Below are 72,089 nucleotides of genomic sequence, written 5' to 3'. Positions count from 1 at the left end.
AGAAAAAAACGGCATCCGTGTATGTGATTTTGAACCCACGGTGCACTTTGTCCGGCTACAACAGAGCCTACAGTATGTGCCAGGCTTAGTATTTTTTTTTTTTTTTTTGTAAACAAAATCTTTTACTTATTTAATATCTCCATCTCCACCAGGCTGGAACTGCAGGGGTGTGTGTCTGACTGTGTCCATGGCAAATCTCACAAATCACCACACCGATCAGCACCATATCGATTGTGCAATGCTGTCAGGAGGCCAAGGAAATCCCTCAATATAATTCACGGTACAGGGTATAAGACTTGCATCAGCTTGCTTACTGGAAAGGTAGACTATAGCCAAACATGGCCATAATGTGAGGAGGAGTAGGAAGAAGAGAGAGAAAGAATTGGCACTAATGGGTCTAGTGGTGCCCGTGCAGTGTGTCCATCCTGGTCCCTGGTGTGACCTTCTGTTCCCTCCACTACTGACCACAACTACAGACACGAGAGCAACAAATGAGAGCATTTATCCATCCACATATTCATCCATCACTCATCACATCATCTTTGAGATTAGTTACAGTACTTCAGGAATGACTGTCACTGCCGGTAGAGTACATGTACTGGTACTGGTATTGGTACCGGTACTGGTACTGTTACTGGTACTGGTACTGGTACTGGTATGTGATGCCCAGAGTGTTTCCCAAACGTCACCAACATCTTGAGGTTGCCCCTCCCGGGCAGAAAGCCAGATCGAACCGGGAACCTTCTGCAAGCAAGGCCACTGGCAGGAGACTGACTGCTAAATGGCTAAATACCAATCCAATCCACTTTATTTATAGAGCACATTTAAAACAAGTGTTTAAAACAATGTTGAACCAAAGTGTAGCTCAGTAACAAGTACCAAGTATTATATTTACTGAAGTACTGTACATTTGTGGTACTTTTCAATTTTCAGTAGTTTTACTTTTACTTCACAACATCTCAGAGACAAATATTGTAGGCTACTTTTACTCTACTACAATTATTTGAAAACTTTAGTTACTTTGTAGGTTTTGATTGTTATTACAAAACATATATTAACCACTTCAGCCCTATATACATTTCGGGTATTTGAAAATAGCTGATCTGCTATTTTCAAATGATTTTTATACATTTTATACATTTGAGTCCGAATTTTCGAACGCCAAGGAGTACACGCGAGTTTTCAAACGTGATTTAAACAGAGGCAGTGTTTGAGACAACTATAAGGTGGGGTGGAAGCTCGTTCCACTGTTTGGGCGCTACAGTGGAAAACAATATATACCCAAACAATCAGGCTTGTGAATGACCAGACCTGGAGAAAAACTAAGAATTGTGTGTGTGTGTGTGTGTGTGTGTGTGTGTGTGTGTGTGTGTGTGTGTGTGTGTGTGTGTGTGTGTGTGTGTGTGTGTGTGTGTGTGTGTGTGTGTGTGTGTGTGTGTGTGTTGTGTTTGTGCGTAGAGGCAGTATGTATGGATCTATTTGTGTTCCTGTGACTCAACACTGTGAGTCACCAGGGGTAGAGGAGAGGAGAGGAGGATTAACCACTTAAGATCAGTGGCTCTCAACCTTTTCAGGCCGTGACCCCCCAAAATAATCATATTTGAACTGGGGACCCCCCACCCACATAAGCACATAGAATTGTAGGAGTTGAAGCATTACACAGATATTGTGAAAACCCGCCCGAGCCACCCTGCTACACTCACACACACCCCAACGCCCCTCGCTAGGAAACCCCACCTGGATCACAACACCAATGTAACGGCCCGGGATTCGAACATGGGTCTCCCGCACTGGGAGGGAAACCAAAGCCACTCATAGGTTGGGGGAGATACTAGGCTTTTGTAGCCTGGCTCCAGCCCCTGGATCTAGCTATTTTCAGCTGAACGGAGCTCTCGCATTCAGGGTCTGGTGACACTGTAGATGGCGGGGTTTTCTCGGTTGAAAATCTAACGGTGCGTCTTAACAGTGGGCAACAGCGGGCGACAGTTGGCCGTAATTTCCGGAAGTGCGTTATGTGTCAATGGGACCCGGCAACTACTGCCAATAGCAGGCGATGACGCGATGGTGGAAAACGTCACCCAAAAACATGAAAATAATTTATCTTTTGGACGACATCGCCCTGAGTCGCCGGCTGTTGCCCACTGTTAAAACATAGGGTAACAAACTGTCCCACTTTGGCCACGCCCCCATCTCAGAAAAGGGCTGCATTGAGAGGGCTTTCAGACTGAATAATGGAGTGAAAACGGAATGACAAATTCAGGCTGAGTGGCAGGCTAAGGCTTTTGGTCTTCAGGTAAAAGATGAATCCATGTTGATTGGTTTCTCTGTCTTTCTTTTCAGTCTTTACCTGCAGTGCGTGGTGGGCATGGTTTTGATGCCTCACCGGGAGGAGCCAGGCGTCTGCGGAGAGAGCTCCGTGATTTGCTACCGTACGAGGCGGATATGATGTCATATCCCACCAGACGCGACGCCCTCTACAACCAACCGGACGAGTGGAAGGGGCGGGCTTTGGGCCAAGCGCTGCAGCGATTGGTGGAGAGCGACCAGAGGCAGGAACAGCAGGACGAAGAGGAGCAGGCAGCAGGTGATGAAGAAGACCACATTCAACACATTCATTGCGAAAAACAAAACAAATGAAAACAAGTAGAAGTGAAACGTTATGTTTATTGTCATACCTCCAGACAAGGTCCCCCTATGGGATAACCAGCGCCATCTGGCGCTGCAACAGAGTAAAACTCATAAGCTCCCGTACGAGAAATATCATTTGTCGGTAGGGCTGTCAATCACAAACGAGGGCGCCGCCCCCGAGTGTATAAAAGCCCTGCGGGCTATCATAACTTCCTCTTCCGCACCTCTGCTTACCTGCAACTAGAGTGTCGCGAACTCAGCCATATAAGTATATTTTTCTGTAAAGTTTAGCCTAAGCGTTGACTAGGAAGTCGGCCACTGGCCTTTATAGATTATTCTCCTGTACGTTTCTACTTCTATTCTTCCTAACAGTTCGGTCTTTTTCTTCACTTTCGCTTTGAGTCTTTACTTCTTCTCTGTACGTTCTGCCACGTGTCTCCCTGCCTTAGCTTAGCTTCGCTTAGCTTCGGTTAGCTCACGATGGCAGCTCGTCGACCTACAGTTAGCAGCCTGCTAGCTAGGGTACCGAAGAAGTGCGGCCTTCCCAGCTGCAAAGGCCTCATCGCCAATGAAGATACACATCCGTTCTGCATTGTCTGCATGGGGGTAGGACACGCCTTGGCCTCTCTGTCCCCTCCGGCCCCGGCCACGGGGGTGAACTGTGCTGAATGCCTCCAGTACGATGTTCCAGCCCTCGAGGCACGATGCGAGATCGCTGCCGCAGGCTACGGCCTTCACACCACGGTCTCCGCCGGAACCCTCCCAGACACCTCTCCTCGTGTGCCGGACAGCGCTGTACGCCACAGCGCTGCTTCTCGCCACGTGGTTAGGCCTCCAGCGGCCTCGCCCTCAGCTAGCTTCGGTAGCCCCGTTGCTAGCGGGTCTGCGGCCCCTGTTTCCACTGCTGTTTCTCCGACGGGCTCGACTGGTGCCGTGCCCAAGAAGAGAACATGCAAGACCGCCCACGTTGTTTCTCCGCCAGCTGCAACATGGACCGTCCCCCCCAAGGAATTCCACCCTCTAGTCGTCGGTGACATTCCTCTCTCCTTCTCCGTCCCCCAGCTACGGGCTATGCGGCCACCTAGCCCCGTCTCCTGGCATGCTAGCGACGGAGACGAACCGGAGCTAGAGGACTGCGACATGGAGGAGTTGGACACGGAGGGTGAGTACTCGGAGGAGGACGAGTCCTCTTTCCCCTCCGGACAGGGCGGAGGCGCGGCCAGGGTGGTTCCTCATGCCGAGGCTTCCATCTCCGCCGCGTCCTCCCAAGCCCCTTCTGCCTCTCTCCCCCCTTCCATGCCGGCTGGGGCGAGAGGGGCAGCGGCGCAAGACCCAGACTCCATCCCCATGGACGAGCTCTCGGTGCTGGAACGCGCCACCATCCGTTGTGGCCTGGAGCTGCCACTCGGAGACGCGCCACTCGGACCACGGGCTAGGATTCCCCTCCTTGGCCAGGATGTGGATTCCTCTCCTCCGCTTCGGATGGAAAAGCTCCTACTAGTCCCAGGCTTTGCAGAGGCCCTGCATTCAACCTGGACTACACACAAGGACCCCCCCAAGCTCCCCTTCCTGGTCGATTGCCGCGACGCAGAGAAGGCGGGAATCCCCTTGTGCCCTCCCATGGACAAGCTGATGGCCCAGTCCCTGGTAGGGAGCCTCAAGCCTAGCCATGAGCGGACCGGTCCTGGAGGCCGTCCTCCCCTCAATCTGGCCGTGGGTAAGAAGCCTCCTGGGTTTGCCATAGCCTTTGATGACAAGCAGTCTTCAAGGGTGAGGAATTCTTACAGATCGTCCGCGCTGGCAGCCAGGACGATGAACGCCACCCAGCTGCTGCTTTTCTCCACCAGGCGCCTCCTCAGCGAGATGCGGGAGGTGCCTGACGTGTTGGTGGACGAAATGGACAAGCCGCTGCGCATGCTGATGGACCTGAATGTCCACGCAATCGAGTGGCTTGGACATGGCATGGATTATTGCATCCAGGCGGAACGTGCCAGGTGGCTAGACAAGGTAAAGTGTCCTGGCAGTTCCGGAGAGGAGACCGAGAAGGTCCTGCAAGACCTCCCCGGCCATCCTTCCTCCCTCATGGGCGGTGGACTGGAGCTTCTCCGCCAGGAGGTGGCGGATAAGAAGATCACTCTGGAGCTCCTGGGAGCCACGACGGACCCCCAGGTACCCAGAAAGGAAAAGAGACAGGGACGGAGCAAGGCCCCTGGTCAGGCTGACAGGGGGCGCTCTACCTCCAAACAGGGGAAACAGAACAATCCCCCTAGGACCCCCTCTTCTTCCTCCGCGGGACCCCCTCACACTGCAGTGGGGGCTCAAGCCCGCTCTCAATCCCGCCACCCTCCCAGGCACGGGATACCGGCCAGCTCCCACAAAGCCCGTGGGAAGCCGCCGCGAAAGTGACACTGGACTCTGGCGGGGTCCCCCTGAAATTTCAGGGGACCCCCCCTTGCAAGCGCAGACGTTTGGACAATACAAACAATTTTTCTCATGCCAAGAAATCAATGTTTATTCCTCCTCTGTGCTCTCCTCCAGTGCCTGTAATAAAAAGTGTGTTGATAAAACAATGCCTGTTTATTTCAAACCCACCTGCTTTACTACAGACGACCCCATTTTGCATGAATTTAACCAGTGTAGAGAAGTCCAGGCTGGAATTTCTTTCCACTCAGAAAATATCGCTTCCTCCAGTCATGCAGACAGGTTACAAGCAGAATATTTCTCTTTGCAAAATGTTCCCAGACAAGCTAATTCCTATTCACAGTGGTATAGTCTCACTAGTGTGCAATACCCCTCTGTCTCCACCGAGCGGCACTGTCATGCCGACTCTAGTTCAGGACAGGAGTTTGGTCTTAGCGTCAGGGAAGAAGCCAACACATATCACCCAGGGTCGGCCTCGTCTTCCCGCAAGGAAGCATATAAAGGCCTTAGCACAGGTTATAAACGTAAATACAATTCCCCGAGCCGGGGATTATGTTACTTATGCGATGAACCCTGTCCCCCGGGCTCCACGTTGTGTGTCGCATGTATTATTAACAAGCGAGGCTTCTTGGAGGTCACGTGTTCGTCTCCCACCGGATACGGAAATAAGCGTACCGGAAACGGAAACGCTCTTTCCGCCGGTGACTCCGCGCCTTCCGGCCCGGCGTCTAGCGGATACGGATACGTGCCCGGATATGGAACCTTTCCCTCCCGGCCCAGTAGTTCCGCTCAGGCGGTACAACCCCAAGGCTTCTCCGTTGCTCAGCAACACGTTAGCACAGTGTGCAGAGCAATGGAAACGTTGCAATCCGAATCACTGGGTGTTTCGGACGGTGACGCGGGGTTACAGACTACAGTTCGCGAAAAAACCCTCCCTATCCAGCAAGGTTATTTATACTCGAGCCCGCGGCTTGAAGGCGGATGCCTTGAGGGAGGAGATAAGCTCACTATTGCGCAAGGGCGCTATAGTGGAGTTATCACGCGACCAGAGCCGTTTAGGCTTCTGGAGCCGTTATTTTCTGGTTCAGAAAAAAGGAGGGGGGCTGCGTCCGATTATGGACTTACGTGCTCTGAACAAGCACTTGAAAAAGTTCAAATTCAGGATGCTGACGTCAGAGTCACTGATGAAATCAGTGAGACAGGGGGATTTCCACTGTTCAGTGGATCTGAAGGACGCTTATCAGCACATCCTCATTTATCCCCCACACAGGAAGTTCCTGCGGTTCGCCTTCGAGGGGCGCCTGTACGAGTACACGGTCCTCCCTTTCGGTCTTTCTCTGAGCCCTCGGGTTTTCGTGAAAGTGACCGAGGCAGCCATTGCTCCACTGAGGCATCAGGGAGTCAGGCTGGCGAACTACTTAGACGATTGGATGATTTCCGCCGCCTCCTGCTCAGAAGCGGCGCGCCATACCAATCTGGTGTTGTCACACCTGAAGGCCTTGGGTTTCAACGTCAACTTTGGCAAAAGCATGCTGTTACCCTCCCAGCAGATTTCCTTTATAGGAATATCTCTGGACTCGGCCACCATGTCCGCTCGCCTCTCCCCGGAGAGGGTGGACAGGTTTCTGACTTGTCTCGGCTCCTTCCGACTGAACCAGGTGGTCAGGTACAAGGAGTGCATGAAGTTGACTGGGCTGATGGCTTCAGCAGTGCAACTTCTGCGTCTGGGCAGGTTTCATATGAGACCTTTCCAGCGGTGGTCACTGGCGCTCAGGATTCCTTCCCTGCAAGGGTACAGGAAGGTGACAGTCAGCCAGGTCTGCATGGACGCTCTGGTCCCATGGAGGGACCAGGCGTTGTTGACAAGTGGGGTCTCCATGGGCGAAGTGGTGTCACGCAAGGTGATCACCACAGACGCCAGCCGCTCAGGGTGGGGCGCCACCCACGAGGGGCGCTCAGCCAGGGGTCTTTGGACCCAGGCCATGTTGGAGTACCACATCAACTATCTGGAGTTAATGGCGATCTTCTTGGCGCTCAAGCATTTCGAACCATTTCTCCGGGGTTGCCATGTCCTGGTCAGGACGGACAACACGGCGGCCCTGTATTATCTCAACAAACAGGGCGGCCTCTCCTCGCGTACGCTGGATCAGCTGGCGCGCGAGATGACCCTCTGGTGCTTGCCTCGGTTGAGGTCCATCAGAGCCTCCCATGTCCCGGGCCTTCAGAACGGCGGCGCCGATCTGTTGTCCAGGGGGGAGCCTCGTTACGAGGATTGGTCTCTCCACCCTGCGGTGGTGAGGCAGATTTTCTCCAGGTTCGGTCGACCGCGAGTCGATCTCTTTGCCTCCCAGGAGAACGCGAAGTGTCCCCTTTACTTTTCAGTGAGGGGACCTTCTCCTCTGGGGATGGACGCGTTTGCTTACGAATGGCCACAAGGTCTTCTCTACGCGTTTCCACCCCTGGAACTGATTCTTCCCATTCTGGAGAGGATCAGATGTTCCAACCAGGAGGTTCTTCTGGTGACACCATCCAGGGGAGTGTGGAGGTCTCTGATCACCCCACTGCTCTCTCAACCCCCTTGGCGGCTTCCCTTGCTCAGGGATCTGCTGCGCCAGGCAGGGGACGAGATCTTCCATCCAGACCCACGGGGCCTAGACCTGTGGGTTTGGCCCGTGAGAGGGAGAACCTGCTTGCAGCAGGCTTCTCACCGATGGTTGTAGCCACTATTCAGAGTGCTAGAGCCCCCTCTACTAGGGCTGTGTATGATGGAAGGTGGAATGCCTTTTTGGACTGGTGTGAGCTACAGGAGCCACCTGTGGTGGCTCATATAGCTTCGGCCCAGAAGGTGTTAGATTTCCTGCAGGACCGCCTGGACCTTGGTCTGGCGTTCTCTACACTGAGGGGTTATTTAGCGGCTATTGATGCCTGCCACCTGGGGGTGGCAGGCAAAGGCCTTTCTAAAATCCCTGAGGTGGTCCAGTTCATGCATGGTGTGGACCATTTGAGACCTGTGACCAGAGCCTTGTTTCCTGTTTGGGATCTACAAGTGGTTCTTGAGGGCCTTTGCAAGGCACCCTTTGAACCGATTGGGAGGACCTCTTTGAAACATTTAAGTTTCAAAACAGCTCTTTTGCTTGCCTTGTCTACGGCTAAGCGTGTGAGCGACCTTCGTGCGCTCTCTGTGAGCCCTGATTGTATGAGGTTTCTCAATAATGACTCCAAGGTTCTTCTAAAACCTCATTTGAGTTTTATTCCTAAGAACCGGGTGGTCCCGAAGGAACCTGTTGTTTTGACGGCTTTCCATCCTCCTCCGTTTGCATCAGAGGAGGATAGGCGTCTTCATTGTCTTTGTCCAGTTAGGGCCCTGAAGGCCTACTGTGATAGGACGGTGGACAGCAGGTCTACTTCTCAGCTTTTCGTGGTCATGAATGCCCGTCAACGGAAAGCGGTGTCCAAACCCACTCTGTCGAGATGGCTTGTGGATGCTATTAGGTTGGCTTACACCCGGTCTGGGTCTGAAGTGCCGGAAGCACTTAAGGCCCACAGTACTAGGGGTGTGTCTACCTCTTGGGCTTTGTCCAAAGGTGTCTCCATTGAGGAGATTTGTGCAGCGGCGAATTGGTCTTCGCCGTCCACCTTTGCGACCTACTATCACCTGGACGTTGCGCCTTCTGCTATGGCGCATACGGTTCTGGGTGCTGCTGCCCTTCCTACTATGTAGTGGGGCGGCTCTCTCCCCTTCCTGAGATAGCATGCTGCTGTCTCTAGGATACGTGGGGGGACCCTGAGTTTTTCCCTTATATTATTGCAATTTTATAAGGTGGACCTGTGTCTGCCCTTAGTGCATAAGGCAGGCCTCGGTCTGTCAGGGTCTTTTTCTGTCTGAACACGCCCAGGCCCTGTGGGTCTGGGTCGGATCAGTCCTGAAAGGGGTCACGTCGGTTGACAGGACCTCCTTTCCGGGTGTGGTCGGTGTGCACGACAGTCTTGTCGGTTCATGACTTCTCGGGGAGTATATGAGTCCCATAGGGGGACCTTGTCTGGAGGTATGACAATAAACGTATAGGTTCCGAACGGAACCATGTTTATTTAATACCGGAGGACAAGGTCCCCCGAATAAAGCCCCTCGGTTCGCTAGTTGCGGGCGCAGAGGTGCGGCTTTAGAGGAAGTTATGATAGCCCGCAGGGCTTTTATACACTCGGGGGCGGCGCCCTCGTTTGTGATTGACAGCCCTACCGACAAATGATATTTCTCGTACGGGAGCTTATGAGTTTTACTCTGTTGCAGCGCCAGATGGCGCTGGTTATCCCATAGGGGGACCTTGTCCTCCGGTATTAAATAAACATGGTTCCGTTCGGAACCTATACGTTTAAAACAAACCAATCACGTTCAACCCAGAGTCAACTAAAACAAAGTGTCAAACTATGCTAAAAACAGGCGGCAGCCGCTCGTAACTGGTAAAAACAAACATAGCCCAGCCTTACCCTGCCCCTGACCCTTCTATTGTAAATATATATATAAATTTTCTTGCACAGTTTCTTGTCTTTTTCTGACGATATCTACGGCATAGTACTGTGTTCTACAGTCTGTCATTCAATGTTATATGAGATACATAAAGGTTTCTTGTGCAAATAAGCCGAAAAGCTTACTAGGATCTCCTTTTAGTTGACCTTGTACCAGTGGAACTGTACTGTCATGAAACTGTACCTTTTCCTATGCAAACTTCTTCAATCAAATGAATCAATCAATCTATCAACAGCTTACCTGGCCACTTTGCTCCGCCTACTGAACGAGGCCAAGGGCGTGGGATTGGTCGGCCCCGGCGCCGTAGGTTTTGTGGAAGAGGAAGAGGAAGAGAGACCCGGGGACTTCCAGGAACCCTCGCCGCCAGACTACGATGAAACCAACGGGATTGGAAACCCCCAGACCGCCTGGCGGATGCAGCCCAGAATGGACAGGTGAGTGACATCAATCACTTTTACATCAATCACTTTTTTTCACTTATTGAGAGTGTTGGATCACAACATCACATAAATATTTATACAATATCGAGTTCTACAAAACCAAACTAAATTACACATATCATTAAAAAATATATAATACAGGGTTCCCACGGCCATGACATTCCTGGAAATATTTTGAAATTAGAAAAATATTTTTCCAGTACTGGAAAAGTTTTGGAATTTATCAAGGGTCCTGGAAGGTCCTGGAAAAAATAGCTATGCATTGGCAGAAATTGTGAAAGAAATTGTTTCACAATTGAACCGTGTTATACAACATTCCTCAACTCTTAGTGCTCGTCAGGGTGCCGGGTCCCCAGTTAAAACATCATTATTTTGGGGGTCACGGCCTGAAAAGGTTGAGATCCACTGGCATACACTACCTGTCTTTGGGCATTGTGCATAGGAGTAAGCGACCTGTTATTGAGCTGAATTATTGTTATATAGTCCTGGAAATTGGGTTAAATATTCTGGAAAAGTTAGGGAAATTAATTGGTAAAAATGTGTGGGAACCCTGATAATATTTTCCACTAAAAAACAAACACATTTCAGGAACCATATCCCACTATCATCTCAGATCCCTTTTTAGAAGCAGCCTCTAGTGCTGCTGAACCAGCTCTTTAAGGAGGACTTAAAGGTGACATATTATGAGCCCATAGACTTTAGCAGAATATTTGAATGTTTTTTTTCCAATAAACGTTTTGAACCGGCAAGACACCAAATCAGTGGTGGTTGTTAGTCAAATGGTAGTAGTGGTAGTTAGGTAAATGGTTAAAGAGAGTTGGTCGGTCAGTTAGTTGGTATTCGCCGGTCTGACCTATGACCCCCTTCCCCCAGAATGGATCCGGAGGTGGCCCAGGCTCTACTGGATCGGATCGGACAGGACCGGCTGCAAGCAAGGCCTGGAGCACAAAGAACTGGAACGGGATTTGACCGAGTAACAGACCAGGAGACACTGAGGTCAGTGTCAATACTGTGATAAGAAATTACACTAGAACAGTAATAGACTACACTATAATTGTAGCCTACTGCACTAATATTAATCAATTAGATTATAATGTAGTAGATTATAAATCACAGTAATAGTCAGATGGTTTCATGTATTATTTAGTTAAACGTTGAGTTAGTTTGTTCATTGGTCGGTTAGTTAATCATTTAATTCGTCAATAGGCTGGTAATTTGAGGTTAGTGCCACAACACCTTACAGTTAGTATTAACTAATTTGATTCCTTTCTGTCTGTGTCTGTCTATGTGTCTGTCTGTATATCTACCAGATACCTTGTTGCTAAGATACTGTCCAGCATTGGCCCTGGCAACCGCCAGGTGAGTTGGTCCGCCGCTCAGCCAATGAGGACGGACCTGTCGGACAGAGAGCCCGCCCACAGGAGGTCTCGGCGTTCCCTTGACGACCCGGCCCCGCCGTTGCCTAGCAGCGACCCGCCTCTCCTCAGGGTGAAGAGGTTGGAGGAGGTGGAGGAGCGGGAGAGGGAGGAGAGATACGGCGACGCTGTCCCCGCAGTAGCTCTGCAGAGGATGAAGCGAATCGATACCATGGCAACAGGCCCGGATGATGAACTGCATCATGGGGGTCGTAGGCGCAGGAGGAGAGCCGTGGTGGACTACGATCCGAGACTCCTGGCTCAACAAATTCTACAGTACATACAATGGTAGTGTGGGAGCGAGAGAGAGAGAGATTGATGGAGAGAAGGAAAAAGATGAGAGAGAAGATATTCCGGGAAGAGTGCGAGATGTACATTAGATGCTTTTGTTTCAAAGAGATTCGTCGTAAGAAGCGAACAGCTCTTTCTACCTGTCGGTCAGTCTGTGTGTCTGTCTCTTCTAGATAACGTCACCGCTGTAAGTCTCTGTGCCAGTGTGATTGTTAAAGAAAACTTCTACCATATTCTGCCACTACTCTGTATTCTGATGTAACGCAAAGCTTTAAGCATGTAGCAAGCACTCTACTCTCCCCCTTCCCCTCCTCCCCCCTCTTCTCCTTGTGTCTCGTCTTGTCTAGTCTCTTCTCCTTTCACCTCATTTCACCTCCTCTCCCCTCTTCTCGACTCCTCTCCTCTCCCATTTTGTCCTCTCTACCATTAGCTTAGCTAGTAGCAAAACTGCCATAAAAATGTCAAAAGGCAACAAAGAAACAAACAAAATAAAATATGTCCAACTTATAACTTATATACAATAACATGTCTCCTTTTGTTTGTTGTTCAGAATGTCACTCCTTCTCATTTCTCTCTAGATCACTATGCAATTTTCCAGTGATTCGACAGTTTCTGCATTGTTGTCAAGGCAACAAGATTGCTTTATCTTCGATGTCTTACTCCTGGATAGTAATACAAGTAGGCTATATATGCATGCACATGCACACACACTCACATCAGAGGCACTGGCGGAGGTGTATACTCCTGCTGTTTTCTATGAAAAATGATGACCACAATAAGCCAAGCCTTTCTGCAGATTTTTTTTTTATTATTATTCTAACAGCCAAAATCCTGAGGATAACACTTAAAACACTTATTTATAGAGTGGCCCTCAGTGTAAAGTAGACAATATTAAAAACACGTGGAAATAAATAAATACAGTGAAGAACTATCACTTAAAGTAACACCAATTCACCTACAACCTGATTATACAGGACTAAAGCAATAAAACAGGCACTGATTTCAACCTATACGTTTACCCACATGTATTTCACCAATTACTTCATCATTAGATCTGCCCACAAGGCCTGTCTTTCGATTGGCTTTGTTTGGTGCTTAACGTGGTAGACTGTTCCATAATGACATCCCTGTTTAAAAAGGGAATTACAAGCCATTTTACAGGAACTAACCCTGTAATAATGTTTGCTCTTATTTTAAAATAATATTTTACGAATAGCTGTTCATAGACACGGACAGACGAACGTAGTGGAGCAAAAAACTCCGGCCAACATTTTATTTGACAAATTTTGGGCTGTAAAGATATCATTCATGTAAAATACAGATATGCACCAGCCTACAATAACAGGTTTGCAAGTTAATATGCTGGTAAAATACATGCATTAAGCTATTATTGACATTTCATACATTCACTATTGTCAATATGTCCACCAGGGGGAGATCATGTTTTCACTGTCTGTTGAGAACATGTGGTATTACTATACTTTTGATGCCCAAAAATGTAGAAAGGTCCTTCAAGTGCAGGTGCTTTGTTCTGTGTGTGTGTGCGTGCGTGCGTGCGTGCGTGCGTGCGAAGATTATTCTAGTTAATTAGAACTCAACTAAAAACTAAAACTAGATATAAAAATAAAAACGGAAATTATATTGTGTACTACGAAGTAAAATACAAATACAAAAAAATGTTTTAGTCACAATTTGGTCACACAATGTGACGTCTCCCCAGATCAGTGGTGTAAAGTAACTAAGTATATTTACTTAAGTACTGTACCTAAGATGTACCTTTACTGTACCTTTGCAGATTTAGATTATTATCACAAAACTTAATTAACCACTTCAGCCCATTTGAAAATAGACGATCTACAAGCTCACAATGCGTCGTGACAATACCAACACTCTTTTACTCAAGTCATTTACAAGTACTTTTACAAGTACAAAAACTGAGTACTTTTCCCACCACTGCCCCAGATTAGGGACACTAGGGTTAACATCACAACACTAAACTGACTAAGGATAATTCCCTCGTTTGCACCTAAAGGGCTCAAAACGTTGTCTGTGAGAGAAGAGCCCTCCTGCACTTGGTGATTTGACAGAGCGACAGAAAGCCCTGAGCCATCGCAGACGTGAGCCTGATGTTTACTTTGTTGTACGATGGCGTTCAGGGTCGGGATCCGGAATCGGAAGAACCAGATCCAACCTTGAGGAACGTGAATCAGTTCCATCACATTTCTTTTATCAAACTGTCAGAGCTGATAATGTATGTGGACTTCACGTCTGCTATACCAGTGTTTCTCAAACTTTCAAATGTCTCTCTGACTGTGTACAAATGGTACCAAATGTTGCATCAGTTACAGACTTGTATGGGTCAATTTAGACTCCCCTAAAGGAACCCACAGAGTCCCTGGAATCCACTTTGAGAATCACTGTGCTATACAATTAAAATACCGGTGGTTCTCAAATGTTTATGTTTCAAGTACCACTCTGAGTGTACAAAATGAACCAAACGGACCCGTAACATTTGGTTACAGACCTGTATTTGGAAACCCCAACAGGAATCGTTAAAGGGAACCGCTAAGGAATCGGACCGTTACGAGGTAATTGTTATGGAACCGGAATCGTTAAAATGGGATCCTAACCCCAATGACGTTGCGCACCGAAAATAGCAGACCGACAAGCTCGGATGCAGACTGTGGGTTGAGAGAGACCAAGATGTCTCCTGTATCTCTCTCTCTCTATCTTGTGCAGTTTCACACATGCACACAGCTCTGAAATCTCTTTCCTTAAACTACTGTATGTTGGTATGGTCTGCCAGACTGCCACTCAGCCCAACCTCTCACATCTACAGTACTGTGTATAATCTTATCCTACATGCCATTACCTTTCAGTTACATGTCCCTCCTGGGAAGGACTCGCAAACTGACGAAAAGCGGAAAACCTGACAATTACGTGTCAAATCGCAACCTTTCATTGACTGGTGATATAAACATAGTCCACGCAAGGATCAGTCACACTTTGCAGATTATGCCGAACATTGAATAACAGAAATCTTGATGTATAAGGCTATAACATTGTAACGTCATGTTTGTCCTAGTGATGACAACTGTCCAAAGAATTGTATTCATACTGTACAGCCAGTCTACTTGGTTGCCCCATAACGATGTAATGGCCTTCCTTTATTATATCCCTTCTCCCATTGGCCCATGCTTTTCATCACATGATGCAGATGGATAGAAGGATGGAGGGAGATAGGGCACGTCTTCTGTCAGAGATGTGTGTTCTACTGAGGATACCTTTCTAGTTCTAGTCTAAATAAGGAGAAGAGAAGAGAAGAGAAGAGAAGAGAAGAGAAGAGAAGACTTCTCTGGCTTATATGTTCATCCTTTTTGACGACAGGATGGGCAGAGGTACACAGCTGAGGGTCGTTCCCTGGAGAGGAGAAATAGAGGCGAAGAAGTGAAGATAAGAAAGAGAACAAAAAAAGAATAGAGGAATCAGTCAATACATAGTCCCCCCAGGAATCCGCGGAGAAAAAGTCTTGATTCCGCGGAGAACAATCCTGATTCTGCCGAATTTTGCGGAGAACAATTCTTGATTCCGCAGACATTAAAAAACAACCTAAAATGACCAGTTATCAAGCTAAAAATTATATAGTTCTAATAATCAAGTAAAACCCTTCATGAAATAGCTACAATTAATTGTAATTAGAATAATCGAATATTCGAATAATCATTTTTGAGAATAAGAATATTAAATCTATTATTCTTTTAATTGTTATTGTTTTTAATAATTACTTTCTGTTGCAAAGACTATATTGTCATCCAAACCATGCCCATAGTAACCACATTTTAGAGGATAGCCTACCTACTACCTAGTATGGGTGTAATATTTATTTACTGCCACTCGCGACTGTTATTCCGCGGACGTCAGAAAAGTACGCGAATTGCAGAGAAATCTGCGGGTTGTCGCAAGTTCCGCGATAAATTCCGTGATCGCGGAATCGCGGATTCCTGGGGGGTCTAAAGAAAGAAAGAGAGACTGAGACAGAGAATCGGTCCAAGGACTCACCTGGAGAAACTGAACCATAACATTGTCCTACGCTGATAATAGACCTGTAGTCACTGGAGAGAGAGAAAGAGAGAGAGGGAGGTGACAGATGGAGAGAATACATTTTGGTAACACTTTCTTTGAAGCCATATCTATCAATGCATTATAGATACAGTATATGTTTGTCATTAGAATTATTGAACAGTCTCTCTGCTTAACCATCCATCCATCCTACCTTCTTTATTATCAGGTGGCAGTAGAGCATCCTGTCTGTTTCCCAATACAAAGGCCAGTGTGGCCAGTATGGCGGCATCCAGGATTCCCAGTATGGCCAGTATATACGCCCAGTGCACTGAACAGTTGCCTGGAGAGAAACTACTCACCTGGAGAGAGAGAGAGAGAGAGAGAGAGAGAGAGAGAGAGAGAGAGAGAGAGATCATAATTTATGATAACAGGCTGATTTGATGTGGCTATTATCTGAATCTTGGTCAGCACTAAGGCTTTGTTCAAAAAATCTCATTTATTAAAAAAATTCTGTTCTTTAGGACTGACAAGATCAGATTTGTGTATTCAGACTTTGTCGACCTATCTGTATTTGTTGATGTGGTAAAGACGCAATGACATAGGCATGACTGGAGTAATGATTAACTTTTGCTTAACAATGTCTGACTGAGACACATCTTTAGAAAGCAACAACCTGGGAATGTAGTTAATCTGATTCAAAAATCTATTTCTGTGCATTTTTGTTTTGCTGTACAGACTTGATAAAAAAAACAATCCGATTCCAGATTCCCGGATAGGCCAAAATAAAAAATCTGATTTGGGCTGCCGGTGTATTTTTTTTCCTTGGCACCACAAGACAATTATCTCAGTTTTGTCTGCTCTAGTCGAAGGAAATCAATGCACTGACGCAGCAAATGTATGGACCCTAGTCACTCTGTGAAAGAGCTATAATGTCAGCTGCATATTTACAGTCAGCAATTTAGTTTATTCGATTAATGTGGCCTAACTGGAACATTCAGTCCAGTCATCCATGTCATCCATAGGGGATGCAATGGATTGATGTAGGGCATTAACGACTTGTGATTTTTGCAAGTCGACTCGACTCAGTCAAAAGTTGAGTTGAAGTCAATTTTATCGTTTGATGACGTCATCACATAAGGTTTAAGTGTATAGAGGGTATCTTCACATTTCTAAAGTACCAAGGACTTTTTAATACCTCTAAAATGAGAAATTAAACATTGTCCAAATTGTCAAATATATAGAGGCAGAAATTGTGAAAATAGCAGATCTACATGCTCACAACGCCTCGCGATGCGATAGAACTGTGTTATACCAAATGTAGTGCTCGTCAGGGTGGGGGTCCCCAGTTAAAATATGATTATTCTGGGGGTCACGGCCTGAAAAGGTTGAGAACCACTGTAATATTAAATAAAATAATAAGGATTTATTTTTTATTCAACTTCGACTTTCGACTTTCTCTGGTGGGAGTCAACTTGTATAATGAAGTCGACTGAGCCGACTTTTTCGTTAATGCCCTAGATGGATGCATAGGGGAGACAAAGTAGTCCCGGTCTTGAAGATACTGTTTGAATTGAGGACTGTGCCAGTACCAGACTCTCCTACTACTAGTGGACAACTAAAGGGAGTGACACAATGACTGCGTTGTTGCTTGGATCTCATCTCATCTTGCTTCTCATTTGAACAAGATGCCTTTCTACGCATTGCGTGGAAAAAGGTTCAACTTTGTGGGAGCACGCCCACTTGTCACTACACCGGTCTGATTGGCCACACCACTGAACTCTTGCCTCTCATAGAGCACCGAAGTCTGACGTCATTTACACATCCTACCTGGGTCCCGTTTTTTCCCCCACTCTGTATTCTCAAAGACCTTTTTCTTATTGCGTCATAAAAGAACTGTGTTCCACAAATAAACAAATGATCTCTGCGGTTTGACTGTGGATATGAAGATTCAACTGACGGCGAGAAAACGCTAATGTTACTGAAAGAGTGACGTCAGGACTTCGGCGCGTCAGTCACTTCCCCTTTTCTATTGATTACTCATGCCATGGAGTATTTGTCGCATTCCTAATACCTACAAAAATGTGATAATAGAAAAAGAACCCCCATTGATTCCGGATGGGGACCCAAATGCATTGCCCTGGATGGGGACACGAATGCATGGCGCTGGATGGGGAAACCGTCAGGGTAAGTTTACTATAATCAATTGTTTGTCTTCGGAATGCGACAACAACAAAAAATATTATAATATTATTATCATTTTGGGGGTGAACTACTCCCTTAAAAGGGTGATTGAAGGTTGCATGCGGGTGCCGATCTACAAGCTCACAATGCATAGTGCTGTGACCCGTTGTGAGCTTGTAGATTGGATATTTTTGGCTGCGCATACAAGTATAAAACCAGTATTGGCATTAGTGATGGTGATAGTGATAGTAGTGATAATAACAAGAAGTGAAGTGTAGTGAACTGACCCCTTCCCCGCACAGAGCTCTCATCTCCGCACACTCCCAGGAGTCTGGAAACAACAGACAGGCCAACGCCATACATAACCCTGATAGAGAGACAGACAGACAGACAGACGGAGACAGAGGGACAGATAGAGTGGTGGGCGGATTAAAAAGCCATAAACATTCAGTAAATGCTGTATCAGCCTGGAAATTCTTTTGAAACAAAATATAAATGTTTTATGTCTTGTCCTGTCTGATTTCTAACCACTTTCAGCAGGCACATGCACACATAGACATCAAAGGGGGCTTGAGCCCCTGCCCTTTTATCCATCAAAAAAGTGCCCTCTCCAGAGTCCAGACCTTGAATGAAGTTTTTACTACGGTGAAAGAAATGCAAATGCCCTCTTTCCATGCCATACCCGAAGGCAGCACTCAAGAGAATTGCCTTGTCCAAACTCTCCTGAACTTGAATGCAGCAACTTATGTAGAAAGAATTGCCCTCTTTGAGAATTGACTTTATCATCAAGTACCGAAAATAGCCGACCTCCAAGCTCGTTGTGAGCTTGGAGGTCTGCTGTTTTCGATATTTCCACCAAAAGGCCCTTATAGAAACTTCAGAACCCTCTAACATTCTCTGCACATCCCTGCCTTTCAGCCTGGCGTCCCTATTTTGGGCGCGTGCCATTTTGGAATCGGAATCGGACCCGGGTCGGGCTCTGTTGTGCAACGTGTACCTGCTGTCAGCTGCAGCCAGGCGCAGATCTTGTAGACGGTGGCGGCGTTACAGAACCTGAAGAGGCAGACACATCCCACGCTGGTCCACACCATGGTCAGAGACACACACACCAGGACGGCTGAGCTCTGGAAGGCCGGCAGGGGAGTCAGAGTGGACAGCCGACCACGGCAGTCTGGAACCGGCCACTCACTCTCCACACACACCTGAACACACACAACTAGTTAGCCATTTAGTTAGATAGATAATGTAGCTATTGAACTAGTCATATAGTATTTGGTTAAGCTACTAAAAGCGGGAAAGCATCTGTGGCATTTTAGATTTTAACCACTTTAACCATTATTTTATACTTGGGCTATTCAAAAATAGCAGATATACAACCTCATAGCGGGTCACTTCGTGCCATGCTACAAGCTTGTAGATCTGCCATTTGTGCAAATATTTGAATTTGCGGTTTTCAAATATCTTTGGACAAATGTTTTATGGTCATGATTCACACGGAGCCTGGATGGCTTGGTTCCAGGATTAAAATAATTTATATTGCATATTTTTGGAAATCTCGATGGGAAAAATGCATGGCTGCAAATGCTATGCCCTATTTTCACTATATTTGCAACATGGTTTAAGTAACTACTAGCTAATGTGCCATTGCCTTCCAAGAAATGGAATGGAGTCAAAAGTAGAATATTTGAAATGTAGTGGAGGGGAGTGAAAGTCCAAAAACACAAATCCAAAAACACAAATACTCAAGTAAAGTACAGATATTATACTTAATTACAGACAGTAGTCAATTCAAGTATAATTTAAAAAGTAAATCATCACTGTCGGGCAGGAACCTCGTATCTCCAAGATTCAAATGTGTATGCTTTTTCATAAAGTAAAGCCCTGTTTCATCATACAAGCCTGTCGCACAAAATTAGAAACTTATCTACTAGCTGTATGATGAAACAGGGCTTTACTTTATGAAAAAATCAAACCTCGGTTCGAAGTGAAGCGGTGAACTTTTATTCTATGTGTTCTAGAGTTATGAACTCTGTGATCTATACATTCTTTATATTCTGAATGAATGAATGATTTTTTCTGGAGGGCCGAATTGTCATGTGAAGCTTGACTAATCCTCAAAGTATCCAATCATCAGACCGGGACGGACACTACACACATATTCTGGACGTACGGGACAGATAAAACCTGTTCATTCTGGATTGAAATGACCATATATGGACATGAGGTGACAGACATTTTGTTTTTGATAAAACCTGTTCATATGGACATGGGACACACATTTTGTTTTTGATAAAACCTGTTCATTCTGGACTGACCATATATGGACATGGGACACACAAAGCCACTCCTTGGAAACGGCTTTCACCGCTTCAAAAACATACAACGCTTTTTTGACCCGACAACGACAAAACGTACTTCGTTACTGTCCGCCACTGGACAGGCTCACCTCAAACAGGCCCAGCGTGCCGCTGTGCGGCGCGGGCCCAGAGCCCCTAACATGGGTCTGGGTGTTGGTTCTGACCCAGGAGGGCTGCACCAGCACCACCAGCTGGATGATGGCCAGACACAGGGAGCACACGGCCCACAGGACCCCCACGGCACGCGCACTGCGCACAAACTCTGTCTGGTACAGCCTGGCCACCTCCGTCACGTGTGGCACGGGGTGAGGGGTCACTGCCATGGTAACCACCTGGAGGGGAGAGGGGGGGGGGGGGGGGGTGATTGAGAAAATGAAAAACAATATCAGACTAATTTTGATTGTGAAGGAATACCCTCTGGAGTTAATTAAGGGAATGTTTCATGACGGTAAGGCAAAGATTTTATCCTTCTCTGAAACTAAACTTGATGACTCGTTTACGGATGCTAGCATTGAAATTGCCAACTATACTGTAATCAGGAATGATAGAAACAGGTATGGAGGCGGAGTTTGCATGTATGTACACAATGATGTCAATTTTGTCCCCCGTCCAGACTTACACCACAGTTCACTTGAAACTGTATGGATTGAGGTAATCTTTGAACATGCCAAAAACATACTAATATGCGCTGTCTATAGACCACCTGATCAGAATGATTTCTTTGAGCTGTTTGATGAGAGCTTAGCAAAGGTGGACGGTACCGAGTGTCACATTTTGGGCGACTGGAATGTGGACATTTTGCGTAAAGACGCACCCATGTTCAAGTCCTTTGATGGGTTATGCAAGCAATACAGCCTCACTCAGCTTGTCACAGTACCCACCAGGGTGACAGAGCACTCTCAAACCCTCATAGATCTCGTCGTAACCACTGACAAGTCCAAAGTCACCGCTAGCGGGGCTATTGTATGCGGTCTTAGTGATCATTATATGATCTACTCTACCCGAAAAATACACAAACCCAAAGCTAGTGGCCACAGAACTGTCGTTGCTAGAAGCCTGAAGAACTACTCCAGTGAGGCTTTTAATCTCAAACTAGCGGGTGTAGACTTTTCCCCAGAGCTGCAGTGTACAGATGTCGAGGAAGCATGGTGCGGTTTTAAAACCAAATTGACCGATGCTCTAGACGACGTGGCCCCCTTGAATACCACCAGGGTTAAAGCCCGCCAAGAGCCATGGTATAACTCAGATATTGCAGAATCAGCTAGACTCAGAGACAAAAAATACGATGAAAAACGAAAGTGCTGCAAAAAGCTCAAGAAAAAATTCAACCATGACCTCAAAAAACACATTGAGCATCTTACTGCTCAATGCAAGAGACTTAGAAACCAGACAACCGCCCTAGTTAGATCCGCCAAAAAAAACTACATCGACGACAAAATCGATGAATACAAAAACAACCCACGAGACCTATGGAAGTTGCTTAACAACCAATTAGGCTTAAAATCAAAAACCATATGCCACAACATAAACATCAAAACGGACGCCGCTCTCATTTCTGACAAAGGTGAAGTGGCTACCCATTTTAACAAAACCTTTACCACCACAGCCCGTTCACTGGTCAAAAGACTGGTCGCCCCATCTGGGCGGTATGGTGAAGAATTTGTTAATACATTCTACAAAAAACTGGGCGTCAGTAAAGACAGCTTTAAACTTTCCACAGTGACAACTGATGAAGTGTTTAAAAAATTGAGCGCCCTACCTCAACACAAGGCCACTGGCCTTGATAAAATCCCAGCTAGATTTCTCAGAGATTCAGCCGCCACCATTGCTCCAATCATTACCCACATAATTAACCTTTCCATCGAACAGGGTCATGTCCCCCAGGACTTCAAACTAGCAAAAGTAACCCCCCTGCATAAAAAAGGTAGCAAACTAGACCCTGGAAACTACCGCCCCGTTTCCATTCTTAGCTCCATATCCAAAGTCATGGAGAAAATAGTCTACGAACAGATTGCAAGATATCTCGATGAGAATAATCTGATTTACGAGTTCCAATCTGGATTCAGAAAATCCCATTCCACTGACACATGCCTTCTCTATTTGACTGACCAAATCAAACGCGAAGCGGATCAGGGCAAGTATAGTGGCATGGTCATGATGGACCTCCAGAAGGCATTTGACACCGTGGATCATGCTATTCTGATTGAGAAACTAAAAGCCATCGGTCTTGACAGCGCAGCAGTGAGCTGGATGCAATCTTACCTGGTGGGGAGGGAACAGGTGGTGGAGATTAACGGTACCCTGTCCCCCCCCCTCCCAGTAAGCTGTGGAGTTCCCCAAGGTAGCATACTGGGACCTCTGTTGTTCCTAATATACGTGAACGACATGGCATCTGCTTGCGACTGCAACCTGTTCCTGTTCGCGGATGACTCGGCTCTCCTAGTCTCGGGCAAGGACCACTTGCAGGTTGAAAAGACACTTAACTCTGAACTGAGTAAGATCTGCACATGGCTTAACGACAACAAATTATCAATTCACCTGGGCAAAACCGAGTCCATCCTCTTTGGATCAAATCATAACCTCAAAAAGGTAGAGAACTTCACAATCAAAGTGGGTGACAAGGTCATAACACGAAAAAACGAAATCTCCTACTTAGGATGTATCCTTGAAGCTAATCTTTCCAGCGAAAAGATGACTTCAAAAGTAATACAAAAAATCAACCAACGAACTCGTTTCCTACAGAGGATCGCCCCAATGGTCAACTTCAACACACTGAAGACCATAGCTGGTGCAATAATCCAGCCCCTCTTTGACTATGGAGTCCACGTATGGTATCGTGACGCCCCACAAGCCCTAAAAACTAAACTCCAAACAGCCCAAAATAAACTAATTAGGGTCCTGCTTAACCTTCCCAATCAGACTCACCTCACCGCTACTCACCAGTTAAGAGTGGGGTGGCTCAGAGTAGATGACAGAGTACAGCAACTTGCAATGGGCCTGGTGTACAAGATACACTACACCACTATGATACCCAAGTACCTGTCAAAATACTTTATAAACGTTAAGGATGTCCATAATTACAACACCAGAGGCAGTGCCACAGATCACGTTCAACCCAGAGTCAACTCAAAGAAAGGGTCGAACTCGTTCTTCTGCTACACCACAAAAATGTGGAATGCCTTACCGAAGGCCATAAAGGAGTGTGGATCACTAGCATCCTTTAAAATTGCCCTAAAAAACCACTTACAGGCAGCAGCCGTTCACAACTGGTAAAAACCTAGCCCAACCCTACCCTCCCTGCCCCTTCCTTGTATATACTGTAGCCTACATACTGATTGTTTAGACTTACTGTTACCTGCCCCTTCCTTGTATATATTGTATATACTGTACTTACTGATTGTATAGACCTACTGTTTTCTTTTTTTCTTTACATATCTACTGCATAGTACTGTGTTCTATTTGTCTGTCATTCAATGTTATATGAGATACTTTAATGGTTTCCTGTTGAAATAAGCTTAGTCTTTTCATGGATCTCCTTTTAGTAGACCTTGTACCAGTGAACTGTACCGTCATAAATCTGTACATTTTCCTATGCAAACTTCTAATAAAGCCTTCAATCAATCAAAAATGCTGCCTCTTTCTCTTGCGCTCTTGCCTCTTCCACCAGTCATGAACACAGGATGAATGAATACGCACATATGCGCGCACACGCGCACACGCACACATGCACGCACACATGCACGGCATTGCACGCACACACACACACACACACACACACACACACACACACACAAACACATATCCACACACACAGGAATAACTATATCCACCATGTGTGTCTGTTTACACACCTTCATTCAGTGATTCAGTTATGATTGCATGATGCAAGCACACTCTCTCTCTCTTTCACACACAAACGCACGCACGCACGCACGCGCACGCACGCACGCACGCACGCGCACACACACACACACACACACACACACACACAGTAGCCTATTTATTTACTGCAGGTAAACACAGCGTGCCACTGCCACAGCATGCATGCACATATCGGCCCATTCATTTAGAGGGAAAATAAACAGCCTAATAGCCTATTATTAATTGTGTATTGCTATAACCCTCTATGGCTAAAACTGCAGAGCGTTCGCATAGCAACACGACATGACGTCTGAAATAGAGAGGATATGAATTTAATATTAATAAACGTGTTCTTACTGTAGGTAGCAGCTCTCGGTCGTTGTCTTCAACGTGTCTGTTAGCTCTCTCTCTCTCTCTCTCTCTCTCTCTCTCTCTCTCTCTCTCTGGACAGAGATTTATTTTCTGGATGATGCTCAGTGGGGCTGGGGGCGGGGCGGAGGTCGCTGTTCTGCTATCCCTCCGATAGCAGATAGCCGTTGTAAAAACGATTCATAGAATTTCTATGACAAATATAGTCTTACTGGTATTAATAATGGAGGTCTACCTTACAATTACATGCGTGTGACGTCTGGCTCTTCTTGGGAGGGGGAAGGGGTGAGGAGAGAGAGAAGCAGGATGAGGGTATGGGGATAGAAGCATAGTATCTCATAGAAGAGATGGAGAATTATGATCATGCAGAGTCCCCTGGTGGAGATTCCACATTACTACAGAGTTCAGACATGAGGCATGACTGTAGTGTACTGTAGGTTCTCAACCTGTGGGGTCCCAATGACTCCCCATGCAGATGATTTAATGTGTAACATTGTTTTCTCTCTCACAGTAAACAAACCAACATAAGGTTTAAGTGTATGTCATTACGTGCGCATCCCGCATCAAAAACTCATTCAAGTCGCCCAGGGACTCATTCATGTCATGGTCCTGGGGTCCCGGGGATGCGCCTCCATTGGAGTCCATGTTAAAATAATTTACCGTGTCGCGGTAAAAGAAAAACATTTTAAAATTCCAGACACCACCAATGTTCATGGGTGAAAGCATCCTACTTTACCCTACGTTAACACAAATAAAATCCACGTAGAAAGTCTTAAACAGGCAATAGAAACGTCAATGTTTTGATTCCACCGACGTCCGACGCCATTTTGCGCACCCGAATTCATTAGGGGCACATGTTTTAGTAGTTTTAGTAGTTCTAAGTTCAAACATTAGCCAAATTGTAAAATAAATATAAGAAATAGGCAAACATTTTGAAAATAGACGATCTACAAGCTCAGCGCTCGAAAACATTGTATTGAGGACTCATAAAACTTTTCTGGGACCCATTTGAATGACCACCTGTAGGTCCCGGGACCCATTACATTGAAAACCTAGTAACATCACTGATAGACTATATAGAGGGTACCTGCACATTTCTTAATACCTTTAAAATGACAAATTAAACATTGTCCAAATTGTCAAATATTAGAGGTAGATTGTGAAAATAGACGATCTACATGCTCACAACTCCTATTTTCACAATAGAACCATGTTATTCAAAATGTAATCACACCTAAATGTGAAGTGAGCGGTGCTATTTATGAGTTTGTTTCATCAAGCGTCCCCCTAGCCAATCACAGTGTCTTGCGAAGCTTGGCCAGTAGAACCCTGGATGTAGCCTACAAGAAACTTTGAGCCATTTGTGCCAAGCCAGATGTAGGCCATGCGTCAGTTTACTTAAGCCCCGGAGTCACATGCCCTGGACATTTTTTTACATGTTTTTCTCATCGTTTTTTTGACCGGACAAAGCCAGATGTTGGAGCTAAAGCTCCTGTTCCAGGAACACTGCTCAAATGTTCCCACAAGAAGATAAAACATTCACATTTCACACACTAAACCGCTCTAAGTAAACCGAGAAGTGTTTAAAGGGGGTTGCTGTGCTATACGACGATGTGGTTGGACCATCTCTTCAAAGAGATGTGGGTGGGAAGAGGATGTTGATCTAAAAGAAGGTACATGAGAAACCTTTGTGAGAATCAAGTTAGCATTCACGACAACCAGACTCTCATTCTTAGCTGGAGCATACTCTATTTAGCCTATGTCTAGTTTCTCCAGGTAGAAAGCCATTTTGCCTCTGCTACAGATGATGTTTCCCCATCCCCTCTCATGCAAGGTGAAGGAGAACTCATGGTAGGTCAAAGCTCAACCTTGTGTAGCACAGAATGCGTATAAAGGCTGCCCTTTTGTTTGTTGCAGCCAATACTGCTGGCCTTCGTTGTTTAGGGCTGTTGTTTGTTTGAGCACATCAATGCTTACCATGCTTATAGCACTACAATTTGTGTCAACATTGTTTTATTTTATTTAATCGTATGCAAATGTATTTATTTCAGTTTACAAATGAAGTGACGTCAAATGAACCTCCGTGCTGTGTCTGGACTGGAGATACTGGTAAAACAGTATTCATTCTATACATTGTATGTGTCTCTTTGTGTATTTTAATGCATTTTAGTAAATAATATACTGTCTTCTTCCAGCTGTGGTGCTGGAATTGTCCCCCACCCTTGTCCTTGTGATAAAACCACCTCAGTGTTACCACGAGGGGAGTGCGTGTACATTTCAGACAGGAAGTCCCCGACCACAGAAAACAGTTCGAGCCTAGCCGCTACGGTGAACACTTTTTGTCACGGGCAAGACTAAATAGGCCCCAAAAATCTCTTATGACACGACCTGTCCTAATCTGTCCACTAAACAATATGCTTACTGATGCTCACATACCATTAATGATAATAATAATATGAAGTGTGAGTTCAGTAAGGTAACAGCCGTGTGGAATACTCACAGGGGGAGATGCTTCTTCTTTTAAAGCAAGCCAAGTCTATATATCATTATAGCACAGATTCAGAAAATGAGGCTTTTTGGAAGTTCACAAAAACCTCCCTTTATTTGCTCAGTTCATCGTCGGATTGCAAATGTACATTTATCAATAAAAATGCAAATAGAAGAAGTCAGAATGAAAACGAAATCTATTAAGATTTAACAATGCCTTAATTTAGGCTTGTTCTAAAATAATTCTCAATTTAGATGTAAAAGGAGGAGGTTCCGGTCTAAATACATTTGACACCAAATAGGCTTATTCTCAAAATAGTCATTTTTTACCTTCCTCCATGTAGAACCATTACTGCCCGACATCTGAGCAAGGTGCAAGAGAAGAATCCCCAAAAAGAGACCATAGGGCCCATGGGCCCCGAGGGCCATGGAGCCCACGGAGGGCCGAAGCCCTCCGTGTCCAAAAACCCCAAATGGAAAAACCTCCCAAAAGATCCCCCCAAAGAGCCTAAAAGATGCTCTTGTTTGAGCCCTTATATACGGTGGTCCGATCTCAAAGAAGTTCCCCTTTTGCACCTTTTCAGACATCCTCAGCATGACTAGGTATTTTTCTAAACAGAAATACATAGGTTACATGTCATGTAAGCAGTATGAAGAGGAAGTGGAAATTGGGAAGCCCATATTAGGACAAAGTGGCCCCTGCCGAAATTGGGAAAATGGGAAGCCCATATTAGGACAAAGAGGCCCCTGCCGGTAGCTACCTATTGCTTAATCTGAGTTTTCAGAAGTTCTTTTCACCAGTTGCCCAACTCTCAAGCGCAACCAGTGGTCATACTGACTCAGCTGTCATTCCTACCCGTCAATATTCCCTTTTTTGGCCACCCAAGTGACGGTATCATTGCCAGACCCATGAAATGGGTAGGCCTACATAAGCAAATGTCGGTCTGTCCGGTTTTTCTCCATAGATGGTCATGATGATGACATGATGATGACATGAGGGAGGGATAGACCGACAGACAAAGCCTTCATGTCATCACAATGACATGAGGGAGGGACAGACCGACAGACAAAGCAAAAGGCTTTGTCTGTCGGTCTGTCCCTCCCTCTTTTCTCCATATTTGGTCACAATGATGTCACAAATGATGATGACATGAGGGAGGGACAGACAGCCTATAAAGGGACAGACAGCCTATAAATGTACCATTAAATTTATAGGCCCAGAGGGTTGGCAGAACCGGGGTCTGGCACAACCAGGTTGACCTGGTCTAGTTTTAAATTAGTTGTTCAACATAAATTACGATCTATTACATGTCCACATGTTCAACACTTGCATTGTGCTGCAGGAGTTGTGTATTCATTCACTGCATTTCATTAATGATGATTTGAATGCAGTGTTTGCATTATGTTGTAATACTAGAGCTGGCAACTAATGTGTTTTGTTTGTTTTCTTAAAGGGACAAATCCAGCTACTGTTTTCCACAATTATCTTACCCTTTTGATTTGTTGCTGTTACCATTTGAGGTAGGTAGGCATAGATTTGAGGTTGTATTCATAGTGACATGTTTTAATGGGTTAGTGTGTTCAAGGCCCTAGTATGCACAGCTTCCTTTCTCTCTTGCGACAGCCCTTTTGGTTTTATTGGTGTGTATGTTAATCCCTGACACTGCATGTTTTTGTACTGAATATTACATATTATATTGCATGAGTTTGGTGCCAGGCCTGTCTCCCTCTTTTTCCCCAATAGTAATTTGTTAGTACAGTGTGCACGGGCCGACTTTACGTTCCCTAGCCAGAGGAAAGTTAACTGTAACTTTCGATACACATACAAATCTTGCCTGTAAATGGTAAATTGTGTATTTATATAACGCCTTTATCCAACACGCTTTACATAGATTGTGCATTACATTCACCCACACACACACACACACACACACACACACACACACACACACACACACACACACACACACACACACACACACACACACACACACACACACTATATACTTATAGATTTGAACAATTAGCCACAATTCATATAGCTAACACTGTAAACTAATGTTGTTCTCTATTTCTTCTTTCTTTCATTTCATCATTTCTCTCAACTGGTTAAGACTCTCAAGGTTGTGAAGATGAACGCCACAACATCCAATGACTCAAAGTGTGTTCTAGATACCAGTGTGACAGAGGTCGTCTTCCCCTGTCTATATACTGTCCTCTTTCTAGTGGCACTGGTACTGAACAGTCTGGCTGCATGGATCTTTTACAAGATCCCCACAAAGTCCACATTTGTTGTCTATCTGAAGAATGTGGTGAGTGAAGGAATTTGTTTTGGAAATGTATTTGTCAGTGCAATACAGAAAAAAACAGAGACTTAGTGATAATTAATTATGATCCTTCAACAATAGGTGGTGGCTGACATGCTCATGACTCTGACCATCCCTGTGAAGGTGCTGAATGATGCAGGTGTAGGCTCCTTGAACCTGCGAGTCTTCTACTGTCGATACTCTGGCATTCTGTTCCACCTCACAATGTACATCAGCATGCTTTTTCTGGGCCTCATCAGTCTGGACCGCTACCTGAAGATAGTCCGGCCATTTGGTAGATATGCTGTGCAGAAGGTCAGGGTTGGTCGGGTGCTGAGTGCAACTGTGTGGGTGGTGATGTTATCTCTAGCGCTGCCAATCGTCATCCTGGCTGACAAACCACCGCAGCTCTCTGGAGGCAAACTGAAGTGTTCCTCCCTGTGGCGAGAGCCGCGCTTGTATGAGGCAACCTACCTCTTCTTTCAGGTAAAACCTCTAAAGTTTGCACAGTAATTATCTCTGTCAAGCCGGACGGATACTGTTTGGTTCCCACACCACCGTTTGTGCACCACTGTTCTTAACTAAGCAATGTGTGGAAGTAAAACTTGAACACTTGCCTTGTCAGTGGAGTGAATGCTTTGTCGTTCTTTCTTTTGATGTGTGCAGGTGGTGTTCTGGGGCACACTGGTTCTGATGCTGTTCTGCTACACCTTCATCAGCAGGAAGGTGTACGAGTCATACAAAGCCTCCAGGAGCAGCTCTGAAGTGACCAGTCACAGAACCAAAGCAAAGGTCTTCGTTGTGGTAGCAGTGTTTTTCATCTGCTTTGCCCCCTTCCACTTTGCCCTTGTTCCCTACATATTGAACCAAACCCGAGACAGAGCAGCAAACCACTGCAGAGCACTGAACACCGCCAACATCGCTTATGAGACCACCAACTGGCTGTCGAGCATGAATGTGTGTCTGGATCCACTCATCTACGTATTGCTGTGCAAGATGTTCCGGAGAAATCTGACAGCCACACTCAGCAGCAAGACCCGCCTCAGCCTCACACAAGGCAACATGGAAAATAAATGCAATTCACCGAGAGGGCCTGCAGATCACTAAAGTGCTTGGCTGTAGCCAAGACCAGGAGCAGTGCTGTCTTAAGAGTCCATCCAGCACCGATGGCCGACCCCATTTGTCTCTAAACTGGCTGGAGGCACCTCACTCCTTTCATTAAGCAACACACCAAAGGGTGGCGGTTCATTGGGGCACATTCCAAGCCAATATGTCACGCTGATGTGGCTGCAAAATAAATGCTCACTGTAGAGAATGTCCTCCTGCTTGTCTCCTTAAGGAAATATATACATAATTGTATAATAATAATATAATTTCAACACTTTCTGTACACCTTTTTTGAAAATAAATATTCTTCCTAGTACAGTATAATCATGATGATAATTTTTAAAGGGGGAAAACGGCACCCCGTCTTTAATATTCAAGAGCAGAAACGTTATTGGGTGTGGAGGGGGGCAAGGAACCATGGGGATACTGGTCCAAAGAGGTTGAGAATGGTCTAGGCTACATGACATGTTATTAAAACGTTACTGTTATGTAAAATAAAAGTTTCATTGCTACAGTAAGTATTTATGTTAAAATAGGCCAGCCATAAGTGTCAATGCATATTTATATACAACTGTGGGAATCCAGGTGAATGGTGCACCCACTACACTATACACCTGACCTCATGTACAGGATGATATAAAAGGCTAGTTCCTCCAGTTAGAAAGCCATTTTGCCTCTGCTACAGATGATGGTGTTTCCCCTTTCATGCAAGGCGAAGGAGAACTCATGGTAGGCCAAAGCTCAACCTTGTGTAGAACACACATGTAGATGTGTGAAAGGTTATCCTTTAGTTTGTTGCAGGCAATGCTACTGCTGGCCTTTGTTGGTTAGTTAGGCTATTGTTTGTTTGAGCACATGGATGCTTACCATGCTTATAGCACTTTAATTTGTGTCAACATAGTTGTATTTTATTTAATCTGATTCAAATGTATTTAAATATTTATTTCAGTTTGCAAATGGAGTGAAGTGCTGTGCTGTGTCTAGAGAACTGGAGATACTGGTAAAACAGTATTTCATGATGTGCATTGTATGTGCCTTTGTGTATTTTAATGCATTTTTGGCAATAATATCACTGTCTTTTTCTTGTAGCTGTGGTGCTGGAATTGTACCCCACCATTGTCCTTACTTTGTGCTGCAGGAGTTGTGTATTCACACTGCAAAGCAAAGTAGGTTTATGCAGTTTGTTCTTTCTTTTTCTTTTTCTTTTTTTATTACTATATTATTTTTAGCGGTGCTAATTTGGTACTGTGTGCACGGGCAGATCCTCCCTTCCCTAGCCAGAGGAGAGGGAAGCTATGTTGTAATATAGTATGTCCTATTTTTCCACAAAGTGCCTCAGGTAAATTCTTCCTGTTTAGGGGAAGTTAGTCACATTTCACAATGTTGATTGTTGAGCATTCTAAGGTTTAAGGGTTCCTCCTGCCCCCTCCACAAGCAGGAGGTGGCGTAGTCTGGCATATTATTAATACCAGTTACTACACAACAAATACTTATTAAGATTAGTCAGCCTCCAAATTAGTAACTATTTATCTTTGCAAGACATACTGTACATGTATCCTTCCATCATGCATTTGCAGTGTTTTGTCTCTCTTGCTGTAAATTCATTTTTTTCTCTATTCTTTCTTGCATTTCATCTATCTCTAGGCTTTCCACTCTCAAGGTTGTGAAGATGAACACCACAACATCCAATACAATGGAGTGTGTTCTAGATACCAGTGTGACATCGGTGGTCTTCCCCTGTCTATATAGTGTCCTCTTTCTAGTGGCACTCGTACTGAACAGTATGGCTGCATGGACATTTTACAAGATCCCCACGAAGTCCACATTTATGGTCTATCTAAAGAATGTGGTGAGTGAAGGGATGCGTGTTGGAAATGTATTTGTCGGTGCAAAAATATAGAAAAAAAACAAACATTACAAAGTGATTGTTAATCTGATCCTTCACTAATAGGTGGTGGCTGACATGCTCATGACTCTGACCATCCCAGTGAAGGTACTGAGTGATGCAGTTGCAGGCTCCTTGCGCCTGCGAGTCTTCTGGTGTCAATACATAGCCGCTCTGTTCCACCTCTCCATGTATGCCAGCATACTTTTTCTGGGCCTCATCAGTCTGGACCGCTACCTGAAGATAGTCCGGCCATTTGGGAGATATGCTGTGCAGAAGGTCAGGGTTGGTCAGGTGCTGAGTGCAACTGTCTGGATGGTGATGTTATCTACAGCACTGCCAATAGTCATCCTGGCTAACGAGCCACCGCAGCTCTCTGGAGGCAAACTGAAGTCAAAGTGCATCGACCTGTGGAGTGGGGTTGGTCTGCAATTCTATAAGGCAGCCCACTACGGTTTTCAGGTAATGCACAGCATGGTCAACATTGCACTGTAACTGTCTAAATGTAACTGGTGTGATAGTTGTGACCGAAGGTCACAGTTTAGTATATGGGTTTGTTGCTCTGACATCACTGTGATGTCAGGGGAACCACTCTAACAGAATGGGTTTGCTGCTCTGACATCATGCTCTGACTTCACTGTGATGTCAGGGGAACCACACTAAAACAGAATCTCTTTTAGGCCTGGAGTTCCCTGATGCCATCAATATTAAGCCCATACAGGACTTCATATTGGAATGCCCATATATGGAGGCCACATCGGCCTCATACCACACTAACATAATCCATATATGAGACAGATGGCCAAAACAGCCCATATCTGTGTGGCTTGGTTCTACATTCAGGGATCTCCATGTATGGGCATAAAAGGGATTGTACTGAGGTCAGATGTCATAGACGTCACAGGACTTTCACATAACCAATAACTGAGTAAGCATGTTTGGGCCCACACAGCATATCTCCATATAAAGTACATGGATCTCCACATACTGTATGGGTACCAGGGGTCTCCATATATGGGTAACTGGTCCGATATACATAACTGGCCAGATGGCCAAGACATGGCACTTTCGCCCTGAGGCGTCTTACTAGTATACTATATTCCATGTTAGTTATAACCAACCCAATGTAGAATGTATTATACCCACTACTAGGCCAGAAAGGCTAAAGGTGAGGGATTATGTTTTTGTTCTCATGAGTCTGTTCATGAGTCTATCCGTGAGACTGTCAGTGAGGCTGTCTGTCTTTCTGTCTGTCTGTCTGTATTGTGTGCAGGTGGTGTTCTGGGGCACTCTGGTTCTGATGGTGTTCTGCTACACCTTCATCAGCAGGAAGGTGTACGAGTCATACAAAGCCTCCAGGAGCAGCTCTGTAGTGACCAGTCGCAGAACCAAAGAAAGGGTCTTCGTTGTGGTAGCAGTGTTTTTCATCTGCTTTGCCCCCTTCCACTTTGCCCAAGTTCCCTTCATAATTATGAACCTAACCCAAAACACAGCAAACCACTGCAGGGCATGGAACACCATCTACATCGCTTATGAGACCACCATGTGGCTGTCGACCACAAACGTGTGTCTGGATCCATTCATCTACATATTCCTGTGCAAGACATTCCGGCGAAATCTGACAGCCACACTCAGCCGCAAGACCCACACACAAGGCAAAATGGACATGTGTGTCACAGTGTGTGACAGGAAAGGCTGTAATCCTGGGCTCTGCTCTCCCTCTGCCACACATGGGGAGACAACGGACTGACCTCATGCTTCCTTCTATGCATGAGGAGTCAAAGTTGCTTCTTTTCACCTGACAGTGGGGATTTCCCCGGTTTGGACGTAGCGCGTGGAAGGAACACCTTATTCCAACCAGTTCCTTTCCCCTCCATCAGGCGCTCCGGCTGGCCAGGGGAAGGCATTATAGAGACCAGGATTACTGCATGTTTTTGTGAGGGTATCTAGTCTAGGAGACACGGGGAGAACATGCAAACTCCACACAGAAAGGCACGATCGCCAACCCCACCTAGGGTGTGGGCGCTGATGACGCGGAGGAGGGAACACGCCCCCAGCGCCCACAGCATCCCTAGGCGGGAATCGAACCCAGGACCTTCTAACTGTGCTAACCACTGCACCGCCGTGCCCCTGAAAGGCTGTTAAACTTAACTTCACATTCACTAGGCTTTCATTACAGTGGAAAGCTTGGTTTTTATCTGCTTACCATATCAGGTCATTTGCTTCAACACCACCCTCTCATACAGTAGTAATAACTTATGCACTCCAGAGAGGGCCTACATATCACTGACGTGCTTGGCTGTAGCCAAAGCCAGGAGCAGTGCTGTCTATTCTCTCCAAAGCCACCAAAAAAGGATGTGAGAGTCCATCCAGCACCAATGGCAGATCCCATTTGCCTGGAAACCAGTTGGAGGCACCTCACTCCCTTCATGAATCGACACACCAAAGGGTGGCGGCTCATCGGATCGGCGGGGTGCCTTCAAAGCCAATATGTCATGCTGATTTGGCTTCCAGGGAGATGCTCACCGTGGCTGGCTGTTTCATTGTCTTCTATACATTTATTCTAAATACTATAAACATTTTTCTTGTTTTTGTGAAATTTTTGTTTTGTGTATTCTCATGTTTGTGCAGCACTTTGTGACTCGTGTCTAGAAAGGTGCTGTGTAAATAAAGTTATTATTATTATTAAAATTATTATTATTATTATATACAGTACGCATTTCAAGAATACATAGTGTTACACTGGAAGCAGTTCACCATTGCCACCAAATGCTTAGTTGTATTTTAAACACAAATATGATTTGCATATTGCATTTTCTATGATTTTCATGATCAGTCATATCACAGAACAGGATGGAAGTTTTTTGGTCCAATAATTAAGATGAGAGTAGAGGGGTAGAAGAAAGACCATGCAGAGTCCCCTGGTGGAGGTTCCATATTACTACAGACTGCAGTAATGAATGACATCAGATATAGGTTAACACAAGTATTCTGATCATAAAAACAGGATGTTTCATGTTCCCACAAAAATGGGTGAAACATGCACTAAATCACAAGTAAACAGAGACGTGTATAAAGGGGAGTGGCGTGGTAGCAGCTAGTTTTTCCAAATGCTTCGCCCACTAGAACTTTGCAGGAGGATTCTAGATCTGATCTAGAAAAGAATGCATGTCTTTGCTGTTCATCCATCAACAGCCACTGAGACTGATGCAGAATCAAAGGGTCTTTCATTGAGAGGATTAGGAAGACTGTGATGACTCATGTGTGACATCACAAATGTCATTAGCTCGAGAGACCACACATTGTAAGTCCAGTTTAATATAAAATGTGTTATTTGCATTTTGCCGCAGGAGTTGTGTATCTATTCACTGCAAAAGAAAGTAGGTTCATGCTGTTTGTTAATATTATATATTTTTTAATTATGATTTGAATACAGTGTTAATGCATTATGTTGTAATACTAGGGCTGGAAATTAATGTGTTTTGTCTGTTTCCTTAAAGTGGGCGAGTCACAAAAAAACAAGGACAATCTTTGGCAATTTCTGGTTAAATTGTTGATGACATCATGGCGCGCCCGTACTGTACCATAGAGTTATAATGTACTGTTCCTACAATGTACATTCTCTTCCCATAGCCCGCAGGGTCGCACTGGCAGCTCACAGGAAGCAACTCGCACAGGGCTACTGGGTTAGCACTAAAACTAAAGCTAAAGTTTTAAGCAGCGGGGCTCTAAAAGCGGGGGGCTTGCCACCTTTTTCCACGCCGCTCCCCGTAGCGGGGCGTGTCAACGGCACTTTATTTAAGTTATTCATATTAATTTGAGGTATAATACATTTGCATAGATTTGAGGTTGTATGTGTTACAGTGTAGGCCTAACTGTGTTCAAGGCCCTGTTACGCACAGCTTCCTTTCTCTCTTGGGACTGCACTGTGGGACCTTTTGGTTTATATCGGTGTGTATGTTAATCCCTGACATGTCTGCCTGACATTGTATTTGTGTTACTGCATGTTATATTGCATGAGTAGTTTGGTGCCAGGCTTGTCTCCCTCACTTTCCCCAATAGTAATTTGGTAGTACCGTGTGCACTGTGCACAGACCGACCCGCCATTTCCTAGCCAGAGGAGAGGGAAGCTATTTTGTAATAAAGTATGTCCTATTTTTCCCCTGTTTAGGGGAAGTTGGTCACATTTCAATGTGTTGAACATTCTAAGGTTTAAAGGTTCCTCCTGCCCCCTCCACAAGCAGGAGGTGGTGTGCCCGGCCCAGGCATATTATTAGCATAATTAAGGTCAGCCTCCATTTTTTCTTTTGTCTTTTCAAGACATGCATGTATCCTTCCATCATGCATTTGCAGTGTTTTGTCTCTCTCACTGTCTCTCTCACTGTAAATTCATGTTGTTCTCTATTCTTTCTTTCATTTCACAATTTAATCTATCAGCTTTCCACTCTCAAGGTTGTGAAAATGAACACATTATCCAATAACTCCATGGAGTGTGTTCCGGATACCAGTGTGACATCGGTGGTCTTCCCCTGTCTATATAGTGTCATCTTTCTAGTGGCACTGGTACTGAACAGTATGGCTGCATGGATCTTTTACAAGATCCCAACTACCTCCACATTTATGGTCTATCTAAAGAACGTGGTGAGTGAAGGGATTTGTGTTGAAAATGTATTTGTCACTGCAAACATATAGAAAAAAAACATTACAAAGTGATTAATAATATGATCCTTCACCAATAGGTGGTGGCCGACATGCTCATGACTCTGACCATCCCTGTGAAGGTGCTGAATGATGCAGGTGTAGGCTCCTTGCGCCTGCGGGTCTTCTACTGTCGATACACAAATCCTCTGTTTCATCTCTCCATGTATGCCAATATACTTTTTCTGGGCCTCATCAGTCTGGACCGCTACCTGAAGATAGTCCGGCCATTTGGGAGATATGCTGTGCAGAAGGTCAGGGTTGGTCAGGTGCTGAGTGCAACTGTCTGGGTGGTGATGTTATCTCTAGCGCTGCCAATCGTCATCCTGGCTGACAAGCCACCGCAGCTCTCTGGAGGCAAACTGGAGTGCATCAACCTGTGGAGTGGAGTTGGTTTGCAATTGTTTAAGGCAGCCCACTACGGTTTTCAGGTAATACATGGATAACTTTGCAATGTAACTGTCTAAATGTAACTGTTGTGATATACTATATTCCATGTTATTCATAACCAACCCAATGTAGTATTCATTATCTCCACTGCTAGGCCAGAACAGCCGAAGGTGAGGGATTCTCATTCCCATGTTCATGCATGAGTCTATCAGCTTTCTGTGAGACTGCAGTGAGGCTGTCTGTCTGTCTGTCTGTCTGTCTGTCTGTCTGTCTGTCTGTCTGTCTGTCTGTCTGTCTGTCTGTCTGTCTGTCTGTCTGTTTTGTGTGCAGGTGTTGTTCTGGGGCACACTGGTTCTGATGCTGTTCTGCTACACCTTCATCAGCAGGAAGGTGTACGAGTCATACAAAGCCACCAGGAGCAGGTCTGAAGTGACCAGTTGCAGAACCAGAGCAAAGGTCTTCATTGGTTCATAGGATTATTGTTATTGTTTGTAATGTTAGTTGAAATATGAGCATGTAAGGTTATATTTTGGGACATATCTGACTAGTTATGGTTTGACTTGATCTGGCCCCAATCGAGACGTTACTGATTGGTCCAGGTTCTGACCGTGCTTGCTGGGAAAGGCTGTTAAACTTAAAGGAGGACTTTGCCCCTTTTCAACCTATCTTCATATAATAGGTCTTCACTAATGTTCATAATAAAATAGCACAATTTTTTTCTACTCGGTCCAAGTCTCTTAGGAAAGCTGTGGGAAGTTCAGAAATCCATAGTCTTGTGACATCATCATTTGACAAAAAAAAATAATAAAAATCAATCAATATTTTTGAAAAAAAAGAAAGAAAAAAAAAGAAAAAAAAATGGCTTCCACTTTAACATTGCAACTTTCCAGGAATAGAAAGCCTGCATTTTCTATTAGCTTGGACGATGGGAAACAAAACGGGGAATATATATATATATATATATATATATATATATATATATATATATATATATATATATATATATATATATATATACAGTATATATATATATATATTATCAATGTATTAGTGAGGACCAATTATATGAAGATAGGTTGAAAAGTGGTGAAGTCCTCCTTTAACTTCATATTCACCCGGCTTGCATTACAGTGGAAAGATTATTCTATCTAGAGACTCAGACTGCTTACTGTACCAGGTAATTTGCTTCAACACCATCCTCTTATACAGTAGTCATCTATGTGTATTATGTACATGCAATAACTTATGCACTCTGGGTTCACCGAGAGGGCCTACAGATCACTAACGTGCTTGGCTGTAGCCAAGGCCAGGAGAAGTGCTGTCTTAAAGGGCCAGCCAGTTCACCTCTGGGGCAACCAGATCTTATCTTATTGTTGTTTGGGACACGATCAACACAATCCTGAGTTATTTTTTGTGTTCAATCTGTGTTTTGAAATATTTTAGTATTTCAGCATGAATGATGATGCATTTTGCATCATATGATGCAGCATGATGACTCATATGATGCAAAATGCATCATCATCCATGCTGAAATACTAAAATATCTCAAAACACAGATTGAACACAAGAAATAATTCAGGATTGTGTTGATCTTGTCCCAAACAACAATAAAATAAGATCTGGTTGTCCCAGAGGTGAACTGGCCCTTTAAGAGACAACCCCTTCATCTCTATTCTGTCCAAAGCCTCCAAAGGAGGCTACGAGAATCCATCCAGCACCAATGGCAGATCCCATTTGCCTGGAAACCAGTTGGAGGCACCTCACTCCCTTCATGAAGCGACGCAACAAAGGGTTTCGGCTCACCGGATCGGCGGGGCCAATATGGCTTCCAGGTAGATGCTCACCGTAGAGAATGTCCTCCTGCTTGTCTCCTTAAGAAAACATGGGATGCTCACCACCACAGTAGCTGTGAAGTGTAATCTCTCAAACCACGTTTGAACATGGGCCACTTAAAGTCATCGAGAGATCTAGTACAACTAGCAAGAATAAATGGAACTGTGCTCAACTCAAAGTCTTAACAGTGTGATCTGCGCTCACAAATGAGTATGTAAAACATTCAATAAAACAGAGCAGCAGAAGAGAACTATAACTAATTCCTCAGCATTTCTGAGACATGTGGCTATGAAATCTGGTTTGAGGACATGGCAGCACATACTGTACATATATCACATGTACATCACAACCAAAAGTATGAATTTCCTAGGTACCAACCATATGCTGTAGGAATCTAACAGGTTAATAAGTCAAACCTCCTAGGGCTTATCTATTAATCAATATTTAAACCAACACTATAAATACTAACACTACAGTATGTAGGCCTACATATGCCTACATTTGTTATACCAACCTCCTCTCTGGTTATACTGGGTATACAGTAGAATGTCTCTACTTTGGTTTCTAAATTTGATTGATACTGTCCTCTGTTAAGGAATATCACTATTTTCTGCTTCTTCTAAATTCAGTTTTTGTTCAATTTGCAAGTTCTATTTATTATTGCGGCCGTCAGGTCGCAGTTTAGTATCAAAACCTCCACCGGCCGTCCGTCCGTCCGTCCGTCCGTCCGTCCGTCCGTCCGTCGGTCACACGTCACACCTTTGCCCTGCTCATATCTCCGCATCAGTATGACATCACACTGCTTGGTGTGTGCCGTCAGGGTCATTTGTGTACGGTGTGATGTCATACTGATGTCAGCAGTGTGATGTCATACTGATGTCAGCAGCTATGTCTCTATATATGGAGTTATATGTTGTTCGTGTCCAAATATGGGGCTTGTGAGGTCAGACTTAGTGAGATTCGTCGGTTATCTCCATATATGGAGGGAGAACCAGCTTATGAGCCGATGAGTTGTGTCAGAGTCGAGATCCTGCTTGCATCTAATCTGTCGGTAGATAATGCCGGTCTTATATAAGGGTCATTTGTGTACGGTGTGATGTCATACTGATGTCAGCAGTGTGATGTCATACTGATGTCAGCAGCTATGTCTCTATATATGGAGTTATATGTTGTTCGTGTCCAAATATGGGGCTTGTGAGGTCAGACTTAGTGAGATTCGTCGGTTATCTCCATATATGGAGTGATGTGTTGGTTATCTCCATATCTGGAGATTCAACCTTCAATGATTTTGACATCTTGTTACTAATCTGTCGGTAGATAATGCCGGTCTTATATAAGGGTCATTTGTGTACGGTGTGATGTCATACTGATGTCAGCAGTGTGACAGGAGATAAGCGACCAACGGTCGCTTATCTCCCGATTAGGGAGTCTTACTGGTTTGTAATACTTTTCTTCTTTTGAGTGTGTATGCATGTACTGTATGCTGTGCAAACAGTACATGTAGACAATGAAGCAATGACATGCTATTAGCTGGCTGTTTCATTGTCTATATATTTATTCTAAATATTCTAAACATTTTTCTTGTTTTTGTGAAATTCTTGTTTTGTGTATTCTCATGTTTGTGCAGCACTTTGTGACTTGTGTCTAGAAAGGTGCTGTGTAAATAAAGTTATTATTATTATTATTACCCTTATTACAATTATTATTACCCTTATTATGATTATGATTATTACCCATATAAATAAAATAATAATAACTTTATTTGATACACTCGAGAGGAAAAATAGTACCATGAGACAGAGGGGTCAAAGTTGAACAAGCATTTCTCCATGAAGTAGAAATATGTCAACAATAAAAATGACGGCGGTTTTGTGGATTAGTTTATTACAAAAAAATGGTTCTAGCAACTCAATGGAACTACTTTTAATTCAGCACAAAAATGACCACAGTTCTGTCCAGGGGATTCAGCTGACCAATTCATGCCCTTGGAACAAGTCCATTACTGGTGAGTACTCCACACAGCTGCGTTTATAAAATAGGCGAACTATCACTTTAAGTGTCTTTTGAATGCTTCTAAGGTTTATTTGAAAAACCTGTGTTTCTATGTCAGCAATCGTCAAAGAAAAGGTCCTTTTCACTTAACTGGAGCTCAGTTAGTTTGTTCTTGTGAGACTACTATGTCAGTGGTGCTCAAACCTTTTCGTGTGAAGGACCCCCAAACTGATATGTATTTGGCCATAGACCCCCGTCTCAAAATATTGTATCAGGTTATCAGTTATCATTTTCGCTCCGTGTTCAACTGTTTAGTCATCGTCAGATATTCAAACTCAGATTTAGTGTAAAGACATGACAATGGCTGTAGTTTGCCATGATCACACAACTAGTACTGCAATGTTTCACTCTACAGTCTACAACCAGTCATACTGTACATTCCACAAAATTAAAATGTTGCTGGGTTTCAGGCGAGACTTTCCGAATGAGATGATTTTGTGCATGCGCACTTACGCCAATTTATATTTGGCGGCGTGCTGTGTCGCGCATATACAAGCGAACAGCATTTTGCGATGCGTTACATTGTAAGCTTGGTGCACGGCAGAACACAAAACCAATTATAAGTCTGGCTTTATGTGAAGTACAGTCAACAGCACATCAAACATACAGTATACAGTACACACACACACACACACACACACACACACACACACACACACACACACACACACACACACACACACACACACACACACACATGACCTGCAATGCTGTTAACTTGTGAATGGCACTACTGGGGGTTTGCCTGTGTTGACAAATAAAAGATCAATCTGTTGGATGTTTTTTGTTATCAATTATGTTTTATTTTTCCATAACATGAGTGGATCAAGATTATAGACATACATACGGTATGAATAGAATTAGAAATAGTAAAACATTAATCAAAAGAAAAATACTAATTCCAGACAAACAACACAAACAATAACAAGACAAGAGAAGAAAAGAAAGAGAAAACCCACCCACCCCCTTTCCCCGGACCAACACGGAATGTACAATAGTGCATGCCTGTGCTAGGCTGTTACCACTATATAGCGATTTCTTGAATCATAGCCTTATAAGTTTATCTGCAATGTCCGACCATATATTAATGTTTTCTTCTTTCGCTCCGTGTAACCTTGCTATCGACTGCTCTAAGTATACTATATCTAGAAAGGTTAAGGCCCACTGGCGAAACGTTAACGTATGAGGAGGTTTCCACCGCGTAGCTACCATCTTCTTTGCCGCCGTTAATCCAGCAAAGAAGATGCGCTTGCGTATATTGTTTAGTTGCAACTGTGAGACGTCATTTAATAAAAATAAAGAAGGAGAAGATATGATATTGATACTAAAGATTGTTGAAAGTTTTGAGGCAACCATATTCCAGAATGATGACACATTTGGGCATTCCCAGACCATGTGAAGGAAGGTACCAATACTATTTGAGGTGCAGAGAGTGCAGTTGGGATTACTCAAAATCCTCATAGCAGATAGCACATAATCTGCAGGGAGTTAAATAAGTCCGATGTACAAAATTGAAATGAATTTGTTGATGGTCTGGATTTCTAGAAGATAACCTAATGTTAGAACATACTGTGTCCCAACAAAAGTCAGGGTCCAATTTTTTTACATCATTCCCAGGGACGTGCTGGGCCCCTGATTCAGCCCGGGAAAAAGAGTTGGAGAGGCCCTCATTGCGCGCTATAGAGAGCGCTGCTGCTACTCAAAGATTTGCCATTTCAGATCATGACAAGTGACAAGCCAGTGGGCCAATATCTTCCATTACTTTAGAGATGGAGCTTAGAATTGAAATCGGGCGGTAGTTGCCAGGGTCTCGTTTACTGCCTTTTTGTGCAGGGGGGTTATTTTTGCTAATTTGAAGTCCTGGGGGAAGTGACCCTGTTTGATGGATAGGATTATTATGTGGGTAATGATTGGAGCAATGGAGGCGGCATGGTATGACCATCACGAGCCGCAGAGACATGTTGCAGGGGTTGAGTACACTGCTCTAGATAGAAACCAGGCTTTCCACTGTAATGAAACCCTGGTGAATGTGAAGTTAAGTTAAACAGCCTTTCCTGTCACACACTGTGACACACATGTCCATTTTGCCTTTTGTGACTGTCTTGTGGCTGAGTGTGGCTGTCAGATGTCTCCGGAACATCTTGCACAGGAATATGTAGATGAGTGGATCCAGACACACGTTCATGCTCGACAACCAAACAGTGGTCTCAAAGGCAATTTTGGCGTTGTTCAGTGCTCTGCATTGATTTGCTGTGTTTGGGCTTTGGTTCAATATGTAGGGCAAAGCGGCAAAGTGGACGGGGGCAAAGCAGATGAAAAACACTGCTACCACAACGAAGACCTTTGCTTTGGTTCTGCGACTGGTCACTTCAGAGCTGCTCCTGGAGGCTGTGTATGACTCGTACACCTTCCTGCTGATGAAGGTGTAGCAGAACAGCATCAGAACCAGTGTGCCCCAGAACACCACCTGCACACAATACATCAATAGAAAGCACAACAAAGACACCATGAGTTTGATTTGAAATCTTTGGTCCATGTTTGGTGTGAATGCAAAGGCGGTGCCAAAGATTAGATGAGCACAGGCAGACAGACAGACAGACAGACAGACTCACTGACAGTCTGACAGTCTCACGGATAGACTCATGAACAGACTCATATTACCGTATTTTCCGGACTATAAGGCGCACTTAAAAGCCTTTAATTTTCTCAAAAAACTACAGTGCGCCTTATAGTCCAGTGCGCCTTATATATGGATCATTCATTGACATTGACATTCCCTTTAGCACAGCTCCATCTGTTTGATGCATAACGCAACGGTAGCGTCTATTATGTGCGCCTTATAGTCAGGTGCACCTTATATATGAAAACAGTTTGAAAATAGACCATTCATTGACAGTGCGCCTTATAGTCAGGTGCGCCTTATAGTCCAGAAAATACTGTACTAGGAACGAAAACACAATCCCTCACCTTCGGCTGTTCTGGCCTAGTAATGGGGATAATAAATTCTACATTGGGTTGGTTATGACTGACCTGGAATACAGTATATCACAACAGTTACATTTAGACAGTTACAGTGCAATGTTAACCATGTATTACCTGAAAAACATAGTGGACTGCCTCATACATTTGCCGACCAACCCCACTCCACAGGTCAATGCACTCCAGTTTGCCTCCAGAGAGCTGTGGTGGATTGTCAGCCAGGATGACAATTGGCAGCGCTAGAGATAACAACACCACCCAGACAGTTGCACTCAGCACCTGACCAACCCTGACCTTCTGCACAGCATATCTCCCAAATGGCCGGACTATCTTCAGGTAGCGGTCCAGACTGATGAGGCCCAGAAAAAGTATGCTGACATACATGGAGAGGTAGAACAGAGGGTTTGAATATCGACATAGAAGACTCGCAGGGGCAAAGGGCCTACACCTGGATACTTCAGTACCCTGACAGGGATGGTCAGAGTCATGAGCATGTCGGCCACCACCTATTGGTGAAGGATCATATTATTAATCACCTTGTAATGTTTTTTTCTATGGATCTGCACTGACAAATACATTTCCAACACACATGCCTTCACTCACCACATTCTTTAGATAGACCACAAATGTGGAGGTAGAGGGGATCTTGTAAAAGATCCATGCAGCCAGACTGTTCAGTACCAGTGCCACTAGAAAGAGGACACTATATAGACAGGGGAAGACCACCGATATCACACTGGTATCTGGAACACACTCCATGGAGTTATTGGATGTTGTGGTGTTCATCTTCACAACCTTGAGAGTGGAAAGCTGTTAAGAGAGAGATAGATGAAATGACAAAATGAAAGAAAGAAGAAATAAAGAAGAAAATGAATTTACAGTGAGAGAGATGTGTATGTATGTCTTGAAAAGTAACTGGTACTAATAAATTGCCTGACTTTCTCCACCTAACGCTTGTGGAAGGGGCAGGAGGAACCTTTAAACCTTAGAATGTTCAACACTGTGAGGGGGGGGGGGGGGGGGGGGGAATAATAGGACATACTTTATTACAAAATAGCTTCCCTCTCCTCTGGGTAAGAAGGGGCGGGTCGGTCTGTGCACATGGTACTACCAAAATACTATTGGGGAAAGAGATGGAGGCAGGCTTGGCATCAAACTACTCATGCAATATAACATGCAGTAACATCAATACAAAGACAAGCAGCGTCAGGGATTAACATACACATCAATAAAACCAAAAGGTCCCACAGTGCAGTCCCAAGAGAGAAAGGAAGGTGTGCTTAACAGGGCCTTGAACACTACACTAACACAAAGAGGAGAGAAAACCCTTCAAAACACATCACTAATACAACCTCAAATCTATGCCTACCTACCGGTACTATACCTCAAATGAATATGAATAACTCAAATAAACAGAGGTCAAATTATAGTGGAAAACAGTGGCTTTCCCGTTAAGAAAATAGAGAAAATACATTTGTTGACACTTGCCAGCCCTAGTATTACAACATAATGCAAACACTCTTTTCAAATCATTATAAAATTATAATATTAACAAACAGCATAAACCTACTTAGTTTTGCAGTGAATAACTACACAACTCCTGCGGCACAATGCAAATAAAACATTTTATATTAAACTGGACTTACAATGTGTGGTCTCTCGAGCTAAATGATTTTTGTGATGTCACACATGAGTCATCACAGTCTTCCTAATCCTCTCAATGAAAGACCCTTTGCTTCTGCTTCAGTCTCAGTGGTTGTGGATGAACAGTGAAGACATGGATTATTTTCTAAATCAGATCTAGAATCCTCCTGCAAAGTTATAGTGAGTGAAGCGGTTGGATAAACTTGTTTCATCACACCACTCCCCTTTAAACACTCCCCTTTAAACATGAAACATCCTGTTTTTATGTTCAGAATACTTGTGTTATGTGTTAACCTACATCGGTTCCACAATTAGTTTTCCCCAAGGGCCGAATTATGTCTAGGGTACCAAGCCGAGGGCCACAGCATTGCGGGGGGGTGACGGTGGCGTTCCCGCTACTCCAGCGACATTTCAGATATACTGTACTAGTGCAGTGTTTCTCAACCACTGTGCCGCGGACCTTTGGTGTGCCCTTTGACATTTTGACAGTGAAGTCACGATTTAAGGACTTTTACATTTTGAAAATAGCCACACACTCCATATATCTAGGGGTGCCCTGGGATCTTTTGGCTATGAAAAGGGTGCCCTGGGATATTTTGGCTATGAAAAGGGTGCCCTGGCAGAAAAAAGGTTGAACTAGTGTTGTTGCTGTTCCTATACCACCATTATTATAATTATTATGAGAAATGCACTCCTTACAGTTGAAACAAAATAAGTTAAGAACCAATTAACCAGTCTCCTTGAAAAGTTTGCATCTGTATTAACAGCAGCTTGTTGAACAGTGCAGATACATAAAAAAATGTTCTGTCCTATTCTGGTCATGTAAAAATAAATATTATGTAATGGGCTACATGATTAGTCTTAAAGAAATAAGGAAACACGTAGTAAAAAGCCATTTCCATTTATAAGACCAAACCTCGTTAAAATATTGTCGTGAAATGATTAATCGTGACGTTAGAAAATGAGGATTTATTCACAAAATGTAAAGAGAACATAATGGGAAGATTGATGTTACAATAAATCAGAGAGCAATTATCAGAAGAGAGTATAAGTAAGTAGTTAATACTCTCACACTCTCTTGTAACAAAAAATAATATATATTTATAATTTAGGCATTTAGCAGGGATAATATACAATCATGTATTCAAAACAATCAAAACCAGAAAGATTCTGGGACATTGCAAGTGTGGTTGCACTGACGCGAGTCACAAGTAATCCACTGGGAACAAAGCCACACAAGACAGAGAGAATGAATCAACTACTCTATATTAAAAACTCATTGACTGCCAAGGCCCGAGTTTCCCAAGTTATTACAGTAGTCCCAGGCTGCCAGAGCCCGAGTTTCCCGAGTTGGAAGCCATTTTGAAAAAAAAAAAAAAAAAAAAAAATTTTTTTCAAATTTTTTTTTTATAAAAAAATTTCTAAAAATGCCTCAAATGTATTAGGCATGATCGCAATTGTGAAATTGCATGTGTAGCCCCATAACAAACAAACACATGAATGCCTGAACGGATTTCCAAGCGGATTTTTTTGTTTGAAAGCTGTTAAAAAGTACTACACATATGATGCATATATGGTGCATGGGCGTGCACGATCCGTGCACTAAAAATTGATCCGTGCACTAGAAATCTAGGATAGTGGCAGTCTGGTACTTGGGGGCCATCTTGAAATGGCATTCAATGAGTTAAGAGGAGATTCAACAACCACCAACAGACTTCAGGTCCAAGCACATCATAGTCTCCATTTGCACACTTTTAGTCCATGGTTTAAAAGTAAGTTCCCTTCTTGAATTCTGTCTTGTATTTATATTACAAAGTATGATGTTACTTCTTCCTCTGATGTCTGATGTCACTCCTGTCTTATAAACTTGTAAAAAGTGATGTTATCCGGGTTGTAAGGGTGAATATCTTTACAATATAATGTCCACTCAGAGGTCAGAAGAGGATTAACAACGGATTATAATTGTGATGTCAAGTGAAGCATTATCAATTGTGTCTGATTGGACTTTATATTGTCCAAGATATCCAGCCTTTACAACCGGATAACATCAGTAAAATAGTATACAAAACACAGGTTCACTTTGCTGGCAAAGAATTCTTGAACCGAGAATTACTAATAACATTTTAGAAACAAACCTAACTTGTTCCTATTGTTGCAAATGATTCCACACTGAAAGCAGAAAGACACACGCTGAGACATGCTGCAGGGGCCACATGCGGCCCACGGGCCACGGGTTCATTACACTGCTCCAGATAGCAACCAGGCTTTCTCCTGTAATGAAAGCCTGGTGAATGTGAAGTCAAGTTAAACAGCCTTTCCTGTCACACACTGTGACACACATGTCCATTTTGCCTTGTGTATGGGTCTTGCGACTGAACGTGGCTGTCAGATGTCTCCGGAACATCTTGCACAGGAATATGTAGATGAGTGGATCCAGACACACGTTCATGGTCGACAGCCACTTGGTGATCTCATAAGCAGTGTTGATGGTGTTCCATGCCCTGCAGTGGTTTGCTGTGCCTTGGGTTTCAGTCAATATGTAGGAAACAAGGACACAGTGAAAGGGGGCAAAGCAGATGAAAAACACTGCAACCACAACGAAGACCTTTGCTTTGGTTCTGCGACTGGTCACTTCAGAGCTGCTCCTGGACGCTTTGTATGACTCGTACACCTTCCTGCTGATGAAGGTGTAGCAGAACAGCATCAGAACCAGTGTGCACCAGAACACCACCTGCACACAATACATCAATAGAAAGAACAACAAAGCATTCACTTGAAGCTGCCTGCAGCCTACTATAGCGCCACCATGAGTTTGATTTGAAATGTTTGGTCTACATTTGGTGTGCGTGCAAAGACGGTGCTTAAGATTAGCTGTGCACAGACAGATAGACAGACCTCACTGACAGTCTCACGGATAGACTTGTGAAGAGACTCATGGGAGTGAAAACAATCCCTCACCTACGGCTGTTCTAGCCTAGTAGTGGGGATAATACATGCTAATTGGTTGGTTATGACTAACCTGGAATATAGTGTATCCCAACAGTTACATTTAGTCAGTTACAGTGCAAAGGTGAGTGACCATGTATTACCTGAAAACTACAGAGGATTGCGTGAGACAATTGCAGACCAACCCCACTCCACAGGTCGATGCACTGCAGTGCTCTCCACTGCAGCACTCCAGAGAGCTGCGGTGGCTTGTCAGCCAGGATGACAATTGGCAGCCCTGAAGATAACATCACCACCCAGACAGTTGCACTCAGCACCTGACCAACCCTGACCTTCTGTACAGCATATCTCCCAAATGGCCGGACTATCTTCAGGTAGCGGTCCAGACTGATGAGGCTCAGAAAAAGTATGCTGGCATACATGGAGAGGTAGAACAGAGGATTTGAGTATCGACAGTAGAAGACTCGCAGGGGCAAAGGGCCTACACCTGCATCATTCAGCACCTTCACAGGGATGGTCAGAGTCAGGAGCATGTCAGCCACCACCTATGGGTGAAGGATCATATTATTAATCACTTTGTAATGTTTTTCTATATGTTTGCACTGACAAATACATTTCCAACACACATCCCTTCACTCACCACATTCTTTAGATAGACCACAAATGTGGAGGTATTGGGGATCTTGTAAAAGATCCATGCAGCCAGACTGTTCAGTACCAGCGCCACTAGAAAGAGGACACTATATAGACAGGGGAAGACCACCTCTGTCACACTAGTATCCATAACACACTTTGTGGAGTTATTGGATGTTGTGGTGTTCATTTTCACAACCTTGAGAGTGGTAAGCAGATAGATTAAATGATGAAATGAAAGAAAGAATAGAGAACAAAATGAACTAGAAATACTGTTCCTTCGAAACAGTGTGGGCTCGATTCCAACCCAACAAATAGGATACTTTAAGGTACTGTAAGGTACAGTACCCTACAGTATTGTACTGTACCTTACTATACTGTACTGCACCTTACTGTACTGTACTGTACTGTACTGTAACTTACTGTACTTTACTGTACTCTACTGTAACTTACTGTACTTTACTGTACTCTACTGTACCTTACTGTACTGTACTTTACTGTACTCTACTGTACCTTACTGTACTGTACTGTACCTTACTGTACTGTACCTTACTGTACTCTACTGTACCTTACTGTACTATACTGTACTGTACTCTACTATGCCGTACTATAACTTACTGTACTGTACTCTACTGTACCTTACTATACTGTACTTTACTGTACTCTACTGTACCTTACTGTACTCTACTGTACTTTACTGTACTCTACTGTACCTTACTGTACTGTACTGTATTGTACTTTACTGTACTGTACTTTACTGTACACTACTGTATCTTGCTGTACCTTACTGTGCTGTACGTTACTGTACTTTACTGTACTTTACTGTACACTACTGTACTGTACTGTACCTTACAGTACTGTACTTTACTGTACTCTGCTGTACCTTACTGTACTTTACTGTACTCTACTGTAACTTACTGTACCTTACTGTACTGTACTTTACTCTACTCTACTGTACTGTACCTTACTGTACTTTACTGTACTCTACTGTACCTTACTGTACTGTACCTTACTGTACTGTACTTTACTGTACTCTACTGTACCTTACTGTACTATACTGTACTGTACTCTACTGTGCCGTACTGTACCTTACTGTACTGTACTCTACTGTACCTTACTATACTGTACTTTACTGTACTCTACTGTACCTTACTGTACTCTACTGTACTTTACTGTACTCTACTGTACCTTACTGTACTGTATTGTACTTTACTGTACCTTACTGTACTGTACTCTACTGTACCTTTCTGTACTGTACCTTTCTGTACCTTACTGTACTTTACTGTACTCTACTGAACCTTACTGTACTTTTACTGTACTCTACTGAACCTTACTGTACTGTACATATTCTATGTGTTCTAGATCTACATTTTTGATTCTGTGTTTGGGAACCAGCAACTGTCAAATGGACTCCAACTGTAGTGGAGTATATTGAGTGCATATACTGTAGGCTAACAATCCCAGATCACATCTGTCCTCCACTATGTCTATAACCAAGGCGTTCTTCTATGTGGCCACTCCAGACTGAGGAGTGGAGCATGGCTTTTATTGTGTTTGTGGATCTGACTTGGAAATGCATTGGTTTTGATATCTCCCTGACAACCAACAACAACCACTAATATGGCTGACTGTCCCTGCGGGCTCTAGGATATATGGCTATGGGATTTACATCCCATCGCCCGGACTTGATTCTTGATCACAGCTGTGTAATCAGTAGAGTGGAGAGGGACATTTATTTATAGTTTTAACTATAACTATAGTTTTATACATCACACAGCTTAGACATTTGGATCAAATCAGAGAGCAGACCTGTGTGAACGCAATGATATAGATAGCATATCTGAAGTGTGAACACTGCAGCCACAGCGCCTTAACATAAACATGGGTCTATTATCCTTCTCTCCACTCTACTAAACCCATTGGAAATGCATTGGGTGCTTAAAGTTAAACATTTTTATTTTTTTATATTTATACTACAAAACATTTCAAAAAGAAAAATACACGCACACTTGTCCTCAGTAAGCTGAACACATAAAAATTTGAATGGTGTTGAAAGGTGTAAGCGTTTAAGAGATGAAGCGCGCCAAAGTTTTGAGGATACTGACTAGTATAGAAATAAATAATGAAGATAACATACGTGTGCTCGCCTTTAGGCGAGCCCACAATTAACAGTGAGAGAGACAAAACACTGAAAATGCATGAAAGGATACATGTATGTCTTGAAAAGGCAAAAGAAAAAATGGAGGCTGACTCACCTTAATTATGCTAATAATATGCCCGTCTACGCCACCTCCTGTTTGTGGATGGGGCAGGAGGAACCCTTAAACCTTAGAATGTTCAACACTGTGAAATGTGATCAACTTCCCCTAAACAGGGGAAAATAGGACATACTTTATTACAAAATAGCTTCTCTGTCCTCTGGCTAGGAAAGGGCGGCTCGCCCTGTGTACACCGTACTACCAAATTACTATTGGGGAAAGTGAGGGAGACAGGCCTGGCACCAAACTACTCATGCAATATAACATGCAGTAACATCAATACAAATACATGTCAGGGATTAACATACACACCCATAAAACCAAAAGGTCCCACAGTGCAGTCCCAAGAGAGAAAGGAAGCTGTGCGTAACAGGGCCTTGAACACTATATGTAACACATACAACCTCAAATCTATGCCTACCTAATATACCTCAAATGAATATGAATAACTCAAATAAACAGCAGCAAATCAAAAGAGGTCAAATTATAGTGGAAAACGGGTTTTCCCGTTAAGGAAACAAATTACAAAACAAAACAAATTAGTTGCCACTTGCCAACCCTAGTATTTACTATACTGCAAACACTGTATTCAAATCATCATTAAAAAAGTATATACAATTAAAAAACAGCATACACCTACTTAGTTTTGCAGTGAATAGATACACAACTCCTGCGGCACAATGCAAATACAATATTTTATATTAAACTGGACTTACAATGTGTGGTCTCTGGAGCTAATGATTTTTGTGATGTCACACATGAGTCATCACAGTCTTCCTAATCCTCTCAATGAAATACGCTTCAGTCTCAGTGGCTGTTGATGGATGAACAGTGAAGACATGGATTCTTTTCTAGATCAGATCTAGAATCCTCCTGCAAAGTTCTAGTGGGTGAAGTGGTTGGATAAACTTGCTGCTATCACGCCACTCCCCTTTAAACACCTCTCTTTTTACTTAGAGTGATTTACTGGATGTTTCGCCCATTTTTGGATTTTTGTGCGAACATGAAACATCCTGTTTTTATGTTCAGAATACTTGTTTTGTGTTAACCTACTGTATATTTGGTGTCATGGCTACAGTCTGTAGTAATATGGAATCCCCACCAGGGGAGTCTGCATGGTCATTTATATATTCATATTCTCCATTTCTTCTACCCCTCTACCCTCATCCTGTTCTGTGATATGGCTGATCATAAAAATCATAGAAAATGCAACATGCAAATCATCCATACTAGCCTTTTCATCATATTTGTGTTTAAAATACAACTAAGCATTTTGGAGGCAATGATGAACTGCTCAGTGTAAAACTACAGTATGTATTCTCTAAACGTGTACTGTATAAAATAATAATAATAAATATGAACTTTATTTACACATGTCTTTCTAGACACGAGTCACAAAGTGCTCCACAAACATGAGAATAAACAAAACAAGAATTTCACAAAAACAAGATTATTATTTTTTAGAATTTTTTAGAATAAATGTATAGAAGACAATGAACACACACAAACAGTATACACATTTAAAATATAACTTGCAAATGGAACAAAAACTGAAATTAGCAGAAGCAGAAAATAGTGATATTCCTTTCCGGAGGACAGTATCAAATTTAGAAACCAAAGTAGAGACAATCCACTGTATACCCAGTATAGCAAATGTAGTTCTTTTATATATTTCAGCTCAGAATAACCACACCAACTTGGATTTACCGTTCCATTTATTGCAATGATATTACCATTTATTGGACAGGCCACCCTCAGGGCTTGCTTGTCCCAATGTCAGTCGAGGGCCAGGGTGACCCCTTTGGGGTCTCATGGCAGCCCCAGTGCACTTTGTGCCTCCTGGCTGGCTCTCCTGAACATGCAGCCAGAGAACCTGATAATAGATCATAATCTATTAGAAGACCATTACTTCATTGTCAACGGTAGCATGTCATTAGGTCGAACACCCTTTGGTCCGACCACCAATGCCTAACCTTAACCCTAACCCTAACCTCAGTAAAGCTATGCCTAAACCTAACCCTAACCCTAAACCTAACCTCAGTAACCGTGACGAGGGTGATTATCTAACCTGCCGAAGCTGGTGAGTGATTAGCCTGCAGCACCACCTTGCCCAAGTGGAGCTTGCAGTACTTCCACTGGCCAACCCTTGCGGGCCAACCACCTGCAGCAGCTGAATGGAATGTTTGGATCGGGAGTCTGGTGCAACGCACAGGTTCTGAACCTGGTGAGAGCAGGAGAGGACCTGGTGAGACGTAGGAGGAGCCCGGCCAGGAGTCAACCCATAGAGCCTAGTTCTTCCATGCACCAGAGTGGCGCTGCCCCCAATCCCGGCAGAGTAGTTCCGGTGCAGCACATTGAGTGACCCTGGTCTTTCCCTAATTGGACTGATCGTGGTTAGCTACTGGGACGTAAGTCGGGACTTGATCAACCCCGGCTGGGTCACCTGGGCGAGGGTGTATGATGTTGTGAGACCCGAAACACCCGTCGACCCCAGGCTACATCACTGATGATACGTCCCAGTTGCATCCTCGTGATGTTTTTTCATTATCTAACCTGCCGACGCTGTTCGACCCAATAGGAGTTCGACCTATGGGGCAGTCCCTATTGTGAACATGGATAATACAGTTAAAATGAATGAATAGCACAAATTGAATAAAAACAGATTTTGAAGAACAAGTAAATTGTTATTTTCATTACTGGAGGCCATGTAACCAGAAAAGCAAACAGTCTAGACACAGTCATTGTGCAGATGTTTTAATATAATAGTGCAAAATATCTATAGGGGCCGCAATAGTGTAGCGGTTAGAGCAGTTGGATGATAATAATGATTAATAAATAAGTCCTAACGAATTTTGACTAATTAAACCTTTGTACTTTGCTTGGGTGGTGCAGGGGTAAAGCCTCTGTCCACCACCATAGAGTCTAAGTGTTTGAATCCACTGTGGTGCATCTGACTTGGCTTAGTGTCTTTATATTGGCCGTGTCTGGGAAAGGGAAGCCGGGTGGGGAGGATATGTGTTTCTGCGGTAGCACTGGCGACTCCGCCGCATGTCACCGAGGAAGTGCTCTACTGAGTCAGAATACGTTTGTGAACAGTCGCCATGTTTTTTTATTATTATTATTATTATTATTATTTTATCAGGTCTAATGGGAACTGTATTTGTCTCATCAGCAACAACTACAGTGATGGTGTTTTAAGGGTACTGAGAAAGCTGAGAAAAAGAAAGAATTAAAGAAGTGAATTCATACATGGGCTGTATACCGCACATGAAACTGGATCATGTGCTGTCTACATTTTAAGTAATTGTTTTTCGAAGAAAGAGAACTTGGAAAGACACTTCTGTACAGACCACAAATCATTTGATTGCGACCATAGGTCGCAGTTACTTTTACACTCTCATACTATCCAAACCTCCACCAGCCGTCAGTCTGTCTGTCTGTCTGTCTGTCTGTCTGTCTGTCTGTCCTTCCTTCCGTCACGTCACTCGTCACACTTTCCCCCTACTCATATCTCCGCCACCGTTGCCCCGATCCATGCCAAAATGTCCACACAAACTCCTTGCCTGCCAAACTACAACCTCCAAGGACCCCCGGAGCTCCAGGGACCCCCAGGTCCCTGGGGGACCCCCAGGTGTAAAAAATGACCAAATGTGCAAAAATGACCAAATGACCACTAGGGCTGCAAGCGAACCTTCGGGGATTCGAACGTTCGTTCGTTACGTTGGCAATCGAAGTTCGAAATTAATGGGTTCAGGTTTTTTTCTTTTTTTTTCCTTATTTTTTTTACACGAAAAATAATTATCTGAATGTGATAGGCCTATTCAGAATATCACAGTAGTAGAGATAGCCAAATACGAAATAAGTTAGGCCTACCGGTACACACTAACAGTTAATGGTGACCGTTATAGTAGTTATAAAATGCACCAGAACAGCTTGGAGCGATCAAGGACCCTCCTCCGCTCCAATTCCGCTCCAATTTGGGGCCGCGCACACACGCAGAGTGAGAGCAGCTGAGCTGGGCAGAGACAGACGTGTGTGTGCTGCTGTGCTCTGAACAGCGAACACCCATCCATGCACCCAAAGATGAAAGATTAAACAGCCTTTCTCCTAAGCATGAGCAAAGATGGATTTCATTGCAACCCCCTAAAGGATTATAATGCGATTTCTGGGGTTGTTACATCGAGACCAGTTCAGCCCGAACGCGACGCGCTCCGACGCAGTCACCAAGTCTAATCATCATCCGTGCAACTCTGCTATACATTGAGCCTGTTCGTCAACAAACTGCAAAACATTTTCTCCGATTGGGTTGGATTTTCCAAGTGTTAGCCTAGGTGTTAATGCAGCCACGCATCCACGCGTTTTCAATGGATAAAACAGCGCATTTAAAACATTTCCTACACTTTTAGCTGGTTAAAGGTACAGTACGTTCGATGGTTCGGAGGTTCGAACGTTCGGTTTTTATTCAATTGAACGAACCATCTAAGGTTCGATGGTCCGTTCGGAAAATCCCCCCGAAGTTCGAATCCCTAAAACAGGGCTAGATTACAGCCCTAATGACCACACCAATGGGGCTGCTCACGGGGAATTCCCGGGGACCACCGACTCCTGGTGCTCCAGAACGGATGCAATAGTGGTGGCACCCCCAGTGGAGGACCCCCTCCACTGCAGCTCACATAAAATGCCTTAACTCGGGCTAGGAGCGACCGGGAGAGCCGGGGCCGGTACCTATTCGTCTGCCTCGGCGGCGCGGAGACCCCACCTTCTCACATGGCCCTCTTCTAGCGCCACCATGAAGCCGATTCTTGCAAAACACATTTTTGGACACTGCTCCTACAATTTTTGCCCTAAAATCACGCAAATCGGTACACAGTATGTCTACACTCATGTCATCAACTTTGATCTGTCCCATATAGCGCCACCTTCAGGCCAATTTTTTAAAACACATTTTTGGACACTGCTCCTACAATCTTTGCCCTAAAATCATGCAAATCGCTACACAGTATGTCGACACTCATCTCATCAACATGGATCTGTCCCATATAGCGCCACCTTCAGGCCGATTTTTTAAAACACATTTTTGGACACTGCTCCTACAGATTTTGCCCTAAAATCACGCAAATCGCTACACAGTATGTCTACACTCATGTCATCAACATGGACCTGTCCCATATAGCGCCACTATCAGGCCAATTTTTTCCAACACATTTTTGGACACTGCTCCTACAGATTTTGCCCTAAAATCACGCAAATCGGTACACAGTATGTCTACACTCATCTCATCAACATGGATCTGTCCCATTTAGCGCCACCTTCAGGCCGATTTTTTTAAACACATTTTTGGACACTCCTCCTACAGATTTTGCCCTAAAATCACACAAATCGCACAGTATCTCTACAGTCATGTAATCAAAACGCATCTGTCCCATCTAGCGCTACCATCAGGACGATTTTGGTAAAACAAACTTTTGGTCTATTTGTGGAGATAAGCGACCAACGGTCGCTTATCTCCCGATTAGGGAGTCTTACTGGTTAGGTTTTCCTATGCACTACAGTGGATTTTAATCTGTAGTAATGGAATTTACCCTGCACCACCCAAGCACCCTCAGTGTCACCTATTAACAGCCTTTCCTTACACACACACACGCACGCACGCACGCACGCACGCACGCACGCACGCACGCACGCACGCACGCACACACACACACACACACACACACACACACACACACACACACACACACACACACACACACACACACACACACACACACACACACACACACACACACACACACACACGCACACACACAGTAACATCTCTAGATGCCATTAAGATCCATGTCCATGGTGCCTTGTGTCTTGCGGCTGAGTGTGGCTTTCAGATGTCTCCGGAACATCTTGCACAGGAATATGTAGATGAGTGGATCCAGACACATATTCTAAAATAAATATATGTTTACATAGCATTGAAATGACCTTTAAAAATGTAAATAACCTCTTTTACATAACAGTAACACATTTGAATGTAACATTCTAGACCATTCACAAGATTTTCTCTCTGCCGTCCTTTCTCGACCCAGATCTAGAGAAGCCTGCCTCCCGCCCCGTGACCTGCCCTGATTCCTTCACCACCTCTTTTCTGGTGTTCAAGCCATACAAAATGACTTTTTTTCTATTGATTACTCACGCCATGGAGACTTGAGTTCAGTAATATTTTTTTTTTTTTGTAATTGTCACATTCCTAAAACAAAAAACTGATTAAAGTAAATGTACTCCCATATTGATTCCGGATGGGGACCCAAATGCATTTGGGTCCCCATCCGGAATCAATGGGGATAAATTTAATGTAATCAAATTATTGTCTTAGGAATGCGACAAAACAAAAAATTTGATTGAACTCAAGTCTCCATGGAAAAAAATACATTTTGGGGGTGAACTACTCCTTTAACAGTGTAATACATACTATCCATGTACGTAGCCAGCTAAGAACAAGAGAACAACTCTGGTTGTGGTGAATCATATGGATTTCCAAATAATTATAGGAAGGTCAACATCCTCTTACCATCCACATCTCTTTGAAAAGAGTTGTGTGCGCTGTGTGCACATGAGTTTGCACCACATCGTCCAACCACAGTCACAAGACAAACGTTATTGGTCGATTTTGAGCACTAAAAACCTAATAGGCCTACTTACCCACATTTGCTTTTATTCACTTCTGTACTATTATGACAAAAACACACCCATAGTCATACTGCTGGTCATATAAATCATAAAAAAATGCAACATGTGAATCATCCATAGTAGCCTATTCCTCATATGCATGTTGTTGAACATATGGAAATGTAATAGAGCATAATTTATGTTGAACAACTCACTTTAGGATAAATTATATTATCAATTGGTTTGGTTAAAGAAGAAATGGTATTGACTGGTTGAAATGACTGCTGAGGTGCACTTGAAAGTTTGCTGTTATGCATTTCCTGTATTTGAACTGAACACGCTGTGTACGTGACATACAGCCTGTATTTCTGATCGATAAGATACCTTGTCAGGAGAAATGATGCGTATGTGACATATCTGTCTATTTCCATTTCTGATCAGTGAGATAGATAACTCATCTTTTCTTTTCTCTAATTACAATCTAAAATGTTAACCCTTGTTGTAAAAACAAAGTTACAAGCAGATGACATGTCGTTTACATATTAGGAACAATAGAGTCCCTAGTATGCTGCCTTGTGGAACTCCACAGTTCTCTCCACCACCTGTTCTCTCCCCATCAAGTAAGATTGCATCCATCTCACTGCTGTGCTATGCAGACCGATAGCTTTTAATTTGTCAATCACAATAGAGTGATCTACGGTGTCAATTGCCTTCTGGAGGTCCAACATGACCATGCCGCAATATTTGCCTGAGTCTACCTCACGTTTGATGCAGTCATTCAAATAAGGAAGGCATGCGTCTGTGGAATGGGATTCTCTGAAATCAGATTGGAACTCTTAAATCTATTAATTCTCTTCTAGATATCTAGCAACCTGTAGACAATTTTTTCCATTACTTTAGAGATGGAACGCGGTAGTTGCCAGGGTCTAGATTACTGCCTTTTTGTGCAGGGGGGTTACTTTCGCTAATTTGAAGTACTGGGGGCGTGACCCTGTTTGATGGATAGATTTATTATGTGGGTAATGATTGGAGCAATGGAGGCGGCATGGTATGACCATGAGGAGCCACAGAGACATGTTGCAGGGGTTGAGTACACTGCTCTAGATGGAAACCAGGCTTTCCACTGTAATGAAAGCCTGGTGAAAGTGAAGTTAAGTTAAACAGCCTTTCCTATCACACACTGTGACACACATGTCCATTTTGCCTTTTGTGAGGGTCTTGCGGCTGAACGTGGTTGTCAGATGTCTCCGGAACATCTTGCACAGGAATATGTAGATGAGTGGATCCAGACACACGTTCATGCTCGACAGCCAAATGGTGGTCTCATATGCGATGTCGGCGGTGTTCAGTGCTGTGCAGTGGTTTGATGTGATTTGGGTTTTGATCAATATGTAGGGAACAAGGACAAAGTGGAAGGGGGCAAAGCAGATGAAAAATACTGCAACCACAACGAAGACCTTTGCTTTGGTTCTGCGACTGGTCACTACAGAGCTGCTCCTGGAGGCTTTGTATGACTCGTACACCTTCCTGCTGATGAAGGTGTAGCAGAACAGCATCAGAACCAGTGTGCTCCAGAACACCACCTGCACACAATACACCAATCGAAAGCACAACAAAGACACCATGAGTTTGATTTGAAATGTTTGGCCCATGTTGGGTGTGAATGCAGAGGCGGTGCCAAACATTAGATGCGCACAGACAGACAGACAGACTCACTGACAGTCATACGGATAGACTCATGAACAGACTCATACCGTATTAGGAACGAAAACATAATCCCTCACCTTCGGCTGTTCTGGCCTAGTAATGGGGATAATAAATTCTACATTGGGTTGTTTATGACTAACATGGAATAGTATATCACAACAGTTACATTTAGACAGTTACAGTGCAAAGTTAACCATGTATTACCTGAAAAACGTAGTGGGCTGCCTCAAAAAATTGCAGACCAACCCCACTCCACAGGTCGATGCACTCCAGTTCGCCTCCAGAGAGCTGTGGTGGCTTGTCAGCCAGGATGACGATTGGCAGCCCTGACGATAACATCACCACCCAGACAGTTCCACTCAACACCTGACCAACCCTGACCTTCTGAACAGCATATCTCCCAAATGGCCGGACTATCTTCAGGTAGCGGTCCAGACTGATGAGGCCCAGAAAAAGTATGCTGACATACATGGAGAGGTAGAACAGAGGGTTTGAGTATCGACAGTAGAAGACTCGCAGGGGCAAAGGGCCTACACCTGGATACTTCAGTACCCTGACAGGGATGGTCAGAGTCATGAGCATGTCAGCCACCACCTATTGGTGAAGGATCATATTATTAATCACCTTGTAATGTTTTTTCTATGGGTCTGCACTGACAAATACATTTCCAACACAAATCCCTTCACTCACCACATTCTTTAGATAGACCACAAATGTGGAGGTAGAGGGGATCTTGTAAAAGATCCATGCAGCCAGACTGTTCAGTACCAGTGCCACTAGAAAGAGGACACTATATAGACAGGGGAAGACCACCGATATCACACTGGTATCTGGAACACACTCCATGGAGTTATTGGATGTTGTGGTGTTCATCTTCACAACCTTGAGAGTGGAAAGATGTTAAGAGAGAGATAGATGAAATGATCAAATGAAAGAATGATGAAATAGAAACAAATTTACAGCGAGAGAGACAAAACACTGCAAATGCATGATGTCTTGAAAAGACAAAAGAAAAAAATGGAGGCTGACTCACCTTAATTATACTAATAATATGCCTGGCTATGCCACCTCCTGCTTGTGGAGGGGGCAGGAGGAACCCTTAAACAATCAACACTGTGAAATGTGACCAACTTCCCCTAAACAGGTGAAAAATAGGACATACTTTATTATAAAATAGCTTCCCTTTCCTCTGGCTGGGAAAGGTCAGGTCGGCCTGTGCACACGGTACTACCAAATTACTATTGGGGAAAGTGAGGGAGACAGGGCTGGCACCAAACTACTCATGCAATATATTCATGCAGTAACATCAATACAAATACATGTCAGGGATTAACATACACATCAATAAAACCAAAAGGTCCCACAGTGCAGTCCCAAGAGAGAAAGGAAGCTGTGCGTAACAGGGCCTTGAACACTACACTCTAACACAAAGAGGAGAGAAAACCCACTAGTATGAATACAACCTCAAATCTATGCCTACCTACTATACCTCAAATGAATATGAATGACTCAAATAAACAGCAAATCAAAAGAGGTCAAATTATAGTGGTGGAAAACAGTGGCTTTCCCGTTAAGGAAATAGAGAAACCCCATTAGTTGCCACTTTCCAGCCCTATTACAACATAATGCATTAACACTGTATTCAAATCATCATTAAAAATATATATAATATTAACAAACAGCATAGACCTACTTTGTTTTGCAGTGAAAAAATACACAACTCCTGCGGCACAATGCAAATAAAACATTTTATATTAAACTGGACTTACAATGTGTGGTCTCTCGAGCTAAATGATTTTTGTGATGTCACACATGAGTCATCACATGAGTCATCACAGTCTTCCTAATCCTCTCAATGAAATAAGCTTCAGTCTCAGTGGCTGTTGATGGATGAACAGTGAAGACATGGATTCTTTTCTAGATCAGATCTAGAATCCTCCTGCAAAGTTCTAGTGGGCGTAGCATTTGGGAAAAACTAGCTGCTATCACGCCACTCCCCTTTAAACACGTCTCTGTTTATTTGTGATTTGCATGTTTCACCCATTATTGTGGGAACATGAAACATCCTGTTTTTATGTTCAGAATACTTGTGTTATGTGTTAACCTTTATTTGACATTTGTCATTCATTCATCACTGCGGTCTGTAGTAATATGGAACCTCCACCAGGGGACTCTGCATGGTCTTTCTTCTACCCCTCTACCCTCATACTAATTATTGGACCAAAAAACTTCCATCCTGTTCTGTGATATGACTGATCATGAAAATCATAGAAAATGCAATATGCAAATCATATTTGTGTTTAAAATACAACTAAGCATTTGGTGGCAATGATGAACTGCTTCCAGTGTAAAACTATGTATTCTCGAAATGCGTACTGTATATAATTGCGACCGTCAGGGAGCAGTTTACTATGAAAACCTCCACCGGCCGTCCGTCCGTCCGTCCGTCCGTCCGTCCGTCCGTCCGTCACACGTCACACGTCACACCTTTGCCCTGCTCATATCTCCGCATCAGTATGACATCACACCACATGTGTACACAAACCTTTGTGTACGTTGCTGTGGCAACAGTCTGTTGTTGCTGGTCTGTTAGTGTACGTTAGCAACCACCTTAGCAACCATGGTTTTACCCTAGCAACCAACTGTTTACCCTAGCAACCAACTGTTTACCATAGCAACCATGTTTTTTTACCCTAGCAACCAACTGTTTACCATAGCAACCAGATACGCAGAGCAGGGATCTCCATATATGGGCATAAACAGGTGACATCACACTGATGTCAGATACTCAGAGCAGGGATTTCTCCATAATATATGGGCATAAAAGGGATTCTGTTAGGGATCTCCATATATGGGCATAAAAGGGATTCTGTTAGGGATCTCCATATATGGGCATACAAGGGATTCTGTTAGGGATCTCCATATATGGGCATAAAAGGGATTCTGTTAGGGATCTCCATATATGGGCATAAAAGGGATTCTGTTAGGGATCTCCATATATGGGCATAAAAGGGATTCTGTTAGGGATCTCTATATATGGGCATAAAAGGGATTCTGTTAGGGATCTCCATATATGGGCATAAAAGGGATTCTGTTAGCTGTTAGTGATCTCCATATATGGGCATAAAAGGGATTCTGTTAGGGATCTCCATATATGGGCATGAAAGGGATTCTGTTAGGGATCTCCATATATGGGCATAAAAGGGATTGTATCCCAGATGATGCCCTGTTAGGAGATCCACACTAACAGAATCCATATATGGTCCTACCGACAGCTGCTATAAGCCAACCCTGGCGATAAGGTCTGAGTCGAAGAAATGCTTCTTTCCTGGCAAGAATTGCCCCTTTATACTGTAGGGCTCGTTTGTGTATTGTATGACATCACGCCACATCATCGGCTGAGGACTGTGTGATGTCATCATATCTCCATATATGGAGACATAAGTTGCTCATGCCCAAATATGGGCTGGTGAGGTCAGACTTAGTGTGATGCGTAGGTTATCTCCATATATGGAGATTCAACTTCAATGAGTAACCATGGCAAACTGTCAACTGCCCGTATGTCTTGATAATTGGTAAAACAAACTTTTGGCCTATCTGTGGAGATAAGCGACCAACGGTCGCTTATCTCCCGATTAGGGAGTCTTACTGGTAATAATAATAATATTAATAAGGGTAATAATAATAATATAATAATAGCCCAGGCTGGAAAAAAATCAGAAAATAAAATGGGAAAGGGAGTAATTTCATGCTGGTCAATCAAGGTAGTGTAACTCTTACCCCAGTTGTCAGAACAAACATAGTGTTGTGAATTTTCCTCATTTGACGTTGTGTTGAACTGGACAACTCCGGCACATTTAAAACCATCCAAACTTATTTCAACCTTAACTACAAGTTGGAAAGAGAGAAAATTAGAGTTATGTGATTTCCATCACACACCAGAGCTTCATTCCAAGGACATAAGTTATCAATGTTCTAAGCGCGCGCGGACGGACGGACGGACGGACGGACGGACGGACGGACGGACGGACGGACGGACGGAACCAGCCTGGCGGAGACGACAAAGTGATGATGTTGATACTGAGGTGTGTTCTTAACCGAACATGTGATCCATTTAACTGAGTCCTGAGTGGATTCATTGACCCCCCAGTCACTGAAGTTCTGGCAGTTCCACAGCTGATCCTCTGTCCCGTTGCAGTTCACACCATTGATCCAGACCTTATCAGCAATATTAGTTATATTGTGTTTCATTATATACATGTAGTTACTGTGCCCATTATTGATCCTCACCTTGTCAGGTGTATTGGTTATATTGTGTTTCATTATGAATGAAGATCCATTCACAGCCTGTCCACAGCCAACGCTCCTACACACCACATCTTCATTGTTCTGGGTCCAGTTGTCATGACCAACGAGGCCCCATTCATAGTCATGATATATTTCAATGTAACCCTGGCATGGGTTGGTGCCACCTTTAAGGATCACCCTGGTCACACCTGCATAGTTACACTTCATGTTAAATGTACAGGATACACTTATATAGGCCTACCTACACATGATAGCCTACAAAGTGGGCCTTTGAGGAGATCACTTTGGCAACCATCCTGAAAACATATTTTCCGTTTACTAAAGAGCTGGAGAGATGTTGAGACCACTGTTACTGAACAAACACTCTCTAGCAATGCTTATTATCACAGAGCTATTTAACACTGTTACTGAATAAACACTCTATAGCAATGATTAATATCACAATATAGAGCTATTTAAGACTGTTACTGAACAAACACTGTATAGCAGTGATTACTATCACAATATAGACCTATTTAACACTGTTACTGAACAAACACTCAATGACTAATTACCTTCAGTAGTTATGATCCTACTCCTACCACTTGAATTAATTTCTGCTAGAAAAGTGTCTTCTATTAAAAGCAAACTAAACCATATATTTTTTCCACAAGCTTTCATCTGTAGGTTACTTTAAAGAGAAATGTTTAATTTATGAATCATTATACGATTGCCTCAAAGGCTACCACAGTAAAGTAATTAGTGTGGTTGCCCTGCATTACACAATTACTGTCAAACAGCTATGTGACATCTCCCTGTAATTACTTTCCTAAATTACCACAAAAACAAAACAACACACCATAAACGCAATATCAAATTAACCTCACATTTTAAAGGTACCACTGCATCCTTTTAAAAATATATATTTTACATAAATATTGGTCCATAATACGGTTTTATACAGGTTTTAGCCTAAACAACCACTCAGATATTGAAATTTCATGTTCTGTCTGTCTCTAATTCCAAGTCATTTCAGATGCAATAGCAAAATGCCCTTTGTTGGCAACGTGGTGCTGTCTCTGGGCTAAAATTGGAACCATACAGAGAATATTAGAGAACCACGATGAGAAACATGTATTGTAGAGTCAAACGTAATCTTCTCTGTATCGTCATGGTTCCACCTCCTACATATACCGGTATACTGTATATCGTCTCAATAGAATATAGCCTCCAAAAAAGTACCGCCCCCTTCTCGAGGGGGCCCAATAGGAAATGAGCCCCCTGTGACATAGAATGGGGCCGATTTCAAAAGAGTACAGTACAGACATGCCCATTAAGAAAATCACTGAAATGAAAGGAAAGGCTTAGAGTTAATGAATTGTTTTTTTGGGGGCTGGAACAGATGCGACCGCGGTTTTCCCGGTGACCCTGAGCACAACGGTTGGGGCACGGGAGTGTGGGGAATTGTAGAACACAGTAACAAACCACTGACTACTGCCGATGGAGAGGTTAGCATTATGTATTGAGAGGCACTCTTTCCGATTTCGTAAGAGACTCGTCGCCAATTGCAAGATATTTAAAAGTTATTTGGGGCCATGATGATAACCCCTTCTTCCCACTACTAGACTAATAAGGATTCATATTGTCTGTGTTATTGTTTACAACCACAATTATTCACGTGTGGCAAGATCGCGGTTCCACTAGTTTTACTAGTAGGCTATCTTAGAAGCCTTTAAAACCGGTAGGTTTTAAGGCCTAGTAGGCTTTTCAGAAGTTCATTTAATGTTTTCCATTTAATGATTTCCTTTATCATCATCTTGCGCTAATGCACGTGACTGTTTTCCCCAGGTTTTAAGGTCTTATTTTAGTTGTTTCTCATAAGCTCGTGACCCTCCTTGCCCATCAGCCCCCACCGTTGCACTCAGGGTCAACGGGAAAAACCGCGGTCGCAGAAGAGACACTGGGAAGACCAAAAAACAAGAAAAAAAAATGAAAAATGTGAAATTCATGTGTAGTCCCTTTAATAGCATGTTTATGGGCATATGTACTCTGCCAAAGGTGCTTTATCATTTGACCATAGGGGGCACCAAAATGTGAAATGTTTAACCATGTTAAATGTTGTTAACCTGGTAATAAGAAAGAAAGAAAGAAAGAAAGAAAGAAAGAAAGAAAGAAAGAAAGAAAGAAAGAAAGATGATTAGTTTGGTCTCACCTGTCACTTCCATCCAGTTCTGTGGTGACTCTCCAAGGCCTGAGATGAGACACTTGTAGAATCCTTCATCAGACTTGTTAGCATTGTGGATGGTCATCTGTCCTGTAGAATCAGCCCTGAGGAGGGATCCATCTTTATAGAAATCAGCTGGGAGGTCGGAGGATAGTTTGTTTGTTACCTGGTCTTTATACAAGCAGTGGAGTGTGACATCACTTCCCTGCATCACAGGAAGTCCAGGACTCTGCAGGATCACATCTCCATCTAAAACCAACAGTAGGTGGAGTTAACGGGTCAACTCGGTGCATAGAAACCTGAGCTTCTTTCTTTCAAAGGAAGTAAATCTATATTCCAATCGGGGTCATGCCTATATGTTCCTTCAGCCCTGGACTTGAGTTTGCTACCTTTCAATAAATTGTTGTTGATTGTTGTTATTGTGGGCTCGCTGAAAGTGAGCTATTACTTTTTACAACAATTGGTCAAAGGGTGGCGCTGTAGGAAGCCTTTGAAAGTGCAAACTTTGAACAGGTATAGCTCATGCTCTGTTTGACATACAGCCATGAAACCTGGACACACATATGCTTCTCCTCATGCCGAACAACTTTGCCACTCTGACTTTTGACCTCTGACCTTTAGATCTCCCACCATTTTGAATTATATGAAAAACAGTAAAGATCTATCTCCTCCTGGGATTTTCGTGTCACGAGAAGTTTGTATGTGAAATAGTTATTTTTTAATGAATGAATATTGCAGTTTTATGCAAATTATTCTTCTGTTTCTAAAACATGCATGCAAAGTCACATGTTCATGACATTTGGCAAAGATGTAAAGGGTTAGTCCAAATATCACTGAAACCAATCTTATTCCAATTTGCCAAAGGGGGGCGCTATACGAAGCATTTGAAAATCCAAACTTTAAATGGGCATAAGTCATGCCTCGTGCCTTATATGAGATACATGCCTTATATGAGATACTTCAATGGTTTCCAGTGGAAATAAGCTTAGTCTTTTCATGGATCTCCTTTTAGTAGACCTTGTACCAGTGAACTGTACCGTCATGAAACTGTACCTTTTCCTATGCAAACTTCTAATAAAGTCTTCAATCAATCAATCAATCGTTTGGCTTGAAGACATGCAACTTGCTTACACGCGTGCCTTGACTCAAGAGGAACACATCTGTGTCTTTGTCAAGTAAGCTCCGCCCTTAGATTTTCTGCCTATTTGAGCAGTTCGTAAAATGCTTAAAGGCTGGGATTTTCGCATCAATTGCACAGCGCGTTTTTTAAATGAACTTTGGACCAATATCTAAAGATCTGTCTGATCGGATTAAATTGAAACATTATTTTTTAATAATTAAATGAATATTGCAGTTTTATGCAAATTATTCTTCTGCCTCTAAAACATACATGATGCAAAGTCACATTTTCATGATGAAATACTGTAGAGGGTTAGTCCAAATATCACTGAAACCAATCTTACCCCATTTGGCCAAAGGGGGGCGCTATATCATTTTGAGAAGTTTGTAAAACGCTAAAACCCGTTTTTATCCTAGGATTTTTTTTTTTTTTTTTTTAAATCATGAACACAGCCTGCGATGTGCATGAAATTTTACTCGCACATTCCCACTAGGTCAAGGAACAGATGCCACTCTTTGCCCGCTCTTTGCCCTGACGAAGACCGCAAGGTCGAAACATGTAGGTTTTTAGACAATAAACGTTGTTTTATTTTAAACTCCTCGAGTGCTCGGATCTCCTCTCTTTTTTTTTAGAACAGATGCCACTCTTCTCACATTGGCCTGATATAACGCCACCAGCGGGTCAACTTTTGCATAACACATTTTTGGAACAAGATGCCTCAAATCACACATACAGCGTCCGATTTCCATGAAAGGCCCAAGAACACGTGGTACCCTTTTCACATTGGCCTATTATAGGCTTACAGCTATATTATACCTTGTTTTTTGGCTTAAAGCGAGCCCACAATTGTTTCGAAGGAACAATATTTTCTAGTTAATATTATTATCCATATTTTGTAAATTCATATTCTCAGATCCACAGTCCTCCATAATTTCATCAACATGAAATCAGAGATCCACAGGAAGCCAAGCTGTCTTGTTTGGAAACAAAGACATCAGGATATACAACGTTATACAAGGAAATATTTAAATATTGGTTTGACCCCGAGGTCGGAGGTCATCATTTAATTTCTTCTCAAACTTTTTCATGTCGAGGACCCCTAAAAGTATACAGTATGTATTTGGCCCCATCTCAAAACATTATGTTGCTGGGACCCCAGAAGCAAATATTTGAGTTAAAAATGTTTAAAGTTGTACTATGTAACTTTTTTTATAAAACAAATCTTAAAATTCTCCTAACTATTAAATCACAAAAGTTTTAGAAGATCCGCGCCGTGAATTTCAGCCTGTAAAGCCTTCTCTATATATGTAAACTGTGATCCTTGCCGGGGACCGGATCTCGCGCCAAAATTGCGTCATCACACTACCGGCCAATCACAGCGAGGGTTAAAAAACTGCCGGCCAATCACAGCGCATCTTGAAGTGGGGTCGCTATGGCTGCCATATTTGTTGTCACCCGTTTGTACCATCCCGTCTCTAGGTAATTTCGCCTACCAGGCAGGGTGAAGGAGTCCGTATCTCTGGAATTACTGAACGCACAGGAACAAGGGACCCCTCTAAAGATAGATCTCAGCGAGGTGGAGGCAGACGCGGGGGTCTGAAGGTACGAAAAACGGCCGAAAGACGCGGACGCGACCGCGGTTTGCTATAGGGCTAATGACCACTAGTTGGGCATCTTACACAGTATAGCTTTAATTTTGCGCAAATGGTTGAATTTTATATATATATATATTCAACAATTTGCACAAAATAAAGACAGATGCTTTCTGGTTTTAATGGGTTAAAGTGTTTATCAAATTCTATATTATTACAGTCTTTGTGAACTAATAAACTAATTATCACATGTTATATCAGCAGTGCAAGGTTGTTATTATACCTGGAATCCTGGGTAATAATGTATTATTCAACAAGTTGATAGTATGTGAATAATGTCTGTCTAGTATGTACATACTACATATATATACAGTAATTATATTGATTGTACCATAGATGGTAATGTTGATGGTCTGGCTGAGTTGTCCTGATTGGGACTGACACCAATAAACACCACTGTCCCGGCGATTCAGCCACATGTAACAGGACGACTTTCCTACACAGAACCACAATGAAAAGAAAGAGCATTTCACTTGAAATCAATCAGTCAAGTCAGTCAGTCAGTCAGTCAGTCAGGCAGTCAGTCAGGCAGTCAGGCAGGCAGGAAGTCAGTCAGTCAGTCAGTCAGTCAGTCAGTCAGTCAGTCAGTCAGTCAGTCAGGTAGTCAGTCAGTCAGTCAGTCAGTCAGTCAGTCAGTCAGTCAGGCAGTCAGTCAGTCAGTCAGTCAGTCAGTCAGTCAGGCAGTCAGTCAGTCAGTCAGTCAGTCAGTCAGTCAGGTAGTCAGTCAGTCAGTCAGTCAGTCAGTCAGTCAGTCAGTCAGTCAGTCAGGCAGTCAGTCAGTCAGTCAGTCAGGTAGTCAGGTAGTCAGGCAGTCAGGCAGTCAGGCAGTCAGTCAGCCAGCCAGTCAGTCAGCCAGTCAGTCAGTCAGTCAGTCAGTCAGTCAGTCAGTCAGTCAGGCAGTCAGGCAGTCAGGCAGTCAGTCAGTCAGTCAGGCAGTCAGGCAGTCAGTCAGTCAGAATGTCTACTATGGTCCATACCATAGTAGTTTGTTCCCCATTCATTGCCGCAGGTTCCTTCCACCCCCTCACTGGTCCGTCTTCTCACAGACCATCCCACCAAAGGCTTCCCTTCCTCCTCACAGCTCAGTGTGATGTAGTCAAGTTCATGTTCAATGAACTGAAATCTTTCAGGACTGACTCTCACTGACACTGTAAGGAGAGAGAGGGAGGGAGAGAGAGAGAGAGAGAGAGAGAGAGAGAGAGATATATACATCCTACATGTAGACATGATGTGTTATGATCACGTGAGCAGTTATCATTAGATGAAAGAACAACAGTTATCTGTCCCTTTAAATAACAACGTGATCATTAGATGATAGAACAGCAGCAACACATTTGACTCAGTCCTGGAATGTCATCAGAATCAACCTGTGCAACAAGATCCATAGTTTTTTTGTTATTTCCACAAAAAGAGAAAGGTAAGAAGAAGAGTGGGCAGAGAGAGACAAAATAAATAAAGACATTTATCTACATATTTACACATAATATATCCGGTACTGTAAGTACCAATATGTTGCAGCACTCATTGTAGGTGCAAGGCCACTTGGCCTTTGAATTTCTCATTATTGAGGGCACAAAGGTCAAATGCAAGGGCAAGGTGTACCCACCCCCCCTCCCCCGCCAGATGTAGGCTAGATGTAGGCAGGCCCGGATCTACCATATGGGCACTTTGGGCACGTGCCCAGGGGCCCCTGGGCATCAGGGGGCCCTCCAAGGTGGTTAAAAAAAAGAAGAAAAGAAATCTGTTTAATCTGAATGAAATAAATTATGTCCACCATCCCCTGAAACAAATGCTGTGAGAATGCGGCTGAAAAGTGCTGATTATGTACAATGTACAATATTTCAAGAAAGTCAAGTCAACTGATTAAAACTCCACCAGGCTGCGCTGTGCCAACTGCTGCTGCAGAAGTTATATTGGACCTACATGCCTACATATGCCTACAAAACATTTTGCGCGCACACGGGGGCCCCTTGGAGCTTCAGTGCCCAGGGACCCTCTGAGGTGTTAATCCAGCCCTGGATGTAGGCCACGCTTCAGAGACCGGACAAAGCCAGATGTTGGACCATAGCTCCTTCCAGGAGCACGGCTCAAAAAAGATAAATAAATAAATCACATACGACAAGACAGTAAAAGGAGGTCGACAACGAAGAGTCTTCTTATTAGGAGGAGAGATGAGTTTACTGGCACTCTGATGCCAGGAGAACAGCCTAAAGTGTTCCCTGATTAATGTAATACTATACTAGACACTTATCTAGTACAGTGGTTCTCAACCTTTTCAGCCTACAACCCCCATAAACCCCCATATCGTAGATCATCTATTTTCACAATTTCTGTCTTTAGCCTGATTTCAGCCTGATTTCAGACTCTGAGTCTGACATTGTCCCATTGACAAGAGATTACAAAGGGGAGGGGATTGGTGGGAGGGGTTGTGTTTGACTGACGGCTGCGTGCGAGTCCGCACAGCACTGTTCAGAATGATTGTTTACATACTGTACTGTTGTTCTTAAGATTAAAGACAAAAACAAACTTTTAAAAGTACACAGACCTGCCTGTGCATGCTTGTTTGAGCAGTGCACCCGCACTAGCTATAAATCATAACACCTGTAGAGGCCGCCAATATTCGGACGTTAGAGGTCGCTAATATTTGGACGTTACGTCTCTACAGGAGTTA

General features: G+C 43.6%; 6 protein-coding genes and 1 pseudogene across 7 annotated transcripts; 3 read left to right on the top strand and 4 right to left on the bottom strand.

The window, feature by feature from the left end:
* Positions 1–15,806: 15,806 nt before the first annotated feature.
* On the bottom strand, positions 15,807–20,643 carry lhfpl4b (LHFPL tetraspan subfamily member 4b; the record flags this gene model as incomplete). The annotated part of the gene is made up of 5 exons (XM_080732930.1): positions 15,807–15,832; positions 15,994–16,141; positions 18,251–18,330; positions 18,961–19,165; positions 20,410–20,643. The coding sequence occupies 5 exons, from the start codon at positions 20,641–20,643 to the stop codon at positions 15,807–15,809; spliced, it is 693 nt and encodes a 230-aa protein (XP_080589056.1).
* An 8,526-nt stretch (positions 20,644–29,169) lies between these two features.
* On the top strand, positions 29,170–30,450 carry LOC308291014 (P2Y purinoceptor 12-like; the record flags this gene model as incomplete). The annotated part of the gene is made up of 3 exons (XM_080732929.1): positions 29,170–29,349; positions 29,446–29,829; positions 30,010–30,450. 3 exons carry the CDS (start codon positions 29,170–29,172, stop codon positions 30,448–30,450), a joined length of 1,005 nt encoding a protein of 334 aa, XP_080589055.1.
* Positions 30,451–32,119: 1,669 nt separating this feature from the next.
* On the top strand, positions 32,120–34,987 carry LOC308291012 (P2Y purinoceptor 14-like; the record flags this gene model as incomplete). The annotated part of the gene is made up of 4 exons (XM_080732924.1): positions 32,120–32,299; positions 32,402–32,797; positions 33,609–33,746; positions 34,967–34,987. The coding sequence occupies 4 exons, from the start codon at positions 32,120–32,122 to the stop codon at positions 34,985–34,987; spliced, it is 735 nt and encodes a 244-aa protein (XP_080589050.1).
* A 1,809-nt stretch (positions 34,988–36,796) lies between these two features.
* Positions 36,797–40,893, top strand: LOC308291011 (P2Y purinoceptor 14-like; the record flags this gene model as incomplete). Its single annotated transcript, XM_080732923.1, has 4 exons — positions 36,797–36,976; positions 37,075–37,464; positions 37,754–37,845; positions 40,884–40,893. 4 exons carry the CDS (start codon positions 36,797–36,799, stop codon positions 40,891–40,893), a joined length of 672 nt encoding a protein of 223 aa, XP_080589049.1.
* A 2,450-nt stretch (positions 40,894–43,343) lies between these two features.
* Positions 43,344–45,073, bottom strand: LOC308291010 (P2Y purinoceptor 13-like; annotated as a pseudogene). The gene is made up of 3 exons: positions 44,891–45,073; positions 44,405–44,793; positions 43,344–43,775 (listed from the first exon to the last, which is right to left on the bottom strand). The product of its transcript is annotated as a P2Y purinoceptor 13-like (transcript).
* A 3,157-nt stretch (positions 45,074–48,230) lies between these two features.
* LOC308291009 (P2Y purinoceptor 13-like) lies at positions 48,231–49,700 on the bottom strand (the record flags this gene model as incomplete). The annotated part of the gene is made up of 3 exons (XM_080732922.1): positions 48,231–48,662; positions 49,063–49,422; positions 49,518–49,700. The coding sequence occupies 3 exons, from the start codon at positions 49,698–49,700 to the stop codon at positions 48,231–48,233; spliced, it is 975 nt and encodes a 324-aa protein (XP_080589048.1).
* Positions 49,701–57,587: 7,887 nt separating this feature from the next.
* Positions 57,588–61,008, bottom strand: LOC308291008 (P2Y purinoceptor 13-like; the record flags this gene model as incomplete). Its single annotated transcript, XM_080732921.1, has 4 exons — positions 57,588–57,665; positions 59,610–60,011; positions 60,340–60,729; positions 60,826–61,008. The coding sequence occupies 4 exons, from the start codon at positions 61,006–61,008 to the stop codon at positions 57,588–57,590; spliced, it is 1,053 nt and encodes a 350-aa protein (XP_080589047.1).
* Between the last annotated feature and the right edge of the window lie 11,081 nt (positions 61,009–72,089).

Source organism: Nannobrachium achirus, assembly GCF_963921795.1.
Source record: "Nannobrachium achirus genome assembly, chromosome: 9".
Taxonomy (NCBI): domain Eukaryota; kingdom Metazoa; phylum Chordata; class Actinopteri; order Myctophiformes; family Myctophidae; genus Nannobrachium; species Nannobrachium achirus.
This window is presented reverse-complemented; position numbering and strand designations above follow the sequence as displayed.